The sequence below is a fragment of the Mytilus californianus genome, unplaced genomic scaffold, assembly GCF_021869535.1.
Source record: "Mytilus californianus isolate M0D057914Y unplaced genomic scaffold, xbMytCali1.0.p SCAF_23, whole genome shotgun sequence".
Lineage (NCBI taxonomy): Eukaryota > Metazoa > Mollusca > Bivalvia > Mytilida > Mytilidae > Mytilus > Mytilus californianus.
Window position 1 is genome coordinate 338,092 of NW_026262672.1, and position 72,089 is coordinate 410,180.

The window sequence follows — 72,089 nt, forward strand, 5'->3', positions numbered from 1 at the left end:
CTGTAATATAAGTAGCTGTATTTCAGAGTATGTTACACACAGCAACGGCATAAAAAGTACAGGCCAAATTTTTGTTCGAAACATGGATTTTAAAGATTTCGTGAACAAATTTTGCCACTGGACATTGAGCAACCAACAATCAATCAATCCAAATTTGGACATGTTTCCTGGGTGTGGATTTGCATGACGGGCGATGCATGTATAGAAAGAGACGCTCACACTGACGTTACATCCGGTCTCGCTCCTCATTTTTTTTATCCTGGTTGGGTATCTTGTCGGAAAGCATGAGATATGAACATCGTTAAACTACTGTTGCCCCTAAAAATAATGTTCGCGACAATAAAGATTGCGTGTTTAAACACAGTCTGCTAACAATACTTGTCGAGTACATATTATCTATTTCTTGTTGAGTTACTCTCCAGCTCAAATTAATGACCACACATTTTATGTGGAGACTATAATTCTACAAAATCTTTTTTTTCTTTTGCTTTAGTGCAAGTCTATCGGACTTCACCTGCATATGGGATATATATATTTCCCAACTCATTTGGTATTCAGGGGCTTTCAGCTGCTACTCAGACTAAATAAAACGCCATCAGTGTCTGCGCAGAAAGTTGATGAACCAGGGTTATGTCCAAGAATGTCTCGTCTTTTTTCTGAAACAGTTCATTGAAAGATACCAAGACCTTGTTGATAAATATACATTAACTTCACAAATAATACATGATGGTTTACGTATAGATTCTCGGTACTATCATCTTCATTACGTGTTATAGTGTTCTTTTTATTTGTCATTGTATATTATTAAACTTTACTGTTTAGTTCAGGTTTGGTTATATACTTTTGATATGGCTCGGTATTTATACATCCCGCCATTGTGTGATTGTGCTTTGGTTTGTATTCTAGTCTTTCATTTTTGCTTATTAACTTTGTCTGTAGAGTGTTCATATGCCATTTTGTTTTCTTTTTGGAACTAGTTATTTGTTCTTATAGTGATACACATTATTGTCAAGAAAGTGGAATTCTATGCGACCTGCATGAAAGTGAGATCTAAGCTACCTATAAAACCAGGTTAAATCCAAAATTTTCTACACAAGGAAATGGTAGTACCAAGTCAGGAATATACCTATTGTTTTACATTCGTTTGATGTGTTTGAGCTTTTAATTTTGTCATTTCCGTTTGAACTTTTCCTTGGAGTTCGGAATTTTTGTTATTTTACCTTTTTCGCATATCCTGTTTACACTCCCAATGTATGTTTAAATATACGGACGCATGATCAAATGTGTATAGCATGCTTTTTTTTTTTAACTTATTACGAAATATGCTTGAATTGGTTGATATTGTACTTAAAGTATTGCATATTAAGATTCACAATTGGTAGTTTTAATTGTCATGCATTCTTAATTTTATACATCTATCTTTTCATATGAGATTTAAATAATAACTATCACATTTGTGGTCTGCATCATCATAACTTGTGTAAGTTGTTATTTTCCTTCAATGGAACATAATACTTTATAGGATAATAACATATTTTGTGTTTAAATTGTAAGTCGTTCATGGAAGTGTTTTATATCATGGTGATAATTGTTAGTAAAATGTAGGAAATGTTTCATGATTCAGCCACTTTTTCGAATATTCAGAAGTTTGATGACACGCAATTCTTTATCATCAATAGCTATTAGTCCTCCATTATAGTATCTGCACTTGATGACACATATTATAGAACTTGAAATAAAGGATACCACAGATACACTCAAGTCTGCTTAATAGTTTGACTTACATCAATAAATTGCCCTGAGGGTCGGAAAAGATCAAAACTTAACAACAAAAAAATAATTCAAGCTCTCAAGTTGAGATTTTTCGTTTCTATAAAGCAACCTTCTAGCAATTTGGTGGCATTCCGTTTCGTGTTCTTTAAATTGTAGTTTTCTATATTGTATTTTGTGGACTAGTTCGTCTTTTTGTCGTTTTTCGTTTATTTGCATTGGCTTTGTCAGTTTGTCTTTGACTTAAGAGCTTTGGTAGTCCCGTTGTATCTCCTTCTCGCAGATCGGTACTTTGTTACATTTGTATTTATTTTTGATATTTGTATTGATATTTTGAAACCTTTTTAACTAATTTTATAGTTAGTAAGTTATTATGTTGAACTGTTACACTACTGTCTGATTTTATGGGGAGGGTTGGGAATACACAGAGCTGGTTTTTTCAGTTGGAATTTACAGGCCGCCTTCAAACACGTTTGTACCCAATCAAAGTCTGTATGTACATTTCCCAAGTCACAAGCCTGTAATTAAATAATTTTCGTTTATATCTATATTTTGTTTTTCAGTTGAATTTTTGTTTTCATTAGTTACGTCATTTTGGTCTCTGGTAGTGTTTTCGAAGGGGTTGTGTTGCTCATCCTTCAGTAGTTGTGTTCTATTTGTGGTGTCATATTTATGTATGTGTTTTGTCTTTAGATACAATCTTGTATACAACTATGAAAAAATACCAATCTCCAAGGTTAATTCACAAAGGGAAGTTCATAAAATAGACATATGTAAACGTTATCAACAAACGGACCGAGGGAAAAAAAAAGTCATATTCCTTTGTTAAAAAAACTTGTGCTTTCATATTTGGTCATTTAAAAGGATGAGACAAATCAAATTTCCGAGTGGTTTCTAAACTTATTAATGTATTAAGGTAAAACTAAAAGCATCTAATAAGGCTCAGCTTTACAAACAAACACACATTTTAAAACCTTCGTAAACGATTTGTTACAAAAGTAACACGAGATTAGTTGTACTCATTCGGTCTTTTAACTTTATTTTAATTCAAGCGTCACTGATGAGTCTTTTGTAGACGAAACGTGCATCTGGCGTACAACATTATACGCCGGGTATCTTTGTCGAGCTTTTATTACGTATATCTATTCAAAAATTGATATATCAAAGAAATGTAAAATTATATTATTGTGTATGAACGCTTGTTAATATGTAATATATAATTTCAGAGTTAACAAGGTTATTCTACTTTTTCTATATGAAAATAAGGATACGTGATATTATTAAAAATGTGACAACTATTTACCAAGACAAAATGACGAGAATGTTAAAAGATATAGGTCACTGTACGGCATTCAACAACACGCAAAACATATAATACATTAAGCTCTAAATGGCTTCGACATGACAAAGTGAAACAATTAAAAACAACAAACAAAGAGTAAATAGAATAACCGCGTCCAACTGCAAATACAGAATCACAGACTTCTGATTTGGGACACACACACAAACACACAAAACATTGCGGCATTAAACGTGATCGCGCAACACTTGTCCTACATGTAACCTATGCAAGTCTGTTTATTTGAATGGTATAGTTTATGCCATTCTACTACCTCTTTGAATATCATATTTGGCTTTGGAATGTATTTATGATTATTCACTAGAAATTGTCCTATATTGGTATCTTATAGGTTATATAAAGAAAAGTTTGAAGCAAAATTCGACTTAGAAGTTTCAGCGTGATGGCTGGTTAGTTGTATATAAACTGAAATAAAAGTAAATGGTATGAATAAAGCAACTATCGATAAAATAATAAAAGCCCCGTCCCCCTAAAAAACATATTTTATAAAGGACCTGACTCATATCGATACACAGTTTAAAAAGTTAAAAAAAAATACTTAGTGTAGAAGTCCGTATCACTAGTAGCACGATTTCAGTCTGAAACGGTAATTTTGGTCTGATCATATCTTAATCGACTGGATTTACCGCTAGAGAAAAACGTCAAGACTTTTAAGAACTTTAAGACGCCGTTCCGATCGATAGTCTCATTAGGTAAATCAGTCCGTTAAGGCATGTTAAGATAAACAAGACTGAATCTTCTAGCAAGCTGTTAAGATCCGTTACGACGGTGTCAGACCAAAACAGACCAAATCTCAAAATAAAGTTCAAAATTGTCAGACCATGTTTAGATCCGTTAAGTATGCCGGTATGATACTACGAGTTACGCCCCTTCTGCTTGATAATGCATTTTAGATTAATATATATATATTTATTAGAATTTAAAGTATATCTCTCGAATAAATAAAAAGTAATTAAAGATTAAATCCTCTGTAGATTCTTTATTTCTGTTGTTGTTTTGTTGAGGAACTAATAAATTATTCATCTATATATGTTGCTTATTTTTTTAATAAATGTTAGTTTATTTATGTATATACTTATTAAATGCAAGGACGGATGTTAATTGTATACTTACAAAAACGATTGCCATACATTTAACCTAAAAATGTTGTGAACCCTGTGTGAAAATGTTTTTCGTATTTGAAAATTAACACATGCGTATTTTTGTTTTATGTCAGTTGGTTTAATTCGTTTTCTGTTGATATGTCCTAGTTTACTATTACCGTTGGAGCTGTTTTTTTTTTAATTTTCATGCGAGTTACTCTATTAAACTTGGAAAAGCTTTTATTGCCATAGCTTTGTACTGTACAATATAATTTTATATTATTAAACAATAATTTATTTTACATAGTGGTGCGTCTAAACACCACCAAGGTCGCCATAGTACATGAAGCTGATCATGATACTGCATTCAGTCTGTGTCGAGACAGTGCTAAACTATAAATAAAGTACCACCGTATAAAGATTTTCATTCAAACAATGTATCCTTATATTTATTTTCTAACCCATATAATATATATATATATATATATAGTACTTAGTGTATGGCGTAAATTTAAAATTTTCCGTTTTAGTTCAAATGATTGAGTTCAATGGCACGTGCTAGTAATCAACCGGGTCAACAGGTAACAAAATCAATGATCCATAACGTAAGAAAGTACATGACTATTTTACAATTACACTCATGATTCTTAATAAAAAGGTGCCGTAGGGCTAAAAGTTAATAAAGAATTAATGAATTTATGTATACGTATTAGTATTTAAGCTGTTGATGTTTGACCGTCAGTTTTAATATATGCTATGTTTTATATTCAATAAAATAATGAATCTGAATCTATTATAGCTTAGTATGTGTAGTTTAAGGTTCTTACAATATTATATATTTCTAAACACTATACCAAAAGATAATGCAAAATATTTGAGCGCTGCATGGCAAACCATTAAAAAAACATGTACAGTTCGGAAGTTTGTTTAGTATTCAAAAGAAACTTTTCGCTTCTCTACTTATATAGTTTAGAGAGTATTCCTTTAATTTGTGTCAGTTATATAAAGTGGTGTGTATTTGTATTCTATTTATTTGGCAAAATTGTATCACTATACATACATTTTGTATTTCACAACTATATATACTATAAGTTGTGAATTGTGATTGATTGTTGGTTGCTTAAAGTCCAGTGGCAAATATTTCATGCATGTTCAGGACGAACTGTGGGTTTATGACATGGAACCCACCAGTGTAGGTTTCATGTGGTATAATATTTAAAAGTAACTTATATTTAATTAACATGAATTTTGAATAAATCGAAACATAACGGGAGCTAGCTATATATAGACGCATGGATCACCCGCTCCTATCAGTTCTTTTCTCTGTTTTGTCTTAAAAAAAATAATGTTTTTTTTTTTTTATATTTCGATTTTGTACTTTTATATAATTTACGATAACTGTGGTTTATACGTGCTGCCAGACGAAAGATCTCTATGTGTCCTCTAGATGTCATTTTTTGTGTGGATTGGTTGCATTGTCATTGACGTTTAACACAAAACTTTTATTAATTAAGTGTGATAGAGATATGTAGAAATTCAAACGTACTTAAGAATGAAGGATGAAAATCCAGGCTTTAAATAAAAATGGTCATTAAATAGCCACACAATTAAAAGAATAAGAAAAATGTAAGTGTTGGAATAACATATACAATATATATGTGCATTGTCGGAAAATATAATTTTATTTTACGAACTTTGGTAACTGGACAAAAAGAGAGGCGCACCAATCTTTTCTCCTTTTGTGTAGCGAGTACAAATGAACTGATCCTAGTTATTTCGTATAGCATCTTTTTTTAAATACTAAAATCGCGCGTGCTCTATCTCAAAAAAGATGCTCACAGTGCAGTGTACTACTTTTGAGACAAATTATATCAAAATATCAAAATATCAATCTCTAACTTAATATGTAAACATAATACATGTAACAGCACCCCTTCTAGTCCTTAGTGGCATAGTATACGTCCTTATAGTGCATTAAGGACTCCTTAGCAGTGTTTTGACGTACCGAAATTATAGAGCAGTCTAACAGCTCTAACTCAAAATATGAACCATTCTATGTTGCAGGTTGGGGTCTACAATTTAGTTTGAAAGCTTCAATCATACAAGTGTTTTATCCTTTTAATTTTGACTAAATCAATACTTTACCTTAAATTTCATCACCTAAATTTTCAAACATGTACTACTTTTTATTTGATGCTTAAAATATAAAGAAAGAAATTTGGAAGATTATAACCTGTATTATTTACACCAACAACTACCAAAGGCTGATAAGTATGTGTCACACACACACAAAATATTCACACTGCCGTTTGCTCAATATGGAAGCGAAGTAACAGTATAGCTAGATATAAGAAGATGTGGTATGAGTGCCTATGAGACAACTCTCCATCAAAGTCACAATTTGTAAAAGTAAACCATTATTATAGGTAAAAATAAGTCAAAGACTTTATTTAGTTGTACAATAATTGGCTGATTGCAGGGCTTAGATTCCTATATTTGTTCCAAGTTTTTAAAATCACAGGTTTTGGATGTCATCGATTTCACCGTTCCCGTTGTAAAACAGTCCCTGACTACCAACGTGGACTTATGTTACGAACTAAAACCACTATCACACGGTTTTTACAAGCGGAGCCCGTGTTATTACTAATAATGTCATACAGGCAGTTTTGTATTATCTGTCTTTTGTTTAGCCGGACTCGTTTACTGACAGAAAGAGCCTAAATATTAATATTACCAAAAAATACTTTATGTACAATTATTTGTCATGTAATTGAAAAATATTTTTCTTCTTTGCCTTTCAAATTTATTCATACATTTTGCAAATATAGATGTGGAAGTCACCACTTGCCGATTGAGTCAGGAAGGTGGCAGGGTTTACCGAGAGAAGACAGAATCTGCCGTCTCTGTGACTCAAACGGCATTGGTGACGAGTACCATTACATTATGAATTGTGGAACATTTAAGTTGGAAAGAAAGAAATTTTTACCCAAATACTGTTTGTCAAACCCTAATACCTATAAAGCAGTAGGTCCGGTAAGGGTCGATTTTGGCCTCAAATTTCAAGTTCATCTGATGAAAGATTTTGGTCACTTTTTAAACACTTAAGTGTCTACTTCAGTCGATTCAATTAGTTTATGTGACAGATTTGAACTGATTTTATCATTACAGAAGCTCAGATTCAAGCTTAAATATGAAAAATCTATCAAGTATGCCATAATATGTCACTTTTCAGATGGTTTTTGTCAAAAATGAAAGTGGCCGCATCCGTGTTCACTCTCAACCTTTATATATGTTATGTATTATCATCAAATACAACTTGCATTTAAATATTAAGAATGAACACAAATGCGGCACACTTCCATTTAAGACGGAAATCGTCTAAAATTTAACTCAAATACTAAAATTGTGAAGATTTCAGTAATTTAGCATGACTTAATGATGCTAATACCCGATATATATGCATTGTATTGTCAAATACTGCCCATATTTATGTAGCAGAAGTATTCTTCTTTCCAATAAATAGCTAAAAATTTACATTTTAACAATTTTGAAAAACTGCTATATTTTGGGGCCAAAAAGGGGTCTTACTGGACCTACTCCTTTGAGCAACTGTTTAATTCATCAAATATTGTGATATTAGAAAAACTATGTAAATTTATCAAAGTTATAAATGTGAAAGTCAGTCCTCCAAGTTAATTTCATTTGTATTGTTCGCACATGCATGTAATAATTGTACCTTATAGTTATATTTATGTATGTTCTCTATAACTATGTAATTGTAGTTTTATGAGAAATAAAGTATTCGTATGTATTCGTATTCGTCAAACTTTATTTATTTAATTATTCAAATTAAATTAACTTCACAATGCACGTGTCAATAAATACGAAAGGAAATTGTACATTTATAAACAGATGTAATGGTTATACAATATACATTCATGTTCACGTAATAAACGAATTTGGTAATTGTCATTATTTGTCGGGAATACACGTACTTGTCATACTTATCCCCATATTTAACTGCTTTCCTCAAGGGTTTATTTCATACGGCAAGGAGAGATTACTAGAATAGTTTGATTGGTTTTAAGCTTTTATTTCGTACCAAACTGTATTTGTTACAAAATCAGATATATTGTACTCATTCTTCATTTATCTGTACAAAAAAAAAAAACACAAACGAGAACTAGAGAACGAAGTCGACCAATACACAAATAACACTAATTTTTAAATAAGCTTTTTTATTATACATGCTTGTTCAGGTGTTTATTTTATCTTGAATTTAATCAAAATACACAAACAAAAAGTTTTTGTGTCCTAATGTTACGTATTTTCTCACGTATTTGACAAATATATTTGGACATTTTACTTGAAAATCGTCGTTTTTAGCGTCGTAAGTATGCAGCAACGGATGCAGACATAATAATGCTTTTTGTGTGTATGAACAATATTCTTTAATTGTTATAAATTTCAATGATTTCTACTGGCTATCTAACGAAATATTAACAAAACCTTTTGCCTGGTATTTTTATAGACATCGAATAGAATTCCGGTCATTACGGAATATGATCTTCAAAGATACAATTTACCAAAAAGAAGTAACAAATACATTATTTTTACATATATATATCAAAGTGATTTTCGATCATCAATGAAGGTTTTTATGTGAAACTTGCTATATTTTCCAGGAATGCAGTAGAGTTTATTTGATTTTAAAACACGTACACATCGATCTATACTATTTAAAATTGCAAAACGCAAGCTGAAATCGTACCAAGTGATTATTAATTTTTGCACACGACATCTAGGCTGTCGTCCCTCCTCTAATAGTAGACGGTTCTCTTGGATAGGGACATTGTGCATTCAACTGTGGATATTATAAAATATCTGTAATAAACAAAATTTTAATGTTTTGATCGTGTAATGTCTTAATTTTTAAGGTTACGCGGGTTCGGTATTAAGCGAACACAATTGGTATGAACACTCTTCCGTATACGTGTAGAATATATTAAAGAAACTTTCAATTACAAAGTTTTTTTCGAGGATTTTTAAAGTTACAAATAAAAATCCTTTTTATGTTTTTGAAATAGGCTTTTAATTTCCATTCTCAATTTTATTTTAATGTAGAAAATATGTCATTTATTTATAAAGTGCATGTAATTCTTTATGCTAGTAATCCACAAATGAAATTGCATAAATCACAAAGGTCTTTAAACGAAGATTGCCAAATCAAATCTATACTATATATACTTAGAAAATGTTAACAAGTCTAGAAAATGTTTATACTGTACATTAAATAAAGTTGAAGATGAGATACACTTTGTGACTGAATGTCCACTATATGTTGATAACAGAAATGAGTTTTTTACTGAAATTTCTCTAACTTGTAATAATTTTCAATCTTTAGACAAGTTTTCAAAGTCTTCATGGCTATTTACACAAGAAAATTTAAATATGTATAAATGTTTGGGAAAGTATTTATCTAAAAATCTTGAGAGAAGGAGAAGTTCAAAGATAATAAATGCAAATTAGCCACAAATACACATATTTTGAGTGGTATATGATTTTGAATGGTATATTTCAAAGTTGTGAATTGTATTATCTGGTTCTGTCCTGGCCTTTTATAGCATTTTTAATAGTATTAAACGGTGTTGTTTTCTTATATGTCTCTAATTTATGTCTAATCTTATGTACTATTGAAGACCTGTTGGTGACCTTCTGCTGTTGTCTGTTCTATGGTCGGGTTGTTGTCTCTTTGACACATTCCCCATTTCCATTCTCAATTTCATTGTATGTAATGTGATGAAAGCTCTTTATAGGGCCCTTTAATTGGAAATGAAATATTCTTATTCTTATTCTTATTCTTATTCTTATTCTTATACGCAATTCAATTTTTCATCATTTAATTTACAAGTCACTGCATTTGGAATGTTTAGGTTTTATGTGGTGTGCAATGTAAGGGTGGAATACAATAGTGTCAAAAAAGAGAATATTTTTCGATTAAAACACACCCGGGAACAGCAAGAACGTTTACCAAAGAAGTTGTGGCAACTTAACTGATTTTATCATATATATTTCTGATAGTTTTCCCGACCTATTCACATATTTTCAAACTTGAAAGGTGACCTATTTCAGCGGCACGCGCCTTGAACATGTACACGTGACAGTTGTTAGTAACAGGTCATCTCAAAGATACCATAATTAGAATAAAAGGTTAAAGTACTTACAAAATATGTCATCTTGTAGAATGTGAATTGAAAAATATATTATTTTCAAATTCGCAGTCCAAGTCAACGGAAAATCTCTGTCACAAACAATTTTCATGCTATAAATCCATTCCAACAATATCATTTTAAACACACACTAGCTGGCCTTTTCATTAATTTAGATAATACAAATTTAGCTAAATTTTGTGTATTCATATCAACAGACAAATCCAACACTTATCCTAGACGTTATTAATACTCACTTCAAATTTTGATTAACAATTTATTGATACGGATGACAACACTTATGTAATAAAATAAATATTTAAATTTTAATTGGATGCCCATGCAGTGGTGTTGCAATGCCATAAAACTGGTAATAGAAAGCTATCTGTTAGTGGCGGATCCAGAGGGGGGCGTAGAGGGCGTTTGGGATAAAAATTGCTTTTTTGTCTTTCTTTGTGTCGTTTGTATTGTAAATTTCATTGAATGTCTGTATATCTTGTTTACAACAAGAAATCTGTGAGGTTATTCTAACTAACCAAACAACAAACGATAATTTTTCCATGTCCATTTTTTACTGACAAATCTCACATCAAATATATTGGTACATAGCTTTGGATCCATCCAATCATTTTATGATAGACATTTAATGGGGAGAATACGGCATCAAAAATGTCTAACCCTTACACTTTAACTGTAAGAATATACATGCCCACATCAGGAGCCGTTGAATTAGTGCATTTTACACTTATTTTATGTTTTTTAGCCAAAAAAAGGTCAAAATTTTTTTCGCCTCGCTACGCTCGGCAAAAGATTCCATACTTCGCTCTCACTTTCCTAAATCCTGGATCCGCCACTGATCTTGATACATAGGAAAATGAATCTTAAAAAAGTTAATTCTATAAATTCAATTGTGAATAAAAATTCACAATACCGTGCATTAACCCGGGGGAAAGTTACCACGTAGAAACCCTTATATAGAATGTATGATATCCCGTAGGTATATAGTGAAACTGATAAAAAAAAATCATTTTGATGTTAACAGTTTACTTGTTTCATGTCTTTTCTGTGACTCATCAACCGTCCATCAACAAATATTACTTGATATTCAGTGAAATGATAACATGCAGAGTGTAAACAATTATTGTAAAAGCAGAGCAGCCTTAAATTCTTATAGTTTGGTCAAAGCCGATTCATAGTTTTACCGATGCAAGGATATTTTATATATTGAGTTGAAATGGCCTAGCGGTAGTCTGATCACTTCGAATGCAACACGCTTAATCAAATTTCGTATTAAATGCAAATTTTGCTTTATCTTTGCGGAGCATTCATAAAGTATTTAAAACTAAAATAAGAACTATAATAGCTTTCTGAATAGCTCAGATTCAAAACATTGAGAATAAGCTCCTAGCTGCCGACATATACATCTGGACAAGAATGTATTTTTTGTATTTTTTTTGAAAGAAAAGTTGCATATGTAAGCTATCTATTTATAATCTTCAACTCTATCAGGAGTTTTAAGAAAATGGGGGGGGGGGGGGGGGGTTAGGGGACCCGTATGCATCAAGCTACTTAAGTTAAGATTTGTTCCAAACGGACGGATGCATGCAATCATTTTGGCTAGTAGTCCATACATGAAATCGCATTAAACATAAAGGTCTCAAAAAGAAGATTTTTAAATCAAATCTAGTCCTCAATTCATCTTTTCATCCTTTGCAAGTGATTCGGACACTTTAAAACAGCGTAATGGTACAAATGTAACATTTCATCTGACAGATGCTAATTCCTTACAAAATACGGCATCTTAGAGAACAGGAATTAACAAATACACTATTTTTAAATTTGCAAATCCAATTCACACGGAAGATCACTGTCACAATCCCTGACCACTGATTCATCACCAGATTTAACACAGATCACATTCATACGATTTTCAAAATAGAAATATATTCCAACAATATCATACAACTTAGGCACGCATATGCTTATGAAGCCTTTTCGTTATTTTAGAAATACGTATACAAAATTGTGTGCAATATTAATATTGTATATTTAATACTACTGTTCTGGCATAGATACATCATTCACTTATCCGAGACGTTTTTGAATCTCACTTCCAATTTGCAATTTAGATTAACTCTGTATTGATACGGATGACAACACAAGACTAAAGTAAAGACCATAAATTTCCGTGGGAATTTCAAGTGGAAGCCCAGTGGTGTTATTAAAAACAGAAAACTTTTCGTTTGTTACAAAACAATCTTGATACATTGGTAAGATAATACTGATTGATTGATTGTTGGTGTTTAACGCTACTTTCAGCACTATTGTGCCATATCGTGACGGTCAAAAAAGGGAGTTCCCCCTCCCCCCTTTATTTGTAACCTTACCTATTTTTTGATCATTTGTTTTCGTCCAAAAATGTATGAAATATTTGCTACTGGACATTACGCAAACATCAATCATGAATCACCTAACACATATCTAAGGGAAGCCTTCTATGCATGCATTTACGTGTTTAAAGATTGAATAATCAATTAGTTACAAAATATATTGTGTTGCCAAAAAAAAATAATAACTTTATAACATTTATACATTTAAACCATTCGTTGATTTATCAAAATGTTTGGAAATATAAATAAGTAGCAGCATGGAAGTATTATATTGACAGGAACTCCAACAAGCGGACTTCAAACGTTTATAGTGCGATGCCGCAAAATCGTTAAGTATCTGTTAATTAACTCGACATGTCTTATGGATGCATGGGTTCCGATCAAATTTTTGGAACCTCGTGAATGATCGTAATTACGGAACATACCGAAATAACCGGATGTGTACTTAATTGTCAAGGAAATGACATTTGCCGACCATGTGAATTACAAATATAACTAGGTTGAATGTTTAAGGTTGTTTACAACTTCGGATTGATTATAAAAGGTGTAACAATTCATCTGCATGTCTCGTAACCTGATATTGCTATGTAGAGGTCATCACATGCGTGTAATTATTAACCTCTTTTAGTCTTTAAAACATATTTGATAAATAAGTTAATAACATTTTACGATAGAGAAAACCATAAATATTTGTGTTACACTCGATAAAAGTTTACAATCTTTAACTTAAAATTTGAGTTATCAGGCACCATCCGGCTCACTACACGAGCATCACATTATTTTCTGCAAAAGCACTACTTCAGAATCAAGTAATTTTCATAATCGGAGATTTCCCGATTTCCAAGTTCCAATGATTAAAACATACTCAACAAAACTAAAAATAAGCTTGCCCTCTTTCCGAATGCAGTTAATTTTCTTATGTCATTCTGTTAAATATGGACCGATTTTTTCGATCTTTTCAGCTTTGTTCTTCATTTATGAAACGGAAACATGTGTTGTTATTCATGTGGCGATTCACAAATAACCACGGGAGTTTCCGTGTTTATTTACATTGGTAGGTAGATAAGACAATCGATACCAAATCACGTGATAAGACCAGCTTCAGTTAAAAGAACAGGCGAAGGCGGCATCACAGATACCCCACAAAGGAGTTATCACGTACTTGACAAACTGAGTCGGAACCTTTTATTTTCTCAAAGAAATCAGTGGGATGGGAATGTGCTAATTTTTCGTTGGAGTTCTTGTCAATATAATACTTCCATGGTAGCAGTAAACATAAAAGAAGAACTTAGAAGAAAAGAAATATATATATATATAAGCGTGCATTGTGGATGCAACATTGCAGATAATACTTTTTAAAAATTCATATTATAAAACTTAGTGCTTTTTTTTGTATTTTTATATAGAAAATACTAAAAGACAAAAGAAAACCCTCTTAGATTAACAAAACGTCTTAAATGGCCATTTCATTTTATATTATTTCAGAATTTGAACATCTGTGTCCCTGGATCTGAACAAGAATTTGTTCAATCTAAATTGTATCATGTCATGGCATTGTGAATTATTACTTATTAAATATGATATACTGCTACATAATGTCATTTCCGTACTTGATATACTATATATAAAATCAAATAACTATTTAACTAGTTGGCACGCGCCGATGTTGTCGACACGGTAAGTATGTTTATCAACGAATACGCGTTATCTCTGTGGTCAAGCGTAACCGGGAGTTTAAAACATGCGTTTTTAATTGGAAAGATAAAACCCAACCCGACGGTCCCTAGATAATTGCATATAACTAAATGGGAACTATTTAAAACAATGACAAATTCAATATAAAGAAATCTCTTCGGACGAATTTTCGAGAATCGAAATTTAAAGTGTAAAATAATTAATCGTTTTATTTCTATTACATGGAGTCTTTCTTTAAATAATAAACATTTAAGTGGTTGTCATTCTCTTTCGCTCTCTCTCTATGATGTTTTTGCAGACAAAAACAATTCGCTGAATTAATCTTAATAGTCAGATCAGACATTAAACTCTCTCTCAGAACTTTTTGCATTAAAATTTAATTGGATGAAATTCAATAAGTATGTTATTATTCTCATCACTTTTAAGGATAACCTTAATAATGTTTGATTTTTGACAGAATTTTATATATTGTAGAATTCGTTCTTTTTGTAGACACTTATACTGTATGAAGATGATTCGTTCCAACTTTTATGAAGAAATCACCGACGTTTTTCTTATTTAAACTACATAAATATACATAAAAAAATGCCGTTTTTTTTTCTAAAATCAATTTCTTTTCATAAAAATGAATTATTAACAAAGAATTGTAACACAAATGTAGAGGCTTATTTTGTAACGAAGATATTTCAAATCTCTTTACCGAAATCTGCATATGTTTATCTTTTGAAACAAAAAAGTTAAGGATGTCTGTTCAAAGGACAGAAATGTCCAAGAAACCGAAATTTTAAGTAAATGTTGAAAATTTCGAACCCATTTATCTTTTAAATCTTGCACACGAAGATATGCTTTTTATTTCATATTCAAATTGATTGGGTAAGAAATCGCTTGAATGCAAACTTTCGTAAAAAAAAATCACCGTGGGATCAAAACTATCGTATGCCCATAATTGCCCTAAAGCTTAATGTCATCGGCAGATTATGAGGGTCTGGAGAGGGGTTCATTATTTCTGTATTCTATTATTTACATGAAGGTATACTTTTTATTTCATATTCAAATTGATTTGGTTAGAAATAGCTTGAATGCAAACTTTCGTAAAAAAAAATCATCGTGAGATCAAAACTGTATCGTATGCCCATAACTGCCCTAAAGCTTAATGTCAGACTATGAGGGTCTGGAGAGGGATTCATTATTTCTGTTTTCTATTATTTTCATGCCATTTTTCTCTATTCTGTATACTTTTGCCCATTATTCTTTATTCCTTATATTTTAGTACCTCTTCATTCTCCATTTTTTATTTGTTTGGTCATTTTCTCTATTCTTTATATTTTTGTCAACTATTCTCTATTCTGTAAACCCCCATCCACACCCTCGTGTATAAGGGAAGACGATAAACATTTTAGTATACATACCACCCGTTGTCACTTTTCACCTGACACAGGATTTATATATTTATTACGTAATACTAACGAATGTTATATTATCGATATAGAAAATTCAGTAGAATATAATCTGTATCAATGCACTGGCATGTTAAAGGTATTTTGATCTGACAAGAATACATTTGTTTATTTTATTTTTAGTTTATTTAGTTATATTTGTTCATGTTTTAGGTTAGAACAATGCACAAAACCATTGTATTTTCAAAAAATCTCTAAAACGTGCTGATTTTGGAACCTATATCAAAAGAATGGTATTACCTAGCTTTTTGGGGTTTTAAAAAATATCCATTTAGTAATCAGTTTGTGGCTTTTTTTAAATTTATATCAAAATTGAAATTCAAGGCCGTATTTGCCAAAGAGAGCAAGGTTAACAATTACCCAAAGTGCGACATGCGAAAAGATGTTTCGTTTTCCCTAAAAAAATTAAAATATTGAAGTAACGAATCTTTAAAGGTTACGTCACGTTAATATATTTTGAATGAAAAGGTGCAACTGGATGCACCCCTAAACAAAAAATGAAAAACTAAAATGGCGGGTATGCGTCAATCAGACAGCAATCCAACACAAACACAAGTAAGTTATCTGACATCTAGAATTAAGAGGTTTAAGCATAACCTGTGCTGGTATCAACTTTCAGAGTTCTGAGTAAAATTCTATATACGCATGTAGGACTTTGAACCGTGAAATAAACGCATTCCCTAAACACATACGGGTCCACAGACTCTTCTTATTATAATATAACGGTAAACGAGGATCTCAATGAGAGGAACAAGTTAAAGAAAATGTTAACGCAGAATTATTTCCACATCCAGAAAATCAAAGAGGACGATCTCTCATTTAGTACGCAACTGTAACTAATAGATACATAGACAATAACACTAGTGAATGCAAATGTATGTACTGAATTTGAAACAAATATACTGCACATCTGTAGATTTTAATCTAGCTTTCACGCGTCATATCTGAGACTGCTATATGTGTTTTAGTAGTCTCAGGTCATACAGACCATCGCACACCATCGGACGGCCCAATGCACTTCGGCGCAGACCATCTAACTTCAGCGTGACAATCAGACTTCAGGGTCCCCATTGCACCTCCGACTGATACATATATATATATACACTTCTTTTTACTTGATTTCAATAATTGCAAACACTTTTCATACCGATTTCCTGATAATGGTTTTTATTGTACTAAAGTATTAATTGTTATTACTGCGGATATTGCCCGAGGAAAATATGAGTTTATTTAAGAGTATAAAAATCTTCATAGCTGATATATTTTGATGCTTATGTTACAAACAAAAATATATAACAAACATTTCGTAAATTGTCAGTATATAAATTTAGAAAAAAATATTAAGAAATGAAGGTTTTAGCTCCCTCAGACTAAGTTGGCCTTTGATGAATTTAGCTCTTATGTAAAAATAAGGAGATGTGGTATAAGTGCCAATGAGACAACTATTCAAGTAAGTTCAATCAAGAGGATGTATAAGCAGTTACATGTATATAAAGGCAATCGTGCTTAAAGTGTTGTTTTGTGAGGGGATCAAGACGTAGGGATGTGAATGAGTGGTTTATGTGTGCAATAATTTCGGCCTCCTAATTATAGTGTAAATCTGCAGTTGTTTCATGTAGTTGATATACAAATTATCGCAAACCTAAATGGATAAGATGAATGAATTAATAGTTGGTTGTTTAACGTCCATTGACAACTGTTAGATGGATTATAAGGGGAGAACATTAATCATGATATTATTATGAACATTGGCAATCATACCACATCTTCTTTTTTTATAAGAACATACATGCATGTGTAGATTTTCGTCTTAACTGTAAACGACAGTGTCCCCGGGCGTCAAAACCGAATTTAGACTTGTGTAAATTTCTGAATCATACATTTCATTATTTAACCAATGTAAAGTGTTCCGAATTCACTCCAGATTTCTGAATTTATTCTCATTATGAAATCAAGAAGAAAGAACCATCAAATTCTCAGGTAAAACAAATAATACCGTTTTGAGCTATAAAGCCACAGCGATCCTAAGGTTAGGAAACACACAAGACCTAACGTACTACATTTTATTTTATATGCCACAAAACGTATCTAGCTTAGTTTAAATTAAAATAAAGAACAGAGAATAAAAAAGTTGCTAAAGAGAAAATACATATCCGTGTTAATTTTGCCTCAGTTTGTTTATTCAAGTTTGACATCCAACTTCTTAATCCGCAATCCACATTCACCGACAACCTTGTATATTGTATATTCTTGATGAAATACCCTCATGTACATGCATGTGACCACCAGGAACTAGGACAAATCTGATATCTTTCATGGTATTTATCAAAACCTAAATGATTGAAAATATCTAAGTAGAATATGAATTTGCCAAATAAGCGTTCAGAATTTTAATCTAGCATAGTTCAACATTGGAAAAATGACTCAAGTTGAACGTTATTAATAAGATGTCCAATATATATATATATGCATGCATATTGCGATTGGTGCTGCAGTGTATCAAAGATGTGAGTTCAAATCCCGTTGAGAGACAAACATTTTTCAGCTTAAAGATATAATTCTTACACTAATGGGTTTAATTTTCAGACTCAATTATAGACGTAAGTAAAGTTTTAACCCAAAATCGAGAACAAGAGATTTGATATTTTCTGTTTCAAATATATTGCAATTGAATTAAGATAAAGTTACATAATAGTAAACCCATTTCTATAACATCATGATACACATGTACAAGTAGATGAAAAAATGAGTATCTCGCAATTAAAAAAAAAGTTTTCCAATCAGTTATGGTTATACAAGACTGTAAAGTCACCTTACAAAATGCACTAAAGACTGAATGAATATCATCCGATTTAGAATTAACACACGTTGAGTGCACATTACACGATTAAGAATGAATGAACGTTGAGCGCACTGAACACAATTGAGAATGAATGAACGTTGAACGCACTTAACACGATTAAGAATGAATGAACGTTGAGCGCACGTTGAATGGAAAACACACAGAATGATGAACGATGAGCGCACGCACGTTGAATGCACGATGAATGAACGATGCACGCACGCAGAACGGACGATGCACGATGAATGCACGGAAAATAGGTCAGTTTGAATTTTAGAAGGTCTGTATATATACATGTTTTATTCCACGAGGTTTCCGATGCAAGAATATTTTATTAAATTTCATATTGTTTTTTTTTTTTCCGTTTAGCCTGAATGGAGAATTTAGAAATAAAGTAGGAAAATAGATTATAGCCTAGCGTGCTGTCGAAATATACCTTGTGCGCTAAATTGTAGAAAAGGGAATTTGGTCCTATAAAAATTACAAATACGAAAATGAAGAATTTTTTATAGTGGCGGGAATTTGTGTTCGATCTCTGTAAAAATACAAGGCACTTATTTTTGCTAATATTTCTTTAGTTTACATGTAAAAATCATTGCAATTTATACTAGTAAAAGAATATATTGTTCATACAACCTTGACCATAACAGGTCTCATTAAATCATTCTAGTTGCTGCATAGTAAGCCGATAAAACGTTTTTTTGGTGCTTTTTTTTGTACTGATAAATGAAACAACTCCAAAATTGATAATTTCGTATCAAATAAAATGTTGTCCCGAATAAAAACTGAAACTCAACTTATTGAATAAAAAAAAAGAGTATTTGATTTATGTACATGTCGTACGAAATAAGTCCAGGGTATTTTTTTCGAGACAAACATTTTCTTTACTTAAAAAAAAACTAAATAATTTTCTATGTTTTATCATTAAATTAGCAGATGTATACTCAAGTTAGATTGCAACTATAGATATTGAATTAAAAAAATCATTTAATCTGTATGGTTCGGGTGACCCTACTTCTGTTTTAACACATGACGCCATCAATCTACACGACCGTTTGGAAAATATGCGGACGATATAATCCATGGCTAATTCTCTTGTGGGTTAAAGAAAAGGAAATGTATGCCTTGAAGTAGTAAAATATTGTTACCTTTCAAATTATTATTTTTATTTTTATATTCAGATCTTGAATTGTTTTGGTTTTATGTATTCACAATTTTATAGAAACTCGTGACAATTTAGAACTTGATATATTGTGTAAACACCTGTTTTTTTGTTGAAGACTATACATGTATATGTTGCCCTCTTGATGTTCTTATGTTGTTTTTGTCGTTCGATTGCTGTCATATTGACGTGTAACCCACATCTCACACAGTTTGAGTTCCGTTTGATTTATTTTTTAACTCAACTTTTCAATCAGTTTATGACAAACTGAAAGGGTTATCGAGTTAATTAATTGCTTTCTTTCCCTCAAGCCATGAATATACTCAGTAGAAGATATATATATATATAGGTATAAGCGTTGTCTATTTTTATATGACAAGACCACAGTAGCAACAATATCCTTTTAATGTAGAATTCTTTATAAAAAAAACTATGCCGACAATGTTCAAGCATCATCGCATACAGGTTTGTTTTATAAGACAGCTGATTGGATAAAAGTGATACATTCCCACGCCTACATTAATCTGATGTCCAATCAATTGCCTCCAGAAACCTGTCAATAAAACAATTACTGCAAAAATTGATAAGTTAGAGATCTGATTGTGTATTCGATATTTGAAATAAGTAAGAAAGCTTCTATTCGTTCAACATTAAATTGCGAAGAACGTGTCGTGTAACAACCCTCCCCCTTTCATGTTTACACCTTCTTATTTTAACACTTTCTTTTTCAACGGAGAAAATATAAAATATAACCGTACTGCAAGTTTCTGAATTTTGCAAGAATTCTATGTAGCAACGTGTGATTCACGGAATTGTCATATTTTCAAGGTTTAACAGACCTCTGAAAGAAGTTAGATCATACAATTTTCATCAACCATGTGCAAAAAAAAAAAAAACCCACCGAATTATATTTGCAAATTGGAAAAGATTAAGATTTGTTTTATATCCGTACTAAAAATCTTCCGTAATTATTTGAAATAAAACAAAAAAAAATATATATTTCTCTCTGCCTGAATGCAATCGAAAACAAATTTTCATTTTATTCTTTATCTATAATTTGCAAAAGAGGAAAAATTATCAAATTATTAAAAGAAAGACTAACGATAATATTACCATTCAGGTAAATGAGTTTTCCATATAAAGTAACTAATCCTTAATTCACAACCGTCAATGTACTTGAAAAACTCTGGATTCATTTTTGATATTTACCTGATAGATAGATAAAAAAAAACATATCTATCAGGAATTTCGATGGCAAAAATGAAACAATAAATGTTTTTTTTTTGTAGACGAGTAGCAAATTGAAGTTGGAAATTTTGTTGAAAGAAAATTAAAATATATTCACATCTTTCTGAGTAAAGTGTCAAAAATGCAACAGTATAATTGTATTAATAGTAACTGATGACTATTTTATAGATTAAAGGATTATAAGTCGAACACGACACTCGCACAATGTACATAATTTAAAACTGGTTTATTTTTTTTTCTATAGATTGCATTCCGAAGTGCACATGCTTGGCTAAGATAGTTGAATGTTCAGCGAACAATATTACATGATATGCAAATGATATCAATCGAAAGCAACAGAGGAAGATTTAAGTTTTGAAATCAGAGCATTCCTAAAATTAAACATTTGAAACAGATTTTTTTAAGCACCAGCATTCATATTTTGATTATATAAATATAAAATTGAGAATGACTGATGTACTTATTATTCTATCTAACAATTAGCATTGGTAGTCTCGGCAGTTTTCTCTCCCTGAGTGCGGGAGGTCCTTTTTAACGGACAGCGGAAAGAAAGTCACAGGACAGAAAGTTACAAATTTGATTGGACAAAAAGTCACATATAATTTGTTGACAATTGATTGATTATATAAGAGACAAATCTTGAAATAATTACTTTTTATTACAAATTTTCTTTTTACAGTTTAGGAAATTGTTCATTAGCCTTGATAAATGAAGATTTATTAAATTTTAATCATTAGAAGGATATGTTTTTTGAAGCACCATGAAGCCGTTTAGGCACCAAGCCACTTTGACATTTTGTTTTTGAAATGAGAAGTAGCACGGGTGCTATATAAAACAAATCTGCTACGAAACAGAAATATAAACCGTAAACTAGATGTATAATTATGTACATTTTCTTTTTAATAATTGTTTCATAACTTATTCTATGTTAAATTTTTCTATAATATAGTTTTTTTTTTTTTTTTTTTTAGTTCTTGTTAAAAAAGACTTGATGCTTAAAAAGGCCAGAGAAGTATCAAAATCGGGTTTTATAGGTACCTATACTAAATATAAACTGTTACCTAGATTTTTGAAATATGCTTGCATACTTGTTGCATTTATTTTGAAATAATGTTGTATAATTTGTAAATGTAATAATTTTATCCGGTGTATCCTTATATATGATAAAACATGGCAACATATTTCACATAACTTCCATGGATAAAACAGTCACAGCGTTGCACGGGTATTTATAATTATTAAGATAGTGTTTGACAGTCCGTTTCGGTTGAGTGCTCAGATAATCCGTATATTAAAATGTAAATAACTTTCACCAAACATCTGTCATCTGTCAAAAATTAGAAAAATATAAAGTAGATAAGATACTCAGAATATATTTTCCTTGACTAATTTTATATGGGTAAGAACAATTATTTTAAATCACAGACGAAAATGTGTTTAAGAACATTTCTGATATTTATTACTAATCATTATATCTTTACAGACGGAACGAGTAAATACTAAATTACTTAATGCAAGAAAGCACGACTGCAAAGTTTTTATGACTTGCACACTTTTCCGGTTACACCAATTATTCTTTTCTTATATAATCAATTAAATGTTTACGTGAAATAACATCGGAAAAAAATGAATTGCAACTTTGCAAACGTTATTTAATTAATAGACATACAACATAATATTAAAAGACCACAAAAGAATACCCTCCATTCTTTTCCGATTTTATTCACGAAAGGGAAACAACCCCTAATAAACACAGAGAAAGTGTCGCCCGTTTTGCATCCGAATATTTAAAATCTTAACACGACTGAACACGATCTTAAAAAGTCTAAACAGCATTTTTACCTTTAGTCTGATTTGATCTGAACATGTCTTAATCGGATGCAAGAACAATCTGTCTTGTTTATCTTGACATGACTGAACGGACTTAACACGGTATATCGTGACAGCGTCTGAAAGTCTGAAAAAGTCTTGACGTTTTTCTCTAGCAGTAAATCCAGTCGATTAAGACTTGATCAGACCAAAATGACCGTTTCAGACTCAAATATTGCTACTAGTGTATGGTTGCCTACAATTGCTTACATCAACTTCATTTGAACTCCTGTAAATAGTTGTCTCATTGGCAATCATTCCCTTACTAACGTCTACTTCATTATTTTCTGATGAGTTTCTTATTTGATTGGCGGTTGTACATCCCTCATTTTAATATTTGTATAAAGAAACAAAGTACCAATCTAAGAGTATTCAATTACTGAAAGCTAGTTCATAGGCAGACACTAGTAAAAAATCATACATTCTAGACAACATATTTATCCTAGACAACATGTATATCCAAGACAACATATATATCCAAGACATATATGTACCCAAGAAAAAATATACATATCCAAGACAACATATATGTTTAAGACAACAGCAGGGTTTAAGACAATCTGTTGTTCGACCTGTCAGTCAAATGCGATTTGTTAAAATATACTTTTCACTTTTTTGGTCTTTTGGAAAATGTTGTTTGTGCTGTATTTAGACCCCTCTATCAAGAAATTTGTTTTGCATGCACACGTATAAAAATTGCGGTTTTTATCCAACGCAATCATGGGTTTGAACGTTGTTTTCAATTTAGACTTGTTTAAGACAACATATATATGCCAGATAATATATATATATCAGTATACATCAAATGGACGTCATATGCAATGATGTTGATGTTAATTGTTAGTTGTAAATTAATCCAACGATTACTATGAGTCATAACAGTAACGATGTCAGGTAACATTAATTTTTGTTCGGACTTGTTAACTTTCAGAAATATAAAAGCGTCGACCATTTCATAAGTAAGTTAATTTAGGGATCAGCTGAAGCCCGCCCTCGGGTTGGGGATTTTCGCGCTACGTTGATGACCCATAGGGGGCCCTGGACTGTTTTATGCTATTTGGTCGGGTTGTTGTCTTTTTGACGCATTCCGCGTTTCCATTCTCTATTCTAACATGTCTAATGTAAGACCTTCGCTTATATACGGTGTATGGCTGCTCAACCAGTCTTCGGAATTAAATATTAAAAAAATGCAGTTATAGTGGATCAATCATTGAAATAATAGTTAATATTTCTTCATTGTAAGTTACTTAAATATTGAATTTACCGACGAGTGTTTAAAATAAGGCATTACCACCAATGGTTCGCACAAAAATACAAAAGAAAAACGACATATTTTCGAAATAACGTTTTCCGAAATATCTAATGTAACTTATCGGTTGTTTAGTCAAAAAAATAATCTTAGTTTGTCCATAATGTTAAAAAATTTGATATATGGAGGGAAAGAAGAAAAAAACAATATTTATACAAAATGTTGGTGTAAATTCCTATACATTTCAATTTTTTTTATATCAAAATATGTAATATTTTTCAAAGGCTACACTGTATCAATCGATAACTATGTATTCAATCTATTGTTGTTTTTTTTTAAATTTTCTTCCGTAGAGTAACATTCTTATGTGTTTCTATTCTATAATTGGTTTGTTCTTTTGTTCGTTTGTTGTTGTGCTGTAGACCTTTTTGTATTTCCAATCTTTCATTTTTGCTTATATGATTGGCTATATGCCATGTTTTTCTTTGTTGACATATTTGTTTGTTTTTTTATTGATTAAGATTATATAACACAATGTTGACTGCTGTACCCCTATTTTTGACATTTTTACCTATTGTGTCTGTTTGTTTTGTACACACATTGTTATCAATATAATGGAATTTTATATGACTGTCAGTGAGAGGTTTAACTAGCTATAAACCAGGTTTAAACCAAAAGTTTCGACATAAGGAAATGCCTGTACCAAGTCAGGAATACGACAGTTGTTTTCCATTCGTTTGATGTGTTTGCTGTTTTGATTTTGCCATTTGATAAGGGATTTTTCGATTTGAATTTCCCTTGGAGTTCGTTATTTTTGTTATTTTTGTTATTTTACTTCTTGTTTTTTTTTTTATGCCTACTTGTTTTTCTTCTGTGATAATTGAGTTTATCCAAAGTATAAGATACATTTAACAACCTATAGCTATTGACATCATACATTGTTAAAATAACATCGAAACAGATACATTTTTGGCAAAATTAGCCAACAACTATTTTTAAAGGGTCATGATTGTAAACCAAAGTATGTTCGAACATAATCCATTAAACATAACAATATGTTTAAGAGGCAAGTGAGTTTATCAATGTTATAATAGCTTAAATCTTTTAGAAGGCACAATTATGAATAAAAGAAAAAATAGGGAGAAACAAAGTGTCAGTCAAAATTCGTATAAGTCGAAGAGAAAACATCGCATGGCTTAAATGAAAAATTACATTTTAAGGTCTTGGTTTGATTTGTTTCAGAAGTTATAGAATTAATGCCTGGTTCGACGGATACAGACTGGATTACCAAATCGGTATGGTGAACATTTTATTCAAATTCGTTTTTTTATGTTTTATTGTAAACTCCAAGAAAGCTCATGACGAATTAAATGTTACAGCAGAAATGAAATGTATAAAAGTACGTGCTGGTTCAACAACTGAATACTTCATGTCCATGGTAGTTTAAACAGAGAAGCAGACGATACTAAAGGGACATTCAAACTTACAAGCAGAAGACAAACATACGACTTTAACTATGGCGAAAAGACAACCACCGCATACAAATGTAACGATTGAGTAACACGAGTCCTACAAAAAAACGGGGATGATGTCAAGTCTTCTATAATAATATGCACACTCAGTTCCATAGCGACGACCTAACATGTTGTCATTATCTTAAAATATACAAATAAATGCACAATAAAAATAACGCCTCTATCCTTAGTAATCACATGTTTATCTGTACAATTTAGTGACGCACCACGTGACATTTAACATTCAACATTGATTTGTCTTTTAGAAAAACAGAAATGAAATCGTTATTATAATTAAAAAAAATAGTTCTTTAAATAAACAAATTGAGCGAAAAATTTTTGAACAAGTGACCAAACTTCTGCATACTAATATAATGATAAGTCATAAAACATATAGCTTTAAAGTTCATTTGTAGGGGTTTTGTGATTTATCTCCTTCGTATTTTTTTAAACCAAAATAGATTTGCAATATTTAATAGAAACTTCACTATATTGTTTAATGTTAACAGGAGAGAGATATCCTTTTAATATAAGTAAAGAAAAACCATCTCTATCGGGAATTTCTTTGAAGTAAAACTATATTGTCTACTGTTTGCCTTAAAATAAACTATTTTATTAAACTGCATCAAGTTATCTCTTAAACGTTCGTAACAGATTTTCGATTACCAAATATTTTTGGCTCAAACCTCACCAAAGGGACATTATTTTTCAAAATGCACATCTGGTGCAATAAGATTTGTACCGTTAAAGATATTACAGATGATCAATAGAAATGGGGTTATTTCATATCATTTATTTCCAAAGTTTTCACGCACCGTCTTGATAGAGATGCATGTATGTCTTTTCCAGGAATCGGAATCTGAAGATGAGAGTCGTCGGAAAACAAAGAACTTTGTAAGTACATCGAACCCTAAATATCTTTGAAATATCAAAACTTTAAATAAAACAATAGTTATTAAGTCAATTTAAATACAAATGATGTTCAGGCACTTTTTTCCCAACCTGGGTAAAACTAAATACTTTAAAACATTTCAACCATTCCTGGCCATCATTTATTCTATCGTCTGACAGATTGACTTTCAGCAATGAAACAACCATTCCTGGTATTCATTTTTTTCTATCGTCTGACGGAATGACTTTACCACTTATTTCTATCTAGCGTCTGAAGGATTGACTATTCTAATCGGTTATCAGGCCATTAGTTTTCTCGTTTGATTTGTTTTATATTTGTCATTTCAGTGCTTTTTATAGCTTACAAGGCTGTATGGGTCTTGCTCATTGTTGAAGGCCTTACGATGATCTATAATTGTTAGCTTCTTTGTTTTTTAATCCCTGGTGGAGAGTAGTCTCTTTTGCAATTATACCACATCTCTTTAATTTTTATTTAGCACAGGACTGACTACAAATGGACGACTGAACTCATAGATGAACCACATTACCAAACTATTCATTCATGTATAGACCTGAGCATTGTATTGTTATGTTTCTTTGGCTGCGTCAGTCCATGAGCTAATAATATTAACATAGTAGAATAACGTGTTGTTAAATGGTATTTGTTAAATCATTTTGCTGCCTGAATTAAAGATATGACGGAATGAAACAATTCAAAAGAAAAATATGGTTCATTAATACAAAAGGTATAAACAAAATAGAAGATTGCATACAGCTACACACGTCAACCATAAAATAACAATATCTTAAGACAGACACATAAATAGGACGTTAACCGCATAATAACAGTATCATGGGACAGAAAATAAATAGGACGTCAACCACAGATTAACAGTCTCCTAGGTCAGGCACATACATTGTTTAGTCGAGTGTAAATTGTATTTGAGGGCTCCACTCTTACTTACCTGCAAGACCGTTGTAATTGCACAACATAATAACAACCTGTTACAATCAGTTGGATAGGACTTATTTAACTAATCATTAGCACAATCACTAAAAAATCAACCATAAAATTACAATATATAAGAGGACTTGGTATTTAAAACCTTCAACTTATAAATAAACCAAGTGTACAAAGACATACATTGATTGGTTTTACCAACTTTATATTGAAAAAACTTCTTTTAATTTCTTGTCATATATGATGTAGAAATTCTCTCAACAAAATATAATCAAGACCAAATTTTTTTCAATAAATTCAATTATTGCTTAACTTTTGGTGTAATTTTATGTTGTAACTTTGGTGTTACACAAAAGCCATAACAAACGTTATACTAGTATATTGTGACCCTTGTTCGTACTTTTAAGCTTAAATTTAAAATAAGTTGGATTTACGATTCAGAGAGAAATTCAGTAAAGGAGAATATTCCTAATTTGGTAACAGATAGAAGTGTGTCCTTAGATGTGCTGTAATAAATAAATGCAACACAACGTTGCCCATTTGAATTTTTATCATTTGTAGAAACTTTTCATCATCAGAATTCAGTAGATATAGATAAAACCTTGACCTTTTCAATAATATGTTCTCATAAACTATGGAGATTGTTGACCCTTCTGAATGTCTCTGATAAAAAAATAAGTATTTATGTTGTTTTAATAGCATTATGTTGTAATGTTTAAGCTTATATATTTTAAACAGGAAATTCAAGGCCATACAAGTGTGCTGTCAGAAAAAAAGTATTGAAATTGTTTTAACAGCTTTTTGTAATGTTTAAGCTTATTTATTTTTAACAGGAAATTCAAGGCCATAAAAGTGTTGGTGGGAGGATGTTACATTGTAAAACCTTCTATGGTTACAAAATTACAGATTTAAAAAGACAGTATATTGAAGGTATTGGAAATACTTATATATATTATAAATATATGGTGGGTTTGAATTGCAATTATATACTTGCTCTATTTCTCTGAGCTTTCAACCATTTAGATTGACATCTTTCTTTGTCCGACTATTCTGAAACACAGTAGATGCTATAAAGTGACATGGCAATGATACATCTCGGCATTTCATCTTTTTTGTTGACCTTACATGATGAAAATGTTTTTCACTTTTACATGAGATTTTTCAATTGAGCTGAGAAGACAATAGCTATACATGGTTATATTACACTACTAGCATATGAAAATAAACAGCAACAATATATTTAGATTGCGCTTGCAAGTTCTTGTCCTTCCGTCAGCGGGATTTTCTGCGACACAAGAGATGATTTTAGCTTCCCAATTGTGAACTTTCCAATTTTATGCAGCAACATTCCAGCAGCACCTGCATACGGAGTATATATCTCCCAGTTGATACGATATTCCAGGGTTGTATTTCCTATCATGATTTCCTTGGTAGAGGGTTGCTGCTCACAAGGAAGCTTTTAAATCAAGACTGCCCTACAGATATGTTCCAATTCTCGTAACTACAATCTCGGCCCCTTTTCCCCGAATATGACATACCGAATTAGACGTATCACTTGTTTTGTACTAACATTAGCAACACGAAGGGTGCCACATGTGGAGCAGGATCTGCTTACAATTCCGGATCACATGAGATCACCCCCAGTTTTTGGTGGGGTTTGTGTTGCTCAGTCTTTAGTTTTCTAAGTTGTGATTTGTGTACTGTTCTTTGTCTTTGTGGCTTTTTCTTTTTTTAGCCATGGCGTGTTCGGTTTATTTTCAACTTGTGAGTTTGAATGTTTTTTTGTTATCTTTCGCCTCTCTTTTAAATCGGTATTATATTAAAAAATGGAATATAATGTGCTTTGTTAATTGTCCAAGAGATTGGACAAAGTGATTTGATACATTACAAAAGTCTTTGACTTATTTGTACTGAAGGGTTCAAACAGTGTAATTCTTTACAAAGTTTTATTTAAAAAGAGTAACTTAACAATGATATATGTTCTAGAGGAACATTTCCAATTGTAAATAAAGCATAATTGATTGGGCAAATGTATTGTAGTATATAAGCAAACCAAACTGCATTTTACGAAAATTCAAAATGGATTATAAAAAATATGAAAGGATATTTATAATTCAAGATTAGGATGAAAGCCACTGTGGACAGTTTATATAATTACAACTTAGTAAATTACAACACTAGGAACAGTAGACTGCCTGTTATATTTTGACTTACATACTTCTTACATTTGTGGAAAGTATATGACAAACGAGACGATTTCAATTTCGAAACTATAAATTTCTCCCACCTTAACAGCAATTTACAAACTTCAACGCATATGGAATATACATTTCCCAACTCATTCGGTATTCAAGAGCCTACAGCTGCTACTCAGTTTATAAAACGTCACCAGTGGCTGAGCAGAAAATTATGGAATCAGGTTTATGTCAAAGAATGTCGCGTCCTTTTTAAAAAAAAAATCCATCGGAAGATACCAAGACCTTGTTGATAAATATTCCTTTTCACCTTCACAAATAATACATGATGGTCTTGAAGTGTAGATTCTAGTTACTGACGTTGTTTATCATCTCAATTACGTGTAACATTGTTCTTTTTATGTGTCTTTGTATATTTTAAACCTTTACTGTTTAGTCCATTTTTGGTAATATCCTTTTGGCGTGGCTCGGTATTTATACATCCCTACATTGTATTATTGTGGTATGGTCATATTTGTATTCTTGTCTTTCATTTTTGCTTATGTACTTTGTCTATAGAGTATCTATAGTCCATTTTGTTTTTCTTTTTTGACAGAGTTGCTATTTTTATAGTGACTGCGATTAGACCACAATATTGACTGCTGTACCCCAATTTTTGACATGTTTACCTATTTTGTCTGGTTGTTTTGCTCACACATTTTGTTGTCAATACCATTGAGTTCTATGCGACTGTCATACAAGTAAGAGGTTTAGCTAGCAATATTACCAGGTTTAATCCACCATTCTACACAAGGAAATGCCTGTACTAATTCAGGAATATATCAGTTGTTTTCCATTCGTTTGATGTGTTTGAGCTTTTGATTTTGCCATTTGATAAGGGACTTTCCGTTTTGAAATTTTATTGGAGTTCGGTATTTTTGTTATTTTACTTTTTATGAACATTCAAGCTATTCATACTAGTTATAATTTGTTTTTGTTATTTTTTATAATGAAATATTATAAAGTACATTGAAGTCATTCTCTTAACTGTTTGGATTCACTTTACCACCTACAAAGAGTCCTCAAGAATATTTACATAATATACACGTGTTTTAGTTGATTAATTTTTATATTTCTAGGCGATTGTGGTATGTGTATAGTTGAGTTCGGAGATGGATTCGCACAGAAAAAGGTAGAGGTTTTGTTGTTTCTTAATAATGTTCACCGAAAACGAATGTTATAAATCCTGCATTTGATTAAAATAAAATTTTTAAAGTCTGTTGGTAATCTTAAATGATAGTCCTGAGAATAAAAATGACAACTGGATGTACCGTATATCGTGTTTTTTCGCGTGTGAGTAATTTTATCTTTATTCGCAGCTACTAAAAAACGCGAAAATTTGACCCCGCGTAAATTTCACTGCAAATTGAAAGATTTATCATTGTTCGAAAGTTTTATACATTATACTGTAAATTACCGAGTCTTTTGTGTTCTTCGACGGATCCCAAGAATGGGCATACTTAATTAAGATCTCTGTTTTCATAATAATTATATTGATTAATCATACATGCCACACCTTTTGACAACGCAGCAATCAGTGACATGTCAAATAAAATTGAGAAAGGAAATGGGGAGTGAGAATGGAAATGGAGAATGTTAATCTATTGATTTGTGTCATAATCCGAACATTTTGCATGTAATGTTAAAATAAAATGAAAATAATTCACATTTACATGGATTTTTGTATATCTGTAATGATCAAAACCTTCAAGTTTTAGCATGTTCCAATGTACATAATTTACGTTCCATAAAAGTTCTCTGAATTATGTGTATTTTTGTTTGTATTAGTCATATTTATTTGTATTCGATTTCCTGTTTTATGTTTAAGTTTATGTTGTTTACATCTTTATCAATACGATATAGTTATTTTTTCGCGTGTATTTCTCATTCAGCAAAAATTATACACAGTGTAAATTTAACCTGCCCATTTTGTCATCAAATCATGAAAAAAAGGCCGACGCGGTATATGTAAGACAATATAAATAAAAGTAATATGACACAAAGTACAACCTAACAGAGAAGACAATGAGGCAAAGATGAGCACCATCCGTCCCGCGGGTCATGAATTTATAGTTTTAAAATGAAACTGTAACATAGAAAATGAAAGAAAAATTCACAAAATCATCGTTACGTAAAATATGTAATGAAAAACATGAAATAAAAATTGTATTGCTATAAAATCAAAAACTTAGTTCAATATACCATGTTCTTGTAGAGTCTGTCTGGTTAAATTGATTGATTGATTGGTGATTGCTTTACGCCTCATCAGCACAAAACGGCTATATCGCGGCAAGAGCTATTTCAAATATTATAATATATATATATATATAATTGTTTTTAATCAGACATGAAGTCCTTCAATTTACTAAAACTTTAGTTTAAAGCGAAAATACTTATTTACAAATAAAAATTCATCAACTAGATAACATGATAAAACTTAAAATCATTTTAAACTAATGCAACAAATTCATATAGCATAAACGATTCGTTGAAATTCTTCACGCACGTTTTAGACCCATACGTTCTTAATGGTAAAACATTGTAGGTTAACAAAATACACATCCAGTAATGTCAAAGATACCCGTTCACGTCTACTTAATTTGACATAGAACGATCACCTGTATGAATGTGTGAGCTCTATTAACACACACAGAACTCATTGTTATATCACATTTTGAGAAGGGACTGACACTGATGAAGGCTATTTGTTGGTCCGAAATATCTGTCAATACGATTTCATTCCATCTTTTTTATATCTTTATCTTTTATCAATATCGTTGCACATCGTTGGCTGCTGGATCCCGTTTGTTGTCACGATAACAAATTATGTCTGTTTGGGTTGCTAATCCAATTTTGTTGATAAAGTGGAAGGTTTAGCTAGCTACTAAACCAGGTTAAACCCACTATTTTCATCCGAAAATGCTTGTTTCAAGGCAGGAATATGACTGTTGTTTTCCTTTCGTTCCGTTGTTTAATATAGTCGAGCGTTTGGTTTTGTCAAGTTATATGGACATTAAGCTTGGAGTTTGGTATTTTTGATAAAATGTAATCATCAAAGATAGACACAATAGTTCTTAGAAAACAGTCTACAATGCAGATTAAGCATTGATAATTGACTGCCTACTAACTAATGTTTTACTTTTTACTACTAGCGCTTTCCAAACAATGTATATCCGATACGATCATATTGCAATATATTCATCGTCATCATAATCTTCAGCATATGTTTTTAATAATCAATTTTCTCTTCCAATTTATTGCATCATAGAACTTTTATTTATAGATTGAGGTGATCTGTTGGGAATCGTTGCGGTTTGGAGATAAACGAAAGTTACATAAACCGTTGACGTGTCTCATATTTGCTAATCGAGAAGTAGATGACAGATTGAAACTAATGGAAGAAGTCATATCTTTTGCAAGTAAGTATATGCAAAGCTTTCTAAATTATTAGAACAAATTACAAATTGAAAAAAAACAATGTCATGTGAATCAAAGGCAATGATTTTAAAATGTTTTGTAGGGAGTCATCTATTAGTGTTTAAATGTCTCCAACCACACTAAGCGTACAGGTGCACAGGGAACTACATGTTCCTTAGTCATATTGGTGACCTTTCCGGTTTTTTTTGGGGGGGGGGGGGGGGGAGGCGGGGGTTTGGGGGGGGGGGGGGTGTAGTCACCTTCTTCGAGAATGAAAATAACACTTTTATAAAAGAGTACTTCATTAACTAGTACATGTGATATCTTTGATACAAAAACACATGATGATAACCTATTCAAATCAATACACGTGCATTTCGAGGAAACAAATTAAAAGAATTATTAAAGACAACAGATTTCTGTATTTTTTTACATTTTCTCTGATATTGCATCTAAAAATTTGCTTATTAAGTGAAAATTCAATGTAGCCACCAAGTACTGTGTCTTGATATATTAAGTCAGATAAAAATATAATGGTATTTTACAGCTTTTTTGGAATATGAAAAACCCGGAGTTCTTGAAAATTATTTTCGATTTCTCTAATATTAGATACAATTTTATGTAATATGATGTCAACATTACCACCAAGTACACTGCCTTAAGATAAGAAGCTCATATCAAATATATAATGGTATTTTATTACACTGTTTGGCAAGGTTTCACCTGATTCAATTTTCAGTTTGTCCACCTCTTTCGCCAAAATAATATATTTTTCGCCACTTTCATAAACATATTTTATCGTTTAAATTTTTTTCTTCTTTGTTACACAAAAAATCATTTTACAACATTGTTGTCTAATCTATTATAATTCTAGCGGAGACATGTAATACAATCTCTGATTCTACATATCTTTTGTTTAATCTGTCTACGTTGTAACAAATAAACACTCAACAATTACCCTTCCGGAGCACCTGAGATCACCCCCAGTTTTTGGTGGGATTCGTGTTGCCTAGTCTTTGGTTTTCTATGTTGTGTCATCTGTACTATTATTTGTCTGTTTGTCTTTTTATTTTTGGCCATGGCGTTGTCAGTTTGTTTTCGATCTATGAGTTTGACTGTCCCTCTGGTATCTTTCGTCCCTCTTTTACAAACATTTACTTTTTTTAAAGATACTGTGAAATTGCAATATAAATCATAAAATCATCATTTTGGACTTCTGGGAACACTGGATTCATTTGCAATAAGTCTATCGGATACTTTCCGTCTAGTTGAAGGATGAAGACTAAAGTCAGAGATTTTTCTTACTTATAAACATTTTTCTTCATAACAACAGATTTCTTTTCCGGACCATCGTTAAAAGAAAAAGTTGAGACATAAAACTATGCTTCAAACACGTGCGTTGCAAAAAAGAATGTGAAGTACCTACTACAAAACAATTACGTCTATCAAAGTTCAAGGAAAAAGGTCAAAGATTTTCTAACTTTTGAACATTTTTCTTCATTTAAACAGTTTCCTGTTCTGGGCCATCGTTTAAAGAAAAAGTTGAGATGTAAAACTATGATTCAAATAAAACACGTGCATCCCTAAACGATTGCTTAGTACCCACTTCAAAATAATTATTTCTATCAAAGTTTTAAAACTATCCTTAAGGTGACATGTGACGCCATTTAACCACACAATTTCATTAAATCCACAATCAACACCCTTTTTTTTTTATTAAATAGTCCATTGTTGCCGATAGCTAAAAAGTGCAATCAGCTGATTATTGATTTTTTTTCACAATCGTACCGCGCGACAAGTTCAAGGTGAAATCCCAGTATCGTCTGATCAGGGAAAAAGTCCGAAAAACCTGAAAACAATTAACAATATAGACGTAGTCAAACGGTTATTATTCATTCGCAAAATCTTTCGCCAATAATGAATTTTAATCGCAACAGTTTTTATTTTTTCTCAAAGTGCGAAAATGGCAATCGCCAGCAGAAACCCATCTGTGGGATAGAATATAGAAAAATTCAAAGAAAAAAGAAACAAAATAAAAGATACCGGATTTCCTGGGAAAAAAATATTTTTAATTTCTCTTATTTTGGATCTTATGATTTTATATTAAGCACCAAAACCTTGCCATCGATTATTCAATTTTTTCTTTCGAAGGAATTCGCTTAAAGAAACGCTTGGATAATAGTCACCCGAGAGGCAAGATATTTCATCTTTGCTGCTTTAAGTTCGTCATCCTCGGCAATTCTGGTTGAAAGCGGAGGGGAACATTTTTTGGAAAATGTGCATACTATTTGGATATAATCTCCAATATACTATCGCTTCACTAAAGTTAAAGACGGTTCCTAGCACCGATTTGATCAGAATGCATTGCAAGACACAACTACTGTGCATTGGAGAATATAAACCTGGAGAAACATAAACAAATGATCAATTATATATATATCTGGCCAAGAAACCAGACATTTCTGTGTCATTTGGTCTCATATGGAGAGTTGTCTCATTGACAAACATACCACATCTTCTTTTTTTTGCATATAGTATATACATAAATTTCCAACAATTGCTTTTAGCCTGTAGATCCTATACAAACATTTATTCAACAACGAGGCACACGAGATATATTTTAGAAGTTTGGAAAAAATGACGTATGTACATGTATATTGCGAACTGTATATCAATTCCATCAACAAAATGGCCGATAGCGGGAATACTAACGAGCACATATATGAGAAAATCGTCAGAATGAATACTCCATAACTGTAAAAAGTTAAATAGCAAAAATACCGACCTCCAAGAAAATTTCAAAACGGAGAGTCCTTTATCAAATGGCAAAATTAAAAGCTCAAACACATCAAACGAATGGAAAACAACTGTCATATTCCGGATTTGGTAAAGACATTTCCTTATGTAAAAAATGGTGGAATAAACCTGGTTTTATATTTACCGAAACCTCTCACTTGTATGACAGTCGCATAGATTTCTACTATATTGACAGCAATGTGTGAGGAAAACAAAAAAACATAATAGGTAAAAATGTTAAAAAACATAGGAACATACACCTCAAGCACGGAGAAACATATTGAAAATAGAGTATATGGGGTATCAATTCATGACAAAACTTGAGACGTCCCTTAGCAACGGTTTGAGAGGGGAATAAGAGTAGGAATATTTGTAGTGTTTTAGATATTACGTCGGTGTGGTCGCTGCTTAGGTGCTGACATGATTCATAACACACTTTTATTTTTAAATTATCAATTGAAAAATTATTAACAAAGTAAGGTTCTTAACCCCCAGTCGAGGTTGACCTTATATTTCTTTGTTTTGAATTGCATCGGTTCGTCAGCTAGTTGATCACGTGTTCCGGTAGTTAAAACTTTTTGGGGTATGTGCGATCCTGATTAACGCCAATTAGGAGATGCACTTCGGTCGCCACAAATGTATAAATTGTTTTCTTTTCACGTTCTTTCAGGACAGACCAAATTGCCTTGTCATTTTGTAGGAACAAGAGTTTTACTGATCTGTGATTCTACCGATATTGCTTTCATCCACTACGAGACAGATAAAGTAATAATTATTGTACGTTGAGGTACTTATGTTCAATAAAAAAAATGTGCAATCGTTGAATATGTATTTTGTATGATTATTATTTTAATTCATTATACATTGTTAATCATAAATGTATGTAACCACATAAGAGTTTGTAAATGTTGGGTCTAAATCTCGTTGAATGATACCAATGCTACATAATATATGGAATTTCAATATTTTCTTAGGAACTTGTAAAACAAGGATTTCGTAGATTCGAAAGAGTGGACATCAATGGATCATGGAAACCAGGAAACGAAATGGATTACTTTAATGAAATTGCAGAATGTATGTTATCTAACAAATAACTACCTTTTTTCTAAATATGACTTAAATATTATCAGTTGTATGACATGTTTATTTATCAAAACATTAATGTTTTTTTCAGTAAAAGGGGCGTGGCTAAATCTAAATAAACATTTTTGGGGGTTTGGTAGGCGAAGTCGTATTGCGTACTAAATTATAAGCCTGATATCCTTAATGAGTGATACATTGATTACTATTTAATAAAGAATGTTTAAAAGATAGATATTGCGTATACCTCTAAGATATAGTTATGATATATTGAATGTTTAGTGTAAATAAAATTACAACCGCAGTGACATCAAATAAATCAGTCAACGTATACGTGATACTTAAAAACTCAAGGAAGAAAATTCAACCATTGTTAGGAAAAAGTTAAATAACAAAAAATACCGAACTCCAAAGAAATTCAAAACGGAAAGTTCTTTATAAAATGGCAAAATCAAACATGTCAAAAGTTCAAACACATCAAACGAATGGAACACAACTGTCATGTTCCTGACCTCTCACTTCTATGACATATAGAAGTTATCTTAAATTTCAGTGAGAGGTTAAATTTTGCTTTGTGTTAACAGCATGACTGGGACTTTGTTTTTTTTATTTTTGTGTTTTTAAGTTTTGTCTAGTGTGAAAGAAGGTAAACGCATTTTAATATTAGACATATTAACATGGTATTATGATGCTGTTTAGACAGTAAAAGGCACAGAATATACGAATAGTCACATACCACGTATGCATGATGCGGTTACTTTGATTTAAACTTGTATTATTACTATTCTCATTATAAATATATTTATGATAATCTATTTATCTATTCTTTTGGTTTTTTTATTTTAAGTCTTTTTTTCATTTCTTTCTTTGGCTGATAAAAGATTTCTTCGGATTGTACGTTGTACCTGTCATTATACCCATTGGAAACAATTGGAAGAGCCAAAAAATGCAGATACCTATTATTCGATTAAAGGTAAAATATTGTATTGCTAAGAACAACATTTGAAAAATCACCGTAGTTTGCATTTTCGCAAAGGATACACATGCACTTTAGAAATTCAAATACCACAAATATATTTCGATGTGGTTAACTTTCACTGAATTGAACAAAGTATACAAAAGATATCAATTTAGATACGTGAATATACTTCAGAGATTTTTTCTCGAAACAATTTAATTTAAATTAAGGAAAGTAATTCTTTCAATATTTTTAACATTAATTTTAGATGTTTTTGTTAAATTAATTAGTCTTCAATTAATGCAAATGAGAATATTTTACAAATTATCGATATAAGTAAAATAACCCTGCATACATGCAACTAGTCAGTGGTTAAATGGGGAAAACTAAGATCTCACTGTCATACGGATCATTTCTTTCAATACACCACCATACTGGCAACACACTTTTCATTATGTGTTTATGTATATAAATCTCAATTAAGGTGTTTTGAAACAAATTCGACACATTTCGGAATTTTTCCCATAACAAAGTTATGAAATCAAATCATGGAATGAAGTACGGCTTTTTCAAAGAGTGTAAAAAAAACAAAATAAATCTATGGAAATCAGAAGAAAAAAACAAGTCATTGGGTTTTGTCTTCATTACATTTTAGTTTAACTCCTACGTTTACCATTTTATGTAAACCAGAGCGACATGTCCGATGTTAGTGTGTTATGGCCGGAAGAAGTTGATCAGAGTTTTTCAGAATACACAACAGATACTGAAAGTGAATGGCTTTTAAAGAAAACAAAACTAGTGAAGGATGATTTTCTGTCTGAAAATGTTAATTCGGAAAACTGGTGTAACTTTGATATTATCGTTTGTCAGATGCTTATTAGAGGTATATTTCCACTATAAGACAACAATTACCATTTTGGATTCTAATGACTCCAGTGCAAGGAATCAATTTGCGTTTACATACGTATTTTACATGAAATGAAAAAGAGACGGTGGTATCCAGCAGACAGTCACAACAAATAATTAGAAGAGAAACAGACAACGCCATGGCAAAAAAATGGAAGGCCACGAACGTTGTAACATGTCCGTTGTCATTTGCGACAACTTGTTTCGTAACGGTCAGACATCTCTGTAAAGCGACAGTAAAATATTCACAGGAATAACTACCACTTAACACATGGAACCCTTTGTTCAATAGCTTCTCTGTTTGCAGCAACCCGTTTTCAAGAATGTATTGTCAATTTCTTGATACAATTCAAACTATGAACAAGTAAAAGTATTCAGTCAACCATACATATACATATCATTAATACCAAAATGTCATTGAAGATTTATGGAAGTTAAAAAAAAAAATACTGCTCATAATAATTGTACATCTGTTGGCTTATTTTCTGTGTCAAATAGATACGAACTAAGAGATAGTTTCGTCCTGAAATTGATCAAAGCTACTCATGGCCTGTTTGGAAAAAATGTTTATTTTTGTCTAAAATGTTTGTAAATGAATTGGTATTTGTATTTACTGCCCACCGTATCTTTCAAAGTCTTTTGGAATATATCTCAAATATAACTTACAAAATTTAAGTGGTCAATAACAATGTATATCTATGTATAAATTGTGTTATCTATTATTTCTAGTGTATATGGACGAGGATTTAGCAGAGCAAAAATTTGTAAGTTGTATTTCTCAGAGAAAAAATATATATATCCTCTCAAATGGGGGAGGTATGATATAAACCATTATTTATCAATTGCAAAAAACAGTTACCTAGTCAAGAATAACACAGTTATCTTTATTATTTTGATTCATAAACCTGTTGCAGTTCATAAACTGACCTATAATGTCCATGTTATGCATAGTTTTTAGTCAAATGATATATGAGCTATACCCCGAAATGCTATTTAAAAAAAAACATAGACATATTTGTAAACATTGTGTAAATTGTACTGACAAGATCCTAAAATGATGCTGTTTTGATTAAGATTTTGCTTTTTTTGCACCCAATGACGTTTGAGCGCTAATGCAGACATATTAGACAAAATTGAAACAAATACATCAGTACTAATGTCCGATCATTGTCTTTTGAACATCTGAGGAATGCTTTTGGTAGAACTGTAATACAATTTTGATCAGAACAGTTCTATGCTGTTTGGGTATTGCTCATTGTTGATGGCTGTACGGTGACTTATATTTTTCATTTCTACCGTCATTTGGTGTCTGATGGAAGGTTGTCTTATTGACATATCTTCTTGTTTTCATACTTGGAAGACTAAACAATAGTAAAGACATTTTCATTCTTTAATATACTTTTTAAACTTATCCAATGCAATAAGTTCAGTGCTGTTAGACAAATTGCTTGCAGTCAATTAAGATCTGTTCAGTCAATGTTCAAATTGTTTATTAGTTGTTCTTTACCTGTACATATCAACATCATTCTGACCGTCTGAAAAGCTACTGAACAATACTAAATTGAATGCAAACAAATTGACAATTGAATCTAATGTCACAATTTTGCGGCGGGACTACTTAAATTATGACTTTATAGTTGGCCAGAAGTTTTGCAGTGATGAGTTGTAACGTGTGAGCATTTGTGGATATGTCAAAATCGGATATGTCATGTTATCCGATACTTTGAATTAAAAGTGGGACATACTCTGCACGACAAAGGGTTCATTCTTGTAGATGTTTCATTTTCTATGTCAGCACTGGTTACTTTTTATTTTTATTTAGTTAGTTGGAAAGAAAACTAACAAAAAATGCGATTTCTAATTTTTTGTTTTTATATTATACTTATGTTTCAATAACATGGCATGAATTTTATGTTTCAGAAAGAAATACATGCATACAATCATACTGCATTGTTCATGTACCTTTTGAAGAAAGGGGAGTGGAATATTCCAAAAAAGTACATAAAATGGCCAATCGATCTGAAGAGGGCTCTAGAATACATATATGAGGAGGTGAAGGTTCTAATGTTGTTAACAGTGTACAAAAAGAATGAAATAATTATCAATCAGTTATATGCGTGAATAAAAAAACATCTTCATCAACATCTACATCCGGTGTTCCCCATATGATTCACACAACAGGCTTTCAAATAAATCAGCTGTGGGTAAAAAGAACTGAGACAAATATGCACCGAACACTGAACAAATAAATAAAAGAACTGAGACAAATATTTACCGAACACTGACCAAATAAATAAAAGAACTGAGACAAATATTCACCGAACACTGAACAAATAAATAAAAGAACTGAGACAAATATTCACCGAACACTGAACAAATAAATAAAAGAACATATAAACAACATGCATATAATGAATTGACTCATAGATTTAACTTGATACTGTACTGCTTTACTTTATAATGAATTGACTCATATATTTAACTTGATACTGTACTGCTTTACTTTATAATGAATTGATTCATATATTTAACTTGATACTGTACTGCTTTACTTTATAATGAATTGACTCATATATTTATCTTGATACTGTACTGCTTTACTTTATAATGAATTGACTCATATATTTAACTTGATACTGTACTGCTTTACTTTATAATGAATTGACTCATATATTTAACTTGATACTGTACTGCTTTACTTTATAATGAATTGACTCATATATTTAACTTGATACTGCACTGCTTTACTTTATAATGAATTGACTCATATATTTAACTTGATACTGTACTGCTTTACTTTATAATGAATTGACTCATATATTTAACTTGATCCTGTACTGCTTTACTTTATAATGAATTGATTCATATATTTAACTTGATCCTGTACTGCTTTACTTTATAATGAATTGACTCATATATTTAACTTGATCCTGTACTGCTTTACTTTATAATAAATTGACTCATATATTTAACTTGATACTGTACTGCTTTACTTTATAATGAATTGACTCATATATTTAACTTGATACTGTACTGCTTTGCTTTATAATAAATTGACTCATATATTTAACTTGATACTGTACTGCTTTGCTTTATAATGAATTGGCCTAACCAATCTTTACATATTTAACTTGATACTGTACTGCTTTACTTTATAATAAATTGGCCTAACCAATCTTTACATATTTAGTGTTTATTTTAAAAAGGAGTATGAATATATAAAGGAATTATGGTTAAACCAGAAATGTTTTACCGACATGGATTACAAACTGCCTGATCACAAAGGTTTGTATCAAATAGTAATATGGCGAATACTTAAATTGATTAAAATTAAACCTTGACACCAATATTATTATTCGAAAATTAAAAGTATTACTCTGATTAATCTTCAGCCTAACAAAAACTTAAAAATGAAACCATGGTTATGTCATAGATGTCTTTGTGACATACAATTGTTTGTCTCCATACTGAGTTGTGACTTTCTTCTTAAAGATTTGGAAGTATGCAATTAGGTAAATATTCTAATGTAAATTAGGACTTCCTGTATTAGTCAAGTGCCTGATACATTTATTAAATTTGAGACAACTTCATCCAATATAACCCCGATACAAATAAATCCAGAAGTTGTGCTTTGCGATGCGAGAATTCAGACAGCATTTTGGCGTGTCAAATATTTCGAAAGCCTTTTAAATTCATATATCTATAGCTTTGTAGTGGATTTCATTTAACAATATTTGATTTGATTGTATCTTCTGTTTTTGTTCAGGCTAGTTTTGTTTCGTTTTGCTTTGCTTTGTTTTGTTTTGATTTGTTTGTTTTGTTTTGTAGTACTTACTTCAATTTAGTTGAGCATGGCATATATAAATGTAAAAAAAGATGTGGTATGATTGCTTATTAGGCAACTCTTCACCAGGGACCAACTGACAAAAGTTAACAATTATATACAGCCTTCAACAATGAGCAAAACCCACACCGCATAATAAGCTATAAAAGGCTTATATAATATATAACCGGGAACATTTGTGTAAAAGTAAAAACTATCAAAATCAGTTGAAAAAGGCTTAACTCACCAGTTCGATACGAAGAACATAACAAAAACATAACAAAAAAACAAAAGAAAGTACAGATCTGAGAGTCCTCGCAGTTACTGAAAGCTAGTTAAAGGTCAATAACAACTAATAAAAAATGTCTAAGACTAAAATATTAATCAATACATGTCCAACATCCAATGGATTAAGTGTTAAAACGTCATTAACAGTCAGAAAAAAACATGACCTTGTGTAGTTAAATGACTTCAGATATTAATCTTATAGAATAGAGTTATATTATTAAATTGGTCATTTATAGTATAAGTTTACCGGAGCCATTTACAAGTCCGGAAACTGATTCATAGCACCATTTGGAATGGTTTCATTTATAATTTGTATAACAGATTTACAATTAGAAGAATTATGATAACTTAAAAGGAAATGATAAAGTCGTTAAAGTGTGAACATGTACGAGAGTTGTATTACCTAAGATATGTACATTTTGTAAACGCTTTACGATGTTCCTGCTAGAAAATAGGACGTTGACAAAAAGTTGAAATCATTATGTTTGTGATAGATTATAGCTAGACGTCCTTACTTATTGTCAAAATCTAGAAAAAGATGAAGGACTGAAGCACTTTCTGATTACGGGATTATCCTGAATCACAAGTTTACTACGATATATGAGATGCAAGCACTCACTGAAATGAAGGTATTGATTGACTGGAACCCTCAATATATCTGAAATTGAAATTGAAGATCTTTGCAAGATTTTTTTTTTCTATTTTTCTTCAATTCTGCTTCATATGAGTAACAAAACCAAGTATACCAGTATGGGTGCAAAATAAGAAGCATTGGCATACCGGGGGTTGAGATCTCACAAAACATGTTTAACCCCGACTCATTTTTGCGCCTGTCACAAATCAGGAACTTCTTGTCTTTGTTAGTCTTGTATGTTTTTTTTTTAGATTTTGGTTCATTCATATGTTTCGGAGTTTAGTGTGACGTCCATTTTCTCTGAACTAGTACACATTTTTGTTTAGGGGCCAGCTGAAGTCGGTCTCCGGGTGCGGGACTTTCTCTCTGTATTGAAGACCCATTGGTGGCCTTGGGCTATTGTCTGCTCTTTGATCGGATTGCTGTCTCTTTGACATATTCCCCGTTTCCATTCTCAATTTTATTTAGTACGTGTATCCGTTTAATACTTCATTTATTGATTTTATTTCTAACCGTATGTCGAAAGTAATATTATAAAAATCTGTGTCTTATATATTACCTTATTTACATTTTATTAGTAAATGATATCAAATGATGCTGTTTGTTTTAAAGGTTTTACTGGACCAGAAGCAAAGCTTATGAATAGGGATTCTGAATGTTACGGTCTTGTATTTTTGGCTTTGCTGCATAAACAGTACTGGATTGGTGCCCAACAGCTTGTAGACTTGGAATATGTAAGTTCAAATGAAAAGATTTTTATAAAAAGAAAAATAGTAAATATAGAACCGACCAGTAAATCGTTGACTAATAGCACTTAGTATCCAGTAGTATTTCACGACATTTGAATACTCATTTCTAATTTAGATCAAAGGCGGCAATATATGGAAAGAACATTATTCCCTACGAGTATTCAATGCATCTCTAAACAGAACAAAATGAACTGGTTTCCGACGTCTTATTGTGTGATAGCTAATATTTCCAATCTGTCTATGTGTAGATTTGTTATGTAGAACTGAATGAATTAAGTACAATAATTTAAAAAAAAACAATAACATATAAGAATACTAAAAATCCAACAGGTTCTGTAAATATGGGAAACATTAGTTTACCGAGGTTATCATATCGCCAAAACGATCATAGTCAACTTTCCTCAAATTTCTGTTGACGCGGTTGATGTGTAAGGGTAACACCCATGTTGGTTATTGATTGAAGGGATATCATCAGTATGTCTGAAAGTGAAACTAAAGAACTTTGCAAGGTGCATTTTGTTTTGTCTTTGACAAAGTTCTGTATGAATTCTGCTTTATACTGGTACAAAAAGAAGTAAGCAAGTTAGTATAAGTAGTGGCGGATCCAGAAATTTTCATAAAGGAAGGGGGGGGGGGGGGGGGGCACAGACTGCCACAAGAGGGGCACACTTAGTCATGCTTCAGTGATTCCCTAAATAATCAAACACATTTTCCGACAAAGGGGGGAGGGGGGCACCCTGCCCTCCCTAAATCCGCCTCTGATAAGTAGTTCCCCTTAGAATACCGACTGTTGAACTATCAATCAACCAAACTCAACCACAGTGTCGTTTAAAAAGTCAAGCACATTCATTATGTCTTTTTCATTGTATTTTTTTGTTTAAATCGGTGTAATTTTTTTTTTTACAAAATAAGATTAATCACGGCCATAAAAAGGAATTTGTATCTACGATCCCCATTTTTGTAAAAAAAAACCTCTCTGTTTCATGAGACGATGTAGTCGATCTGTCATTTGTGCATAGGTAATAGTAGTGCCATTCGTAGAAAATAAAAAAAAACATTTGATATAACTGCAAAACAATAAATATTCTGATTAAAGATTTTGTAGTAGATCTTTAGAATTCTTAAGAATCCACATATGACCTACGCCGCTGGTTGTACATACCTCATCATAATATATTCAAAGGTCATCTTTTACTGCAAAAAGAATTGAACATATGGTAGTCGGTATTTAAACATTCGATTTTCAAATGTTTGGCTTTATTTACATTTTACTTGCATTGGACCATTACCGCTGCTGGTATACATGTTTAATCTTTGTTCTAATTCCGATACATCCAGATACTTCTGGAATTGTAGTTCATCATACAATCCTTTTATTATTAACTGTTGAAATAGTTTCTACTCTCATGTATAGAATAAAAAATTGAAAACAACACGTTTAATAATTTCATTCGTACGAAGCGCTTTTCTGAATTAACCTTCATCAGGAACGCTCAAAGCCAAACATTTGAAATCCGAGGGATGTATAAGTACCGAAACAGTTGAAGAGCTATATGACAAAAAAAACTAAAACAAATAGCCAAATTCATCTAAGGTCAACTTTGTCTGAGAGAATTGAAACCTTAGTTTCTTTATAATTTCAAAATTTATAAACAGACAATTTTAGAAAGGTTTGTTATAAATCATGTCAGTACCGAAGTACTGACTACTGAGCTGATGATACCCTTGGGGACTGATAGTCCACCAGCAGAGGTATCGACCCAGTGATGTAAAAAATTGAAAACAACACGTTTAATAATTTCATGCGTCCGAAGCGCTTTTCTGGATTTACCTTCATCAGGAACGCTCAAAGCCAAACATTTGAAATCCGAGGATGTATTTAGCTGACATAATCCGTATTTGGTACGACTTTAAAAATAGGGGTTTGAATGCTCTTTAACTTTATACTGAATGTTCGCCTTCCAACTTTGTTTATTGAAGCGCTACTGAAAATTCGTATGAAGACGAAATACAACTCAAATTAAAATACCAATTTTAGAACGATACAATTTTATTTGTTAAACGCCCGTCTGACGCACTAGATTACAAGCCTTGTAGATGTGATGAGTTTATATCAAGGAAATTATCATATAGTATACCCTTACAGAAACGCTAACGATACCATACATCAAATGACGATTGATTGATTGATTGATTGATTGTTGGTTGCTTTACGCCGCATTAGCACAACAAGGCTATATCGCGGCGAGAGCTAATTCGAATATTTTTTACAATTTAAAGCATATTCTTAAAATCAGACAAAAGGTCCTTCAATAAAGTAAAATTCTAGATTACAGCAAATTGATTATTTACAAATAAAAATGAACATTAAGATAACGTGATAAAATTTAAAATCGTTTTAAATATAATAACATTTTTATATTTTAGAATATATTCCAACTTCTTTTAAAAATGAAACAATATTTGTAAATGAAACATTATTAAATAAATCATACATATTATTGACATTGAAATGCTTCTTACGAATATCAGCAAAGTCAATACAACTGATTAAAACATGTTTAATAGTATACTTGCAGTTACAAGGTATACATTGTGGTTCTACTTCATTTTTTAAAAGATATTCGTGTGTTATTCTAGTATGACCAATACGACATCTAGAAATAACACACTGACCTTTCTGCACATAAAATTATTGAAAGGTTTACATAAATTAGGTTTAATTTCATGTAATTTATTACCATCTTTTTTACTCCATTCATTTTTCAATATATTAAAAACATATTCTCTAATATTAGATTTAAAATCAGTATATGGTATATCACAGTTAGATAAAGGGTCACCCAGGGCATTCTTTGCCTCAAGGTCTACAGCTGTGTTTCCAAGGATTCCAACATGACTCGGCACCCATAGAAACAATATTTCTTTAAGAAGAATTTTTTAATTCCTCATTACATATAAAATTTTGAGAATTGTTGGATTTTTAATTTTAGTATTTTGTATAGCTTGTAAGCATGAAAGTGAATCAGAACATATAATAAATTTGGATTTATCTGAAGAAGCAATAAATTTCAAAGCCAAAATTATTGCTTCTGCTTCAGCAGTAAAGATCGATGCATCAGATGGCAAACGGAGAGTTGCAGCTCTGTCCCTGAAGACAGCAGCAGATGCAACTCTGTCACCATCTTTTGATCCATCAGTATAGACAGTTGAGAAATCTGAATAATTGGCTTTGATTTCAGCATAGTGTTGCTGAATTAAAAGAGGATTTTTTTTTTTTTTATTGTGTTCACGGAGATCAAATATCATTTTTGGTTTGGGAAGTTCCCATGGAGGACAATTGCAAGTTTCAACTTGAGCAACAGATTTTTAATCAAAAGAAGCTAAATGTGGTTTTAAACGTATACCTAACGGAGGAATTTTATTTTCATGTTTTGCAAAAATATCTTCATAAATTGGATTAAAAACACAGCTGTAGGCAGGATTATCTGAGTAGGCTTTTAGTTTGACAGCATATTGAAGTCCAAGCTTCAAACGTCTGTTAGAGAGTGAGTGCTCATCAGCCTCTACATACAGACTCTCAACTGGTGAGGTTTTAAATGCGCCAAGACAGAGACGCAAACCCTGATGATGATGATGCACAGCATCGAGAATCTGTATGTAGGACTTCCTTGCAGAGCCATACACTATAGAGCCATAATCTAGAAATCTATATAAATTAAGTAAAATGTTGCGATGCCCGACTGAAAAAAATATATTTACTCTTACGTTAATTTATATCTGAAAAACCCGTATTGCAAATTGTGTAAAGAAGCGAAGAATTCAAACCACAAAATATCAGTTTATTCGATGAAGTTTATTTAAAAAAATGAGAACAAACAAAATATAAAATATATATATATCTATATATATAAACAAGTCTAAATTGAAAAACAACGTTCAAACCTATGGTTGCATTGGATAAAAACCGCAATTTTTATACGTGTGCATGCAAAACAAATTTCATGGTAGAGGGGTCTAAATACAGCACAAACAACATTTTCCAAAATACCAAAAAAGTGAAAAAGTATATTTTAACAAAACGCATTTGACTAGCAGGTCGAACAACGGATGTTCTTAAACCCTGCTGACTGCCATGGCGATTGCCAAATAAACGGATCACCAGATGTAACAAAATAGATCTTAATTCTTAATTTAATACCAAACAGAAAACAATATAGGTTCAGATATAATATCTTATAAAAGATGACCAAATTAACATTTCTTCATTCAGATTGGGAATCATCATCTTCTTGTTGGGTGTACTATATTAGAAGATGAAATCAGAAATTGGAAAACAGCGACACACTTGAAGGAAAAACTACAACGTTTAAAAAAGTAATGATGCAAATAAAATACAACATATTACAACGTGTTTAATATTGATTGATTGACTGCTGACTTAACGTCCAGTTGCAATTATTTCATGCGTTTAAAGGACGAATGCTTTAAATACCTCGACGTAGTTTATGCTTCTTGTGTAGCCAAAGCATTTATGTTGGCAATCAAATGTCAATTTTGCGATGAGATGTGCATTGTAGCATAGGTCTCAAAAAACATGTTTTACCCCGCCGTATTTTTGCGCCTGTCCCAAGTCAGGAGCCTCTGGCCTTTGTTAGTCTTGTATCATTTTTAATTTTAGTTTCCTGTGTATAATTTGGAGTTTAGTATGACGTCCATTATCACTGAACTAGTATACATATTTGTTTATGGGCCAGCTGAAGGATGCCTCCGGGTGCGGGAGTTTCTCGCTGCACTGAAGACCCATTGGTGGCCTTCGGCTGTTGTCTGCTCTATGGTCGGGTTGTTGTCTCTTTGACACATTCCCCTTTTCCATTCTCAATTTTATTTAATAAATCTGATATTAAGATGGTACCTAACACTACAGGGAGATAACTCTGTAAAAATCAGCTAAACGTTTTAATTACGTTGTATTGTTAAGGGAATATTAAGCTTCTCAATGATCAAAATTGGTGTTTGTCAAACTGCTATATAACCAATGAAATTTTTCTGATAAAGTGGTTGGTTCAAATTTTTTGAAATTTTTATATTTTTGTCAAAGGGTCAAAGTAAACATTTGGTCAAAATTTTATGAAAATTAAACGAGCCAAATTAATATTAGTCAAGGTGTTGGGTGCCACCTTAAAAGACTAATTTAAAAGTAGCGTTAACGTTTGTATTTTAACATCAACAGCTTATTACGACCTAAAGGTACAGTTGACGTCACTGATTTGGTCATGCATTTGAAAAAATATAAAAACATATGATTAAATGACAAGCCCTCATTCAAAATAGCAATTTTAGATTAGATGATTTGTGAATATCTTCAAATGAAATGACTAGAAATTTGAATCTTAATAAACAATATTCCACATAGAAATGACTTGCTTGTTTTGTAAATCTACTTGACAAATTTCTTTTCTGCATGAGTGTTAATTGCTTGATTTTATTGATAAATCATTTTCTTTTTTAGTCTTTCACACAATTTCATGCAGGGGAACACAGAAACACAAGGTGTTAGTCTGTTCGTCTGTCCCATCCTGTTCCCTCACATGTTAATTCTAGGCAGTTTGCATTTGATGGAAATTATATTAAATGTACAAATCAACAATGACTCATACTGAATCGAAAAATCTGTACCTGTCAACTATTTTTAATGGAGTTTTTTCCCTTGGAAATTCGAATTCATAAAAGTTGCATTCTAGGCGCTCCAATATTAATATTCCTTGTCCAATTTTCGTCTCCTCTAGGAGAAAGTTTCAGAATATGAGACATGGCGTAATTACTGGAATGCGACGGTGTAGATTAAAAACTTTATATTTTAGAAGTTACAAATGGCTTATGTTATGTAATTTCTATCTGTCATTTTTTCATTGACCTTGACCTCATTTTCATGGTTCATCAATCTTGAATAACACCACTGGGTCGATGCCACTGCTGGTGGACGTTTCGTCCCCGAGGGTATCACCAGCCTAGTAGTCAGCACTTCGGTGTTGACATGAATATCAATTATATGGTAATTTTTTTATAAATTTACTGTTTGCAAAAGTATGAATTATTCGAAATACTAAGGATTTTCTTATCTCAGGCATACATGTAGATAATCTTACATAGAAAATAATATGCTCTTTTAACTTGAAACTGTGAATCGTTGAAGTGTAGGTATGTTCCCTATGGCCATGTTATTACGTGGGACCTCAATATTGTCCAGGACAGTGAGGTTAAAAACATCTCTTGATTCTTATTTAAATAAATGTATGAATGTTGTAGATAATGAAATATCACATTTTGAAAATAATTTAGAAGTAAATAACAGAGTACATAATACGCTTATTTCCAGAATAAGAAATAAACTTCAAGAACTTTCAAAGCGGTTTGTGTTTGTACCGGCCGACAAAGCAGCCAACAATGTGGTAGTGGTATGCTGTAAATACTACACGTACCTTCTTAAGAATGAAATTTTATATTCATCTACATTTAAGTCCATGCGCTCCACAGATAGTCATATAGTAAATAAACATATCATAACAACATCACAGCTTAAGACTTCTACTGAACATTTGAAGGTCCCTACTATGTATTGGTTACCTAAACTACACAACAAACCAGTAAAAGATTGTTTCATCTCGGCCTCTAGTAAGTGTTCTACAACCAATCTTTCAATGCTTTTAACAAGTTTCTTAACTACTATCAAAGAGCTTATCATAAACTATTGTAATAAAATATATGAAAATAGTGGAATTAACTATTTTTGGAGTAGTAAAAAGTTCTTTGGATGTTTTAGATAAATAACGTGCTTTTGATGGTGCTTTTGATTCTGTTGACAGTTTTGACTTTTCTACTCTTTACACTACACTTCCACACAATCTTATCAAACAAAAGTTTTCCTATTTAACATGTTTAATTAAATGGTCGTTTGGTAAATCTGAATGCAAATATATTTGCTGCAAATCATTACAAGCCTTCTTCTCTAATGAGAAAGGCAAATATGCTGATATACTTACTGAAGGTGTGATGAGATTATTGAAGCTGTTAATTTTCTCCTTGATAATATTTATGTACGTTTCGGCAACAAAGTTTAAAGACAGGTTGTAGGTATTCCTATGGACACTAATTTCGCCCCTTTAAAAGCAGACTTATTTTTGTACTGTTAAGAATCACAGTTTATGACCAAACTCAGAAAAGACCCGTCTAAATTGCATTTAATTGATAAATTCAACAACACTTACCGTTATTTTGATGATATTTTTTCGTAAAATAATCAAGAATTTTCTCAATATACTGCCGAAATTTACCCACGGGAACTTACTTTAAATACATCAAATTTAAACGGTAATAACTGTCCTTTCCTAGATTTAGATATTTCGGTTTATAACGGGAAACTCAACACTAAAATTTACCACAAAAGGGACGATTTTTCGTTCCCTATTGTTAATTTTCCCTTTTGGATGGTGATGTTCCTTTAGCACCTGTGACAGTGTTTATATTTCACTACTCGTTCGCCATGCCCGTGTCTGTTGTGACGTTTTTGTTTTTAACGAACGTAATCTATGTACGTAATCTAAGGGCCCTTTATAGCTTACTGTTCGGTGTGAGCCAAGGCTCCATGTTGAAGACCGTACTTTGACCTATAATGGTTTACTTTTATAAATTTTGACTTGGATGGAGAGTTGTCTCATTGGCACTCATACCACATCTTCTTATATCTAATTACTGGTAAACTATTAAGCCAGGGATTTTGTTACCACAAATTACTTAAAACCTTCACTAAGTTCTTCCATAGATATAACGATGTGGTTTTGAAGTTTGGTTGTACCTGCAGAAAACTAATTTCAAACGGGATAGCACATCCTTTTTTTTAACGGAAATGTTTTTTTTACCGTGCCTGGAAATTTAGAAACGATCCTGGTAAACTTATCGATCCTTTATATAAACTTATTCTAAAAGGTTACCAATTCAACACTGTAATTAGATCATTGAATTTTGTTTTTATTGGTATTAATATTGATTTTGTTATCAGTAAATTAAAAGCAAACTAAAAATTATTGTTATATACATATACACATTCATGGATCTACAATTTGTCGATACCTGTATCTTGGCGTTGCACAAGGTCATGTTTTCTCTGACTGTTTATGACGTCTTTACACTAAATCCATTGGATGTTGGATGTATACTGATTGATAATTAAGTCTTAGATGCATGATTTTTTTCATTAGTTGTTAGTGGCTTTGAACTAACTGTCAGTAACTGCGAGTACTCTCAGATCCGAATTTAGTGTCTTTTTGTTATTGGTATGTACAAGTACCTGGCCATGTCCACTTGTATTTGTAATATTTGTATTTTTATCCATCTGATGAGTTAAGCCTTTTTCAACTGATTTTTATAATTCGTTCTTATGTTGTACTGTTACACCACGGTCCCAGGTTAGGGGGGGGGGGGGATCCCGCTAACATGTTCGACCCCGCGACATTCTGTATGGGTATGCCTGTCCCCAAGTCAGGAGCCTTTAATTCAGTGGTTGTCGTTTGTTTATGTGTTACATATTTGTTCAACGTTCATTTTTTGTACATAAAACAGGCCGTTATTTTTCTCGTTTGAATTGTTTTACATTGTCATTTCGGGGCCTTTTATAGCTGACTATGCGGTATGGGCTTTGCTTATTGTTGAAGGCCGCACGGTGACCTATAGTTGTTAATTTCTGTGTCATTTGGTCTCTTGTGGAGAGTTGTCTCATTGGCAATCATACCACATCTTCCTTTTTTATTAGCCGTATTTGGCACAACTTTTTGGAATTTTTTCATCAATGCTCTTCAATTTCCTACTAGTTTGGCTTTCTGTTCTGAGCATCACCGATGCGTCTTATCTAGACGAAACGCGCGTCTGGCGTATCAAATTATAAGCCTGGTACCTTTGATAACTATTTACACCACTGGGTCGATGCCACTGCTGGTGGACGTTTCATCTCCGAGGGTATCAGCAACCCAGTAGTCAGCACTTCGGTGTTGACATGAATATCAATGATATGGTCATTTTAGTCATAGGAAATTCTAACTTGTTAAGAGTAACATGATAATTTCATTTGGTAAATGGAAGGAATCCTTGCAAGGTCTACATATACTGTATTTCAGACAATGTTCAAACGTCCTCAACCTTATTTCATGAATTTCATTTTTAGCTAACCGGGCCCAAAAATCTTCTCCTCTGAAACTAATAAGCCAAATAAAACCAAACTTGGCCTAAATCATCCTTAGGGTATATAGTTTTAAAAAAAATGTATCCGATGACCAAATCCATCATCCAAGATGGCCGCCATGGCTAAAATTAGAAAAAGGGGGGGGGGGGGTAAAATGCAGTTGTTGGCTTATATCTCTGAAACTAAAGCATTTAAAGCAAATCTGCTTAGACGTACAAATGTTCATGAGGTAATGATCTATCTGCCTGGAAGTTGTCAGACACAGCAGACAACCCGTTGTTGGGTTGCTGCTTCTGAATTGATAATTATATTAAAATATTTGCAGTTTTTGCTTCTTATCGTGAATATTATAATAGATAGAGGTTGCACTTTGTAACTACAGCTGTTTCTCAAACCAAGCCTTTTTTGGGGTGATATATAATATTCATAGATAAATTGATTTGTTGACATACTTGTTCCCATATATGATCTCTATGTTTCATCTCATAGAGACATAACTTGGGACCAGTATAAAAACATACTATTGGGGTGACAAATGAATCCTGAAGTAGGTAAAAAGTAAAGGATAGGGTAGTACACAATTTAAGTAAAGTTGAAACTCTAACAAGTTTAGGGCATATAAATGTGGAAAATATACCGCACAGCCCTATGTTTTGACCTTTGAATAAAATAGTAGTGCAAATCAACTTTCTATTCTAGGATATAATTTTTCACGAAACTTCATAGTAAAAGTGTCACAGTTTGAGCAGGAAAAATTTTCAGCTAAGTAAGATCTACAAATAAGTAAAATTACCAAAATTGTCAATTGACCCCATACAGAGTTGTTGCCCTTTAAAGTCACTTTTTCACATTTTTACGTAAATTTTTGTTATCTTTTACAAAAATCTTAATCTCTGAAACTATTAGGCTAAATTAAAACACAATTGGCCTTAATTATCCTTAGGGTACCTACTTTAAAAACTGTACCCGATGATTCCGCTATTCAACCGAGATGGCCACCATAGAAAAAAAAAAACATGGGGGGTGAAATGCAGTTTTTGGCTTATATCTCTGAAATTAATGCATTTAGAGCAAATCTGACATGAGGGTTAACATGTTCATCAGGTCTATCTGCCTTGAAATGTTCAGACGCATCAGACAACACGTTGTTGGGTTGCTGCCCCTAAATTTGTAATTTTAAGCCAAGTTTGCAGTTTTTGGTTATTATCTTGAATGTTATAATAGATAGAGATACACTGTAAACATCAAATTTGTTCGCAAAGTAAGATCTACAAATAAGTCAAACATGACCAAAATTGTCAATTGATCCCAAACAATCTAGTTATTGCATATTAGAGTCAATTATTTTGAATTTTATGTAAACTGCACAAAAACTTTTACTCTCAAACTACTGTTCCAAATTAAACCTAACTTGGCCTTAATCATCCTTAGGGTACATGTATCTAGTTTACAAAATTTATCAACCAAGATTGTCGCCATGGCAAAGTATAAAACATTGGATGGGGGCAGGGGGTGTGTTAAAATGCAGTTAACTTTTAGAGCAAATCTGACATCGGTTAAAAAGTTCATCAGGTCAAAATCTATCTTTTTGAAATATTCACACACATCGGACGTTGTTTATCATCTTAATGACGTGTTATAATGTTCTTTTATTTGTCTTTGTTCTATTATAAATATTACTTTCACTGTTTGGTCTGTTTTCGGTGATACTCATTTGACGTGGCTCGGTACTTATACATCCCGTCAATGTGTTTGTATTATCTTTCTTTTTTGCTAGTATGCTTTGTACGTATGACCTTTTGTGTTTCTTTGGTATATATGACATGGCTCTGCACTTTTAAACATCCCGCCGTTATGTTTTTGTTCTATTAAAATGCCATTATGTTAATGTTCTATTATAGTTTTGAAAATACTTTGAACGACAAAATTATTTTATATCAATGTGTTGTTTGTAATATCTTTCATTTTTGCTGGTGTGCTTTGTACGTGTAACTTTTTGTGTTTCTTTGGTATATATGACGTGGCTTTGTACTTTTAACATCCCGTCCTTATGTTATTGCTCTATTATAATGCCATTATTTTATTGTTCTATTATAATATTGAAAATAATTTGAACGACAGAATTATTTTATATCTCTTCCTGTGTGACGTAACATTCTTACGTCAATCACGCGACTCTCATCTGGAGTTGATGTGAACCTTGCCATGCATTCACAGGACTTCAAATATTTGGGTTGATTTTAAACACATATATAAGTAAGCAATGCATGTGATTGTTAAATTTTATATATCCTTTTTTTGTGCTTCTTTGTTGAATATTTGTTTGTATTTGTTCTGATTGAGATTGTGACACGGTGATGATTCCTGTATCCTTATTTTGACAATTTTATCTATTATGTCTGTTTTGTTAACGCACGTTATAAATAGAATAAATTTGATGCAACTGTCATACAAGTGAGAGGTTTAGCGCTTTAAAAACCAGATTCAATCCACCATTTTCTACATTTGAAAATGCCTGTACCAAGTCAGGAATATGATTGTTGTTGTCCATTCGTTTGATGTGTTTTATTATTTGATTTTGCCTTTTGATTAGAGACTCTCCGTTTTGAATTTTCCTTGGAGTTCAGGATTTTTGTGATTTTACTTTTTATCAGACAACCTGTTGTTGGGTTGCTGCCTCTGATTTTGTACTTTTATTGACATTTTTAAGTATTTGGTTATTATTTTGAATATTTTAATAGATAGAGATAAACAGCAAAAATGTTCAGCAAAGTAAGATCTACAAATAAGTCAAACATGAACGATTGTCATGACCCCCTTCAGGAGTAATTGCCCTTTAATGTCAAATTTTCACAATTTTTCGTAAATTTTTGTACTCTTTAACAAACATATTTTTCTTTGAACTGGGCCAAGTTCATTAAAGATAGAGATAACTGTAAACATCAAGATTGTTCCATAAAGAAAGATCTACAAACAATTCACTATCACCAAAACAGGGAATCTTGCCATGCATTATATATTCTTGTCTTTAATGTTGTTGAATGTCCTTTGTGTAATATGCATTGCAGCACATAGACCAAGGTGAGCGACACAGGCTCTTAAGAGCCGCTAGTTTTGTTTATTGATCAATCAATCAAAGTTTTGTAGCTCGGTAAATTTTATTTGATACTATGATAAATACATCAGCAGTATTTGGCAAATAATATAATTGAAAGGTACATATTTCTATCTGGCTTACATTTCATATGACCATTATTTTTTTTCATGGTTCATTGGACAATGTTTAGTTTTATGGTTTGGTCCTATTTTTGTACATATACATTTTTACAGATTATTCGATATTGATTTACATATATTTTTCAGGTCGTGTACCATACAGAGATTCGTACAGATTGTTAAATATTTATATATATTTCAGGTATTAAATGTATCCGTGTACTATACAGAGATTCGTATAGATTGTTAAATATTTATATATAGTTCAGGTATTAAATGTATCTGTGTACCATACAGAGATTCGTACAGATTGTTAAATATTTATAGATATTTCAGGTATTAAAAGTATCCGTGTACTATACAGAGATTCGTACAGATTGTTAAATATTTATATATATATTTCAGGTATTTAATGTATCCGTGTTCCATACAGAGATTCGTACAGATTGTTAATTATAAATATATCTTTCAGGTATTAAATGTATCCGTGTACCATACAGAGATTCGTAAAGATTATAATATATTTATATATATTTCAGGTATTAAATGCATCCGTGTACCATACAGAGATTCGTACAGATTGTTAAATATTTATATATATTTCAGGTATTAAATGTATCCGTGTACCATACAGAGATTCGTACAGAATGTTAAATATTTATATATATTTCAGGTATTAAATGTATCCGTGTACCATACAGAGATTCGTACAGATTTGGTGGCAGCATTCACTGCCAGACTTTAGACGTCCGACGTAATGGCGAACGTTACAATTACTTTCCAAACATGGACAGCAATGAAAATCAAACACATGACAACAGCTGATATTTTACACATTCTTGTCAGTTAAATCCACTTTTATATGAGAGCATAATAAACATGGGTTTAAGGTAAAGCTTATGTTTTTTTCTTTTTCTGTAATGAAATGTGTCTTGATGGTGAATTCGTAGCTGGTGTAGAATGTTCTCCTGAAAAAAGAAAAAAGACCAACTGTCTAATTAGTAAGAAAACAATTTAAGACAAGCAATATAACACAAACAAACCAATGGCAACCACAGAACTACAGGTCCCTAAATTAGGACAGGCACATAAAGCATGTGGCGGGGTTTAAAACTTGTGTGTGCTCAACCTTCCCCTAAACTTGGACAGTGGTGTAACAGCACAACATGAGAAAAAAGGAAAATCCCAAAAATACCAAACTTCGAGGAAAATTCAAAATGGAGAGTCCCTAATCAATAGCTTAATTAAAAGCTCAAACACACAAAACGAATGGATAACAACTGTCATATTTCTGACTTGGTACAGGCATATTCTTATGCAGAAAATAGTGGATTAAACCTGATTGTATAGCTAGCTGAACCTCTCAATTGTATGACAGTCGCACAAAATTCCATTATCAGAATTATTAGAGAATAATCTTTAAATAACCTGATTAAATTAGATTTTATGAGATTCAATTAATGTTTACAGCTGGTATCCATAGCAACCATGATTTTTTTTTTATGTTGTTGTAAAAAAAATTCAGAACACCATGTTCTGTTCAACATATTAAATGTTTAAGCAAAAAGAAATGTTTGCCACTTTCCATATTTTTAGCAAAATGCTCGATGGGCTGTGACATTCTCTCCTAAGCATCAGGGGAAATCGGCTGTACTAAAAAAATCGACACAAGGCACGAAAACAACAAACATAAAACAATAGACTCATAGCATCGTAATAATAGTACTTACAGTTACTGAAAGTTAGTTCCAAACCAATTGCAACTATTAAATACATCATGTTCACCCAGCATAAAGACACACGTCCTTTTTTATCCATTACAAATACAAGTTTAAGGAGAATTGCTTTCATATAATCTATATTTTATAAGATTTGCAGACTTTTAACAAATATACTTACAATCGGATTTTAGTCGATTTTGAGAATTAATTAATTTCATAAATTCGTCTGGTGAAATGTGGTGTAGCTATGAAATGAAGCGTTTTGAAAAAGTACAAGCACGTACACACAAATTACTTAAAACTATTTTCTATTGACTTTGGTTCAAGGATTTTTACTAGATGTAAATACTACTCAGAAGTTCTTAAACTTATTTACTACTAGCAATACTCATCTACACTCAATGTTGTGCGCACCAAGGAGTAACATATACATGTAGTAAACAATCATGTCACTACCTCAGATCAGCATAAGCCCTCATCTGAAAATCTGAAGGTCATGTCTATGTATTGGCTAACAAATTCCATTCATCTTGACTTAACAAAAACTCATCATAGATACCAGGATTACGATGTTGTATGCCGGACGCGTGTTTCGTCTACAAAAGACTCAGTGATGCACAAAACAAAAAGACATATATAGAAGGTCCTAATTCCATAATTCAAAGTTTACTGAACAATAAATTTAGTTCCCTTACTACAATTTAAGAACGTGTTATTACCTTTAGTTATAAAACTACTACAACGACGACATTGTATTGTAAAAATTGGTGTAAACTGTAAAAATCTGATAATAAATCTCTTGATTCTAATTAAAAATACACAGCTGCGCCATGAGCGCATGATACGTCCGACGTCTTGTGTGTGAATTTTTATGCAATAAGCATAAATGGTTTCTGACATACGGCGTGACATGCGAAAACCCCCTTTTTTTTTACAAAAAACTCAATATCTCTAAAATAAAATTTTGAATCAAACCAAAAGGTATACAGATCTTTAGATTAATATAACTAAGAAGTGTGTAAAATTTTAAGCAATAATCATAAATCGTTTTTGAGATACGGCGCGACATGTGAAAAAACCCTCCCCCTTTTTTTACAAAATACTCAATAACTCAAAAATAAAATTTGGATCATCACCAAAAAGTATACAGATCTTAAGGTTAATATAACTAAGAATTGTGTAAAGTTTTAAGCAATAATCATAAACTGTTTTTGAGATACGGTGCAACATGTGAAAAACCCCTCCCCCTTTTTTAACAAAATACTCAATATCTCTAAAATAAAATTTTGAATCATCACCAAAAAGTATACAGATCTTAAGATTAATATAACTAAGAAGTGTGTAAAGTTTTAAGCAATAATCATGAATTGTTTTTGAGATACGGCGCGACATGTGAAAAAAATCACACACCTGTTTTAGTTACTATGTCCCGTAACTCAAAAAGTTTTAATCTTATTTTCACCAAAAAGTATACAGATCGTTTGACCATCATAAGAAACAACTATGTAAAGTTTCATGAAATTTGGATAAGTCATTCTCAAGTTACGGTGCGACATGTTTACGCCGGACAGACAGACGGACGGACAGACAGACGGACAGACAAACAGACGGACGGACGCCGGACATTTGTATACCATAATACGTCCCGTCAAAAAATTTGACGGGCGTATACAAAATACATGAATGTTGTGGATCCTAGGCCCTCCTTTTGTGGGAAAATTTGGTTGATTAGACAGGCAGTGCCCCCCCCCCCCCCCCCCCCTTTTTTTATGAAAATTTGTGTATCCACCACTGTGGATATTCGAATATCACATTTTGTAAATAGTTCAGAAATAATATAAAGAGTACATAATAAGCCTATTTCTAGAATAAAAAACAAACTTCAAGTTCAAGTCAGAGTGCTCTATAGAGAGTCCTATGATAAACAAACATATCATAACAACATCACAGCTTAAAGCCTTTTCTGAATATTTGAAGTTCTCTACAATGTATTAGTTACCTAAACTACACAAATAAAACAGGAAAATATCGTTCCATCTTGGCCTCTAGTAAGTGGTCTTTAACAAATCTTTCACTGCTTATAACTAGTTCCTTAACTACTATCAAAGAAATTATCATTGACTTTCGTAATACAATATATGAAAATAGTGGAATTAACTATATTTTAGAGAGTAAAACATTCGTTGGATGTTTAAGATAAATTACGTTCTTTAGATGATCCTTTTGATTCTGTTGACAGTTTTGACTTTTCAACTCTTTACATTACACTTCCGCACAATATAATCAAACAAAACTTTTCGTATATAATTAAATGATTGTTAAGTAGATCTGAATGCTATTATAGTTGCTGCAACTCATTTAAAGCCTTCTTTTCTAATGAGAAAGGTAAATATGCTAGCAGTCTTAGATGCATGATGTTTTTATTAGTTGTTAGTGGCTTTGGACTAGTTATCAGTAACTGCGAGTATTCTCGGGTCTGTACTTAGTGTCTTTTTGTTGCTTGGATATACAAGTACCCAGCAACATCCACTCTGTGTAGTATTTGTATTTGTATCCATCTGATGACATAAGCCTTTTTCAACTGATTTTTATAGTTCGTTCTTATGTTGTACTGTTACACCACTGTTCCAGGTTAGGGGAGGTGTGGATTCCGCTAACATGTTAAACCCCACCACATTCTGTATGCATGTGCCTATCCCAAGTCAGGAGCCTTTAAATCAGTGGTTGTTGTTTGTTTATGTGTTACATATTTGTTTTTCGTTTATTTTTTTGTACATACATAAGGCCGTTAGTTTTCTCGTTTAAATTGTTTTACACTGTCATTTCAGGGCCTTTTTAGCTGACTATGCGGTATAGACTTTGCTCATTGTTGAATGCCGTACGGTTACCTATAGTTGTTAATTTCTGTGCCATTTGGTCTCTTGTGAAGAGTTGTCTCATCGGCAATCATACCAAATCTTCATTTTTATAGATATACTTACTGGAGGTGTAATAAGATGATTGAATCTGTCAATTTTCTCCTTGATAAGTTTTATGTATGTTTTGACAATGAATTTTATCTACAAGGTTGTAGGTATTCCAATGGGCAACAATTGCGCCTATTTAATCACAGGAGTATTCTGGTACTGTTATGAACCACAGTTTATTACCAAACTCAGGAAAAAGTTGTCTCAATTGCATTTAATTGATAAATTCAACACTTCCCGTTATCTTGATGATATTTTTTCATTGAATAATCAAGATTTTTCTAAATATACTGCCAAAATTTACCCAGAGGAACTTACTTTAAATAAATAAAAAATAAACGGTAATAACTCCTTTCTTAGATTTAGATATTTCAATCTTACACGGGAAACTTGACACTAAAATGTTGCACAAGTAGGACGATTTTTTCTTCTTTGGCACCATCCTACGGTGTTTAGATATCACAACTCGTTCGCTATGCACGTATCTGTTGTGACGTTTTGGATTTTAATGAACGTAATCTACGTGTTACTGGTAAATTGTTAAAACAGGGATTTCGTTACCACAAATTACTTAAAACCTTTACGACATTCTTTAGTAAATATAAAGATTTGTTTTGACTTTTGGTTGTACCTGTAGACAACTTATTTCAAACGGGATAGCACATTCTCATTTTGATGGATATGTTGATTTCCTAGGTTAGTTCCCTCCGTAAAACATTCAGTATGTTAAGTGTGTAAATAACGGCCAGGTACCAGTTTACTGTTTTTCGAGCCCGTAAATTTAGAAACTATCTGGGTAAACTTATCGATCCTTTTCATAAAATTCATCGAAAAGGTTAGCAATTCAACACTGTAATTAGATCTTGATTTTGTTTTTATTGGTATTAATATTGATTTTGTTATGAGTAAATTAGAATTGAACTAAATATTATTGTTATATACAGTACATATGCACAATCATAGCTTTACAATCTGCTGATACCTGTATCTTGACATTGTACGAGGTCATGTTTTTTTCATTGACTTTTCATAACGTCTTTATACTAAAGCCATTGTATCATGGGTTGGATGTGTTCTTATTGATAATTTGATCTTAGATGCATGATTTTTTTTTTTAGTTGTTATTGGCTTTGAACTAGCTGTCCGTAAATGCGAGTACTCTAGATCTGTACTTAGTATCTTTTTGTTGTTGGGATTTACAATTACCCGTTCCTGTCCACATTGTGTTTTCGTTGGATATATTTCTATTTGTATCCATCTGATGAGTTAAGTCTTTTTCAACTGTTTGTAGCTTATTCTTATCTTGTACTTGTACACCCCTTTTCCAGGTTAGGGGAAGGATTGGCGCCACAAAAATATTTGAACCCTGCCACATCATGTTTGTGCCTTTCCCAAGTCATTTAGGGGTTGACTTTTGTTGCTGTATCACATATTTGTTTTTCGTTCATTATTTTGTACATTAATTAGACTGTTAGTTTTCTTGTTTGAATTCGTTAACATTTGTCATTTTTGGACCTTTTATAACTGATTATGATAAGATAACAGTAAGGGTATTCGATGGATAAATATTTTGCTGTAAAATGGCATCTATAACACGTTTCCTGATAAGCACTGACGATCAACATTTACTCTGCTAATCTACATTTCTCTCGACTCGTTTTATTCGAATTATTTCCTATATATTATCGATATTTATTCAAAACATGCATAACTAGTCTTCATTCTTATATTGTACTTTGTGTTGTGTAATGTGAAACAGATCAAATAAAAGAATCAGACAATTGACATTTAAAACTATTTAAAACTTAATGGAAAAAAAGGAAACGCGTTTTCCTTTGAAAATGGCACAAAAATACAAAAACAAACGAATTTTATTATACTGCACAGCAATCCATATCTTTTAAGAAAGGTAAAACTAGTAAAGCAGTGATTTATTTCATTGTAGCATTATTTAATATCCAAATATAATAAACTCATCATAGATACCAGGATTGAAATTTTGTATTTGCGTGTTTCGTCAACAAAAGACTCATCAGTGACGCTCGAATCAGAAAAAGTTAAAATGGCCAAATAAAGTACGAATTTGAAGAGCATTGAGGACCAAAAATTCCTAAAGGTTTTGCCAAATACAGGTAAGGTCATCTTTTGCTGAGGTAGAAAAGCCTTAGTTATTCAAATATGTAAAGTTTTGTAAACAGTTAATTTATAATTCTGACCATATCAATGATAATTCAAAAATGCTGACTACCGGGCTTGTGATACCCTCGTGAAATAAAATCTTCATCAGCAGTGGTATCGACCCAGTGGTTGTAAATAATCTTATTATAGATAGCAGGATTGCAATTTTGTATTTGAGCCAGACGCGCGTTTCGTCCACAAAAGATTCGCCAAATAAACTTGGTTATTTAATCATAAAATGATGCAAGGAATTTATCCTGTTAAAAATATAAAATTCCTTGACTGCATTAACAACAAAAAAATTATTTAAACAAAAACAATACCTTATACAGTTACTTATGATAAAAAAAGTTTTTATTCTTGTTCCTCGTCTTGATATTTCTTGCGATGCAGGTATGCAACAATGAAATGAAATCCGACAGAAAAAAAAAGAAAGGTAATGCAAAAAGTGAAAAAAAATACTTTTCAATTTTGAAATATGACTTGTGAAGAAAGGTATATTAAAAGGAAAAAGTAGGCTGAAGAGGTTTATTATTTCATGTTGATAATAGAACTTAGATTAAAGATGATATAATTAACACCCGAATGGGATATTCCAATTTGCAGGTATCATTTATCATGTATCATTGATACGCTAATTTTTGTCGTATATATTTAAAATGTCAAAAACGAATCACGCCGAGCACACCTGTCAATTAATGCCAAATTATGCCGCGTGCAATTGCATTTGTTATTAAAAAACAGTTAAAAATTTCCCACATCCATATATTTGTTGGTATTTTTAACACTAAGCGACCTCTAGACTATACTTCTCTGCGAGAAAAAAAGAATAGAACCGTTTTGCTGTCTTATGGTAAATTTCGGCAACGCTTAGTTTTGGCTAACTCCAATATAAAATAACGATTAAGTATTAAAAGTAGTATTTGAAAAAAAAATAATGGAATCGTGTATAAAACGACATAGTCAATTTCAAAGTGGATGTTTATACATTTTTTGTCTATTTTTGTTAGACTTCGTTCGGTGGTGAACTTGACTGAGCAAAATAGCGTCAATGTAAACTATAAACAAGGGATTTTGAAAAATACCAAATTCGTTTTTAGCACTATTTTCATAAAACCAACACCATATTATAGAAAGACAATTTAGCTTTTGAATTGTATGCATTTCCATAAAATTGAGAATGGAAATGGAGATTGTGTCAAAGAGACAACAACCCGACCAAAGAGCAGACAACATCCGAAGGCCACAAATAGGTCTTCAATGCAGCGAGAAACTCCCTTACCAGGAGGCGTGCTTCAGCTGGCCCCTAAAAAATGTATACTAGTTTAGTGATAATGGACGTCATACTAAACTCCAAAATATACACAAGAAACTAAAATTAAAAATCATACAAGACTAACATAGGCCAGGAGCTCCTGACTTGAGACAGGCGCAAAAATGCAGTGGGGTTAAACATGTTTTTGTGATTTCAACCCTCCCTCTATTTCTCCAGCCAATGTAGAAAAAAACAAACACAACAATACGCACAGTAAAACTCAGTTCAAAGGAAGTCCGAGTCCGATGTCAGAATAGGTAGCAAAAGAAACTAAACAAAATGACAATGATACATAAATTTACAAAGGACTATGTCTATTTCAAGGAGTTATTTAACCCTAACCAGTGTGTTGTTGTATTTATTGACCTAAAATTTTCAGTTGGTTCGAAATAAAATCATTTGCAATATACCAATAACATTAAGCATTCGTAATTTAGACCAAATTTTAGGAAATTGTTTCTTCTTTAAAATGATAGCTCATGTTGCCACTTTGTTCTTTCTACTTTGCAACATTTAAAAAAAAACAACTGTATGACTAGAGTTTTGGAAAATCGTAGAAAAGGCCCAGTAAGACCCCATTTTGGCCGCAAAACAAAGCAGTTTTACGAAATTGTTAAAATATAAACTTTTAGCTATTTATTAGAAATTGGAATACTTCTGTTACATGAATATGAGCTATTTTGACAATACAATGCCCATGTATCGTATACTAGCAGCATTAAGTCATGCTAAATTACTGAAATCGTCAACATTTTAGCATTTTAGTTAATTTTTAGACGGTTTCAATCTTAATTGGAAGTGGCCGCATTTGTGTTCATTCTAAATGTTTAAACATAAGTTTTACTCGATGGTAATACATAACATATATAAAGGTTGAGACTGATCACGGATGCGGCCAATTTCATTTTTGACAAAAACCATCTGAAAAGTGACATATTATGCCATATTAGATAGATTTGTCATATTTAATCTTGAATTTGAGCGTCTTTAATGACAAATCAGTTCAAATCTTTCACATAAACTAGTTGAATCGACTGAAGGAGACACAAAAGTGTTCAAAAGTGTCCAAAATCTTTCATCAGATGAACCTGAAGTATGAGGCCAAAATCGGCCCTTACCGGACTTACTCCTTTAGAAATTTTACCAGAAACATAAAAAAATAGCAAAAGTTCGATGATAAAGTTTCAGCTTCAAAATGATATTAACTATTTGGTGTTGCCTTTCATGGTTGTCGAGGCTTTAAACCGAATGAAACACTCGCAAAATTTCAAGACCGAGTTCTATTTTAATAAGACTTTTACATAAACATTTATTGCAAATGTATGTCCAAAAATTAATTTAATTGCTACATAAGGCCTTAGCTTTTACATGGAATAGTAGTTTATACTTTACTTGGTTTTTTTTTCTTCTCTCCTATACATCTTCTCAAGCAAGATGACCCAGTGAATTTCGATAACCGACATTATGACAGGGAATGGACCTCCGTTATGATTCTTTATATTATTTATCATACTTCCGACCGCATCAGACATGAATTATAGCTCCGCGGTAGTCCCGATTGATCTCGAGCCGCGTTTCCATTCATTTTAAATATACAATTCCTTGCCGGTAACTAGTATTGTGCAACTTAAATGCATAAAAAACTTGATTTATACAGTTACAGATATGATAATAATTTTTGATTATCATTGTAGGGACTTAATTTTAGCTGAATCGTTTATCAAACTGAAATATGTATTTATTAAAGTTGAGCATATATATGTTTCTGTTTATGTAAACAAACACACGTGAGTGTATGTCTTTATACGTGAGTGTATGTCTTTATACGTGACTGTATGTCTTTATACGTGAGATGTAAACAAACACACGTGAGTGTATGTCTTTATACGTGAGATGTAAACAAACACACGTGAGTGTATGTCTTTATACTGAGATGTAAACAAACACACGTGAGTGTATGTCTTTATACGTGAGTGTGTCTCTATACGTGAGTGTATGTCTTTATAGTGGTCATCTATTGTTTTTTTTTTATATGAAAAAACAGATATGAAAATATCACGGGATATATTGAGCGCGAATAGTTTTCTTGTTAAAGTAACTTTAAGAATATTGTCATTCGAAGATCGTATACAGTACATTGCAACTAATAAAGAGGTCCCCCCTTGAAAAAAATCAATGTGTAATGTTTTTTCGCATAGATAGATAGGTTACATTTTGGATCATTGCCTCGCCCCACCCTTTACGGAAAGTTAATAATACGTATACATATAGCCACTTTTATCCCATGCCCCCCCCCCCCCCCCCAAATGGTCTCCCCTATATATATATATATCATATGTATATATAAGTCTGAAAATATTAGAATTAGATTTTTATGCTGACAAATTTGTGTCCCTCAACCGTATTGGTAAACACACCTTTGTTACACTACAGCAACAATCGCTTAGTCTCATGTCCAGTGCTCTAGAACACTCAACTACATCCGCTATATAAAAATATCACTTCAATAGTCGTAGTGTTACCTTGTCACGGAAAGCGTATATATATACATCATATTACAGCCATATTGTATATATAATCCGTATTTTCTTTAAGAAATTTTTGATTCCTGTGATGCTAAATTAATCTGTTTTTCGTCTTAGACTGCATAGAAGATATGTTAGGTGAAATTGTGTTAGCTCCGTTCATTCGTTAATATTCGAGGCACTAGTAAGGTCTGACATCGGGAAGTTGGCTAGGGCATCTATATTTTGTTACTGGGGTGTAGTTTGCCTTCTAAAAATATCCGGATTTATTTATTGACTCTGACCAAAAATTCGGTTTACTCTTATGGCTTACATGAAAGTGTTTTCCTATATTCATAATTTATGTGGATGATAAAATTCTACTTTAAAATTAACACTTTGACTGCAGGAATGAGTTTTTTTAAATAATAAAATTATAAAGATATTTTGAGAATTTGATATTTTGTTTATTAAAATTGACACCCATTGATATATATGATAGCTTGAAATATTCTCTCCATTCATATATTTAACATTCTGAAATAACGGACATCGGTATAGAACTAATTTAGAGGTACCCTAAATTGAACATTGTACTTGCCGTCTGACATATCCACAAATCTGAGTTCACGTCTGCATGACCGCAGGTCTGTCTGCATGACCACTCGTCTGTTAACAAGTCCAGTAGTTTTCTAACATGTACACCAATCTGTGTATGTGTCCACAATTACGTTTACTAGTACAAGTTCTTTATTTCAACTTGAGGCTAGTGGACGGAAAAAGTTAATAACTTAAATTTAGGAAATTTCAAAACATTTTGCAAATTATGGCTATATTTAAGATCCGTTTCGGAATTTTTATACCATATAATTTACTACAGGAGGTATAGATAAAAAAAAACAATGTGATATTTGGAAGATTTATCAAAGTTGAGTGAATTTGACAAAAATATTATTGATGAAACCTTTTTACAAACGATGACATATTAAAAGCTCTCTAAGGTATGGAGAATAATAAGTCTCCTGGTCCAGATGGCATATCTAATGAATGTTATGTAACTTATTTTTATATTGTGTTTGATTTTTTAATTGATATGTATGTTAATATAATTGAAGAAGGTGCATTGTCTAATGATTAGAAACTTTCATAAATAACACTTATATGTAAGGATCCAGAAAAAAATCTCATCAATTGAAGATGTATCGACCGATATCACTCTTAAATGTTGACGTCAAGATTATATCCAAAATTATGACTAACATATTTATGACTGTCATGCATGTTTTGATATATCCAGATCATGCATGTGCGGTTCTTGATCGATCAATTCTTGATAATGCTCATCTTTTTATGAATATCTCTGATTTTGTCGAACCAAAAAATCTTCTTTGTGATTTTGATGGTCTTGAAAGCGTATGATCGTGTTGAGTATGATTTTCTTTTTGAAGCGTTTGAACAGTATGATTTTGGTCCAAATATTATTAAATTCATCAAAATTTTAAACACTGATATTTTTTTTTTGTTATAGTTTATAATTTTATGTTCAATGATCCTTTTCCGTTGAGTTGAGGCGTAAAACAGGGATGCAGTTTATATCCCTTCTAGTATGTAAAAGTTCTGGAACCATTTGCTAGAACAGTAATGCAAAGATGTATTTTACCTTAGTTGTATTTGGCAAAACTTTTAGGAATTTTTGGTCATCAATGCTCTTTAACTTCGTACTTTATTTGGGTTTTTTTTTACATTTCTTTTTTATTCGAGTGTCACTGATGAGTCTTTTGTAGACGAAACGCGCGTCTGGCGTAAATAAAAAAATTTAATCCTGGTATCTAAGATGAGTTTATTTGTTATTAATTTTGTTGTTAGTTGTTCTTTTATTGACGTCTATGCCACCTTTTTCACTCTTTACGTTGTAAGTATACTGCCTTATTCATTCCTAAGACACATTTTTCACTCTTTTCTTTGTGAGGGTATTCTTTCATTGACGTATATGCCACATTGTTGATTTTTATTTGATGTCGTCAGTGTACTGTGCCATTGACGTATATGTAACATGCTCTTTTAAGATATGTGTAGTTTGGGCGTGGTTTTCTAGACGTACATGTCACATTTCCTTTTCATTCGCGTCGTTAGGGTTCTGTCTGAACGCCGAATATGTCCTGTTTTTATTAATTGCGTTGTTATGCTACTGCCTCGTTGACACATAAGTGAACTTTTACATTTTTTATGGGTAGTCCATCAATAACGTAGAAGCCACATCTTTTGCTCTACTACTGACGGCGTATGACACATTTTTTCATTCTTTGTGTTGTTGGGGTTTTATTTCCGTTACAAATATGCCACATCTTTGTTTATTATTAATGTCGTGTTGTTCTGTATCCTTGACGTACATGAACATATTCGTTAGTATTTGCGTCGTTCATGTACTGCGTCATTGATGTATATTGCACATCGTGTTTATCGTTTGTGTCGTTCAGTACTGGATCGTTAACGGATATGAAACATCTTTTACATTTGTGTCGTTAGAGTACTGTCTCAATGATAGACATTATTTTTTATTTGTGTTGTTAGATAAAGGCAACAGTGTTATACCGCTGTTCGAAATTCATAAATCGATTGAGATATGGTCTGACGGATATGCCACATGTTTTGTATTGTTTGTGTAAGGGTATTGTCTCATTGACGGATATGCCACACTATATTTGTGTCGTTAGATGTTTTTTTCATTGACGGATGTGTCAAAACTATATTTGTGTCGTTATAGTACTGTCTCATTGACGGATATGCCAAATTTTTATTAATGTGTGTCGTAAGAGGACTGTTTCATTGACGGATGTGCCACATAATATTTGTGTCGTTAAATGACTTTTTCATTGAAGCATGTGTCACTTTATTTATGTCGTTATGTTATTGTCTTATTTTTCATTTGAGCCATTAGGGTACTGTCACATGGACGAATATGCCATATTTTGTGTTTGTTATTTTGGTCATTATGGTACTGTCTCTTTGAAAAGTATGCCACATTATTTGTTTGTCTTTACGATACTGCGTCATTGACGAATATGCAATATCTTTCCTCAATTATTTGTGTCGATAAGGTATGGTCTGGTTGACGTATATGCCGTATTTCTTATATTTGTTTCGTTAGGTTACTGTATCATTGACGAATATGCCACATTTGTTCTTCATTATTTGTGTCGTTAAGGTATGGTTTGGTTGACGTATGTGCCACATTTTTGTTATTTTCCTGTGTCGTTACGGTTCTGTCTCATTGACGAGCATGTCACATACATTTTTTTGCTAATATGTATGGTTTAAGTACGTTCAGATTGACCTATGTGCCACATTTTGTTTCTTGCGTTGTTAAGGTAATGTCACATTGACGAATATGCCACAACTTTTGTTTGATCTATGTCGTAAGAGTTCTGTGCCATTGATATATATACGACACGTCATTTTTAAGTATATGTCTTTTGTTCGGCAGAACAATAACAACAGTTACCACAGTGGAGCGTCGTTTAGTTGTGCGAGATGTACAAGTATGCCACGTCCAGTCAGGACAATGCTCTCTGCACGTTAAGAACCCTTGCAACATTTCCTTCCTTAAAAGATCCGTACATGTAGGTGGCCTGTTGCAAGGCAGAATTCTGTCCTAATCTGCGTTTACCCTTATTATTTTCAGAGGCAGTCAACATACTCCGACTGCCTCTATTTCAGGACCTACCTATTGTCTTTATTGTTTCCGTCTCCAATTGAAATAGTGTACTACTGGGCGTTAAGCAACAAATAACCAATCATTGACGTATATGCCACATTGTTTTATTTTATTTTTGTCAATGAGTTACATACAACATCTGTTTTATTATTTCTTTCGTTATAGTACTGTACGTGCCATTGATTTATATTATACATCCTATTCTAGGATATGTCTCGTTAACCTTTTTCACATTTTTTTTTCGGAGCTGTTTCATTGACTTAAATAACATTCAGTACTTGTGTCGTCAATGTTGTATGGCCTTATAAGTTGTATACCTGTTGTATCTGCGTCGTAAGGTTATCGTCTCATTGACGTATATTACACATCTTTTTATTACCTGCGTCGTAAGGGTATAGTCTCATTGACGTATATTCCACATCTTTTTATTATCTGCGTCGTACGGGTATAGTCTCATTGACGTATATTCCACATTTTTTATTATCTGCGTCGTAAGGGTATAGTCTCAGTGACTAAATTCCATATCTTTTTTATTATCTGCGTCGTAAGGGTATAGTCTCAGTGACGTATATTCCACATCTTTTTATTATCTGCGTCGTACGGGTATAGTCTCATTGACGTATATTCCACATCATTTTATTATCTACGTCGTAAG

At 32.0% G+C, this 72,089-nt stretch overlaps 1 protein-coding gene and 3 long non-coding RNA genes across 4 annotated transcripts; all 4 read left to right on the top strand.

The window, feature by feature from the left end:
- The first annotated feature begins 3,483 nt into the window (after window positions 1-3,483).
- Window positions 3,484-26,736, top strand: LOC127732301 (uncharacterized). The gene is made up of 3 exons (XR_007996168.1): window positions 3,484-3,519; window positions 25,576-25,628; window positions 26,697-26,736. It is a non-coding gene; the product is annotated as an uncharacterized LOC127732301 (long non-coding RNA).
- A 196-nt stretch (window positions 26,737-26,932) lies between these two features.
- LOC127732250 (uncharacterized) lies at window positions 26,933-36,932 on the top strand. Its single transcript, XM_052241331.1, has 5 exons — window positions 26,933-26,950; window positions 28,533-28,629; window positions 31,013-31,065; window positions 33,217-33,352; window positions 36,817-36,932. The coding sequence occupies exons 1-5, from the start codon at window positions 26,933-26,935 to the stop codon at window positions 36,930-36,932; spliced, it is 420 nt and encodes a 139-aa protein (XP_052097291.1).
- Window positions 36,933-37,125: 193 nt separating this feature from the next.
- Window positions 37,126-39,061, top strand: LOC127732298 (uncharacterized). Its single transcript, XR_007996166.1, has 3 exons — window positions 37,126-37,220; window positions 38,108-38,199; window positions 38,840-39,061. It is a non-coding gene; the product is annotated as an uncharacterized LOC127732298 (long non-coding RNA).
- Window positions 39,062-42,301: 3,240 nt separating this feature from the next.
- LOC127732300 (uncharacterized) lies at window positions 42,302-48,886 on the top strand. The gene is made up of 3 exons (XR_007996167.1): window positions 42,302-42,375; window positions 44,448-44,569; window positions 48,858-48,886. It is a non-coding gene; the product is annotated as an uncharacterized LOC127732300 (long non-coding RNA).
- The last annotated feature ends 23,203 nt before the right edge of the window (window positions 48,887-72,089 follow it).

Excerpts from the sequence above, each read along its gene's own strand:
- LOC127732250 (XM_052241331.1), top strand. Across the intron at positions 31,066-33,216 it reads ATGGATTCGCACAGAAAAAG|ATTGAGGTGATCTGTTGGGA; the intron begins GTAGAGGTTTTG and ends TTTTATTTATAG. Across the intron at positions 33,353-36,816 it reads AGAAGTCATATCTTTTGCAA|GACAGACCAAATTGCCTTGT; the intron begins GTAAGTATATGC and ends ACGTTCTTTCAG.